Below are 53,736 nucleotides of genomic sequence, written 5' to 3' on the forward strand. Positions count from 1 at the left end.
AATCAAATTTCATCATGATTTCTAGATTTCTGAGTTAATGTCCAGATTTTCCTGGTCATGTTAGGGTTAGAATTTCACGTCTTGATGTATTTAAGTTGGTAGAGTGGAAATCAAAGTGATCGGTTGAAATTTTCATATTTTTTACAGAATACATTTGTTAATTCTGTACAGCATGCAATGACAGTTGTATTCACTGCAAACATTCATCAAAGCATCGTTGTGAAATCTTCTCATATTTGTTTCGATTTCAAGAAAGAAACTCATCAGATCTACCTGAACATGTACGTACCTTGTGCTATTAATCCTGGTCAGGATAAGTCCTTCCGATTTCTTGTAACATCATTAGATTTATAAAATTCCAGGAGTAAATCCACACATGACTTCAGCTGGCAACCTGTCAGCTGTTTTGAGTGTGAGCGAACGCTTTACTCATTACACTGCTTCCACCGTAGAAAGTAGTACTAGACAAAACCTCGCCGCTCAAATATGGATATGTAAAAACCCTTGATGTAATGATTCAGAAACTTATAATTGGTTTCATGACCTTTGTAATTATTTCCACATTCGAAAAGTGTCTGTTTTTTTATGAGATGTACAACCAGCCAGCTCACATTACTGTAAAACTGTTACGCTGATACATTGACCATAGATAGGTGGCGCTATTGCAATTTCTGCCGTCAGGCTGGTAAAGGTGGCTGTTGGCTTCAGCGCAGTATACGTAGTATATAAGCATTTGTAAGAGACTGTATCTCAGAGAGTTTGACATTTTTTATCGCGATTTAAAATGTACTGTGACAAGAGTATATTAAGACATTTTATTGGATTGAAGACTTTTTTCTGGTTTTATTTCAACTTACGGTAAGTTTTCCCTGTACGCTTGCCCATTATTGTGTAGCACAGCAAGCTATTTCGTTGTTTAGAACACAGTGTAATATGTGCATGCAAGATTATCACTTGCTGATTCATTTAAGAAGTAACATCTTTTTTATCACGTGTATACGCGATACAGCATAGCTGCACGTTTATACATTAACTTTGCTATAATGTTAAATCTAGAAATATTGAAGACTTTGATGGTTTTTGGTTTACTCTTTTTCTTTCTCACCAGTTAATCGTATACGTCATGCCATTTTCACACTCTTTATGGTCATTCTATTATAGATATAGATTTTTTTAGACCATTATGTTTTGTTGGATTAGTTTAATCACCTGTACAACGTATTCAGAATTATCCCAATGTAACGACTCTTTCGAAGAAATGTTTTATTTCCAAATGTTTGACTTATATATATATATATATATATATATATATATATATATATATATATATATATATATATATATATATATATATATATTAATTTCTAGGCTGTAAGCTTATATATTCCTAATCCAGCCTTCATCGCCGAAGTTACAATCGTAAATGATTTGATCAGGCGTTTCTGAATATTGTATTTTATTCTCTGTTGTACTGTATTTTAATCATGGTAATACGTATATGTTTTCACCGAAATATTTTTTGAGGTTTATATATCTCACAAGTCAAACGCAATTTTCTATTTCACATTATCACTCGAGGCTTCAGAATTCAGTTAGAATTTAAACACATCGAAAACTTAGCCAGCAGTCAGCTTTTTATGATCGTCAGATATTTCAGAGCTGTATCTTCTTGAAAACGATGTACTATTGTAACTTTCTGGTTTTAAACTTATTTTGGTGCTTCTTAAAGAAAACCAAGTCGTGTATCAGATTTTCAGATCGGCCATCAATACACACAGAAACATTTTACTTCGTGTCAGTTATGATAGTTATCCGATTTTTCTTTCCTGTTAGGAGATTGATGACGTGTTTTTTCACACCATTGTATACTTTAGCAAACATACCCGGTATTTTAATTTCTTGAGTGAACTTGCCCATTGTGTCTCGCATTTCTAACCCTTCCAGAAATCTTGTTCCTCGTGACATGTTTCACGTGACAGTAGAATGAATATTACTGCTCACCGTGCACAGACCTGACAAGTTTCTGTTTGATGTGTTTCATTATCAATGGAAGTACGGTTTGAAAAGGCTGTTTTCTACACATTTTTATACACATTTGTACTTTCAAGTCCCATAGTAGCTGATGAAGATTTGCTTGTCGAATTCAAAGTTGAAGTAATAAAAGATTGAAACAAAATCACTTTATTGGCAATGTGCTTGTTGCTTGGTGTTCGTCATGATACATATATATATCAATGTATCTTGTTCTTCTATAAATGTATATGTTGCCATGGTAACATATTCTTCAATCACCAAATAAAGGTATTCATCAGTCAGAAGGATTCATGATTTTATGACGAGGAGAGATATGTGAGAGTCGCATAAGTTGCTTCAATGACTCGTGTCAGGAAGAGAACTTATTAACCTTAAAAAACCGTGGTTGGAGATTAAAATCTACGTACTGATTTTGTTAGATTTGCATATCTAAGTCGTATGCAATGATAAGGCCCATCTCATAAGCAATACGTTTTCATGACAAAACTAACAATATTCGTCAATGGTCGACGAACAAAATTTTTAAATGATTATCAAGTAATTGAATTGTTCCCTAAGAAGGTTGCATGAACATATCCCTCTTTAATATAGTTTTTGAAAACGATGTGTCGCTGACTTGACAGATGGGTGTATTTCTTTCAGTCACGGTCCCCTCTCAAGTAGAGGGACTGCAATTCAGACAGTTTACTCTCTGCAGAAGATAAGATGTTCAGGGACCGCCGATGAATGGAAACCCACAAAAACTTTCCCAAGACACTTTTAAGCAAAATCGCGGCTAATCAAAATTCAACAGAATTTCCACAATCTTCATCATATAAGTATATGTAATTCCCTGCAGACGAGACGTGTGATCGTCGATGTGAAAAGCGGGTGTAACGGAGATCGAGTGCGCCCTCATCGGTGAATTCAAATTTATATAACGTATAGTCCGTGAACTCGATCGGTGCATGCGGATATATCGCATTATGTCATATCGGCTAAGACATAATCTTGAAATGTGCGTAAAGAAAGAAAGAATCGTTAATTACGGAGCAAACTTAGAAGTTCTATTCAAAATAAACATTCTTCCACGTTTTTATCGCATTGACAACCCATGGGGTCGTGAGATGATTGCTACTACAGAGAGTGTTGGGTTCTTCGGTCATCTGTTTCTGGAACCTTAGCATATCCTTCGAATTGGTGAAATATTGGCTTCCATTGACGAGGCATTTCATACCTCACCTCTTCTTTGTCCAGGCAGTACTTTTTCGGCCTTATAACTTCTCACTGTAATGAAAAGCACTGGACACAAAACAAATCTATGAAAATACATTCCAACTTTTGGCCATACAAATTTTGACGTGGGCGCTATCCGGTTTAGGGCCCGAGAACCGGATAGTGCCCACGTCTATGAATATTCAGCGTGAACGAGGGCGATAAAACTACAAAGAATGTTTCGGATAAGGCTTGCAGGAACGCAAACAAATTATATCCTCTAAGTCCCAAATTCTACACTTGGCTCTTCTAAGTATTTCTCTGCACTCCCACCTGGTCAGTCCACAAGGATTGGATTTTTCGATAGTTGAGAACGACGACACCAAACGATGAGTCCATTGTCCATTTAGTTGAAACGGATACTAGCAAAAAGTGCATGTTCTGTTGGAAAATACCAAAGTCACCATATTTGGTCGAAAATGAAAAGAAATGCGTTGCGACACACGATAATTTCACAGTCCCTCAAACCACGGCCATACATGAACGCGCTATGTCCGTACGCTCTAAGCTGACATTGAATGATATGCATTACACGTCAGCGACGAGTGCTGCGCTTGCGATCGTGTCGATCGGTACGACCAGGTATAAGCGGTCTGAAATCACCAAAGTGCGCCGGCAATCTGCGCCGGCGCATTTCAAACTGCGCCCCCATTTTGCGCCGGTATATTGCGCCGCCCAAACTGCGCCCTTACTCTGCGCCAAAACACTTCCGAGTGTCACAACATCGAGTAGTCGCACTTCACGGAGTCTCGGAGGTACGAGACCATGTTATGTTTGTATGGGACGGATTACACTCACTTGCGGTATCGTGGCTTGGCCTCAGCAGCAGTCAAAATTTGTGAATTTTGCATCTCCATAAAGGCCAGGGACTTGATACCCGGGATCAAGTTAATCCCGTTCACCTTTGACATCCACGGACGGGATCGAATGTTTATGTCTGTGTAAATGACGGTCACGATTAGTGTGCACAGGAGGTTGTACACAGGCCAATGTGTTGACATGCAAACAACAGATTATACGACACTGAATATAACGGCAAGACCAGTATACATGTACAGAGGAACAACGTTTCATGAAGCCCACAATGCTTGTAGCAATAATAGGTGTACTTCAACAGAAATGACAAAGGTACAGTCAATCCACGACGCCGCTGCAACTGGCGTTATTACGTTCCGAATTCGGCTTACCCGGGGCTCTGGCTGCAACTGTACAATTATTGAAGCTAAACGATAGCGTAGATGTCGCGCCATTGCCAAGATACTCTGCTGTTTCCGATTCGTTTTGTCTACAGAACTACTAAAACCTCTCTCAATTCGACAAGAAAAAATAATTACGGTTTGAAATCGGTGCATTAATTTATATTTATAAAAATAATAAAATGTGACATCACCGATCATAAGAAACGTGGTGTTGAAGAACATATATTTTTTGAACAGAAGACTACGGCGTCCATTTTCTGTAAGTATACATGTAATCTAACTTTAGCAAACTTGCGAGTCAAACATCCGAAGAGTAACGGTACGTCAATATTTTTGGTTTTGTTGTACTCATGTTATAAAATAAGTCAAATTTCGGGAAAGTATCTGTACATTATAGTATCTGTACATTTTCGATATCTGTGCAGCGCAAATGTGTAAACCGACCCTGCATTTATCCATCCTAAAGACCATGATCAGTTCGCGACTGCAGAAACCCCCCCTCTCTCTCTCTCTCTCTCTCTCTCTCTCTCTCCTCTCTCTCTCTCTCTCTCTCTCTCTCTCTCTCTCTCTCTCTCTCTCTCTCTCTCTCTCTCTCCCCCAAAAGTTTAGCCATTTGATGTTTTATTTTGCCGACATTTATTTAACGGTTCACGATCACCGCTCAATGTTGATGTCGATTTTGATTTACGAAGTTTCTTCGTAACTAGAGACATGTCACGGCCTGGAGCTAGTTATCACTATAAAAACATTCTGTGTAAACGTTTTTGCTTCCGAATGGAGGTGACAGGTGACTTCGTGTGTAAAATATTGAATGGCAATATGAATTTCACCTTATAGAAAGTCTATGACTTTCAAACTAGTCGCACAAACAACAATAAACATGGCGGAGCAACGATACCGACATGTTTTTTTCCTCGACCTCTGATGACTCAGATGAGAGCGACTCGCTGAAATTTTCCAACCTGGTATTGGCACGTCTCCACAAAAGTATTTGGCTTTGCCCCGTGTGCTGGGTTATGTACACGTAAACTAATTATACAAAAGTTGTATTCACTGTAAATCAATAAGCCTTTCGAACACGAAAGATATTCGGATATCTGAACCTCAACATCGGTTACGCAGCTCGAAAGTTATCCTCCGAAACAGGACAGGAACATTGGTCAAAGCCGGATTTTGTATGGTACCGGTATATAGATATGGAAACACGCAGCTCTTTGTTAGAAAGCATGTAATGCATGATGCTCCCTAGCTTGGTCCTTGGATTGTTGCTTTCCGTCTCGCCCCTACACACCATCAATTGTCTAACAATCACAGGATTCAGTCACATGTGTCTTCAAATTTTGATACATTAATCCTACCAATCATCAAGCACGGAACACATCAAAAAACAATGATCGCGGCTAAGGGTTCAAGGACGTTCACGGGGAGAAACACCACGGATTTGTCGCAGAATTGTTATGACTAGCTTTATCTGTTCATGGAGAATATGGGCGATCAGCGTATGGTCGCACATCGAACCGACGCCAAGATAAAAATATGTCCGAAAAGTTTATTAGTTTTGTTTTATTCAACTGAGTCATCGCCTTTGTTATCGCCTAAACATCCGGGTTTTGTTTTCGGGCAGACTGCAACACGAATATCTTCCCAATGCATAGAGTACGGCCGTTCACGCAATCATAGACCCGCATGGGCGAGTCCCAAAACCCGGACCGAGACGAGTCGAGACGAGACCAAAAGACCTATCTTACTCATAGAAAAGTTACGGTTTTTTGCACATAGGCAGCATCTGTATCAATGCCAGGGGAAAAAGGACGTTGTTCCACTTCTGTCTTAGTTAGTCAAAGAAGTGATATCCCACCCCTACCATCGACTTATGCTTGTTCATTTTCGTACATTCTAGTCAGTGGTTACTTAGCCCTCCGAATCTGAATCTTAATCTGAGGCTGCCTCAAATTCCACACACATAACATCCCGGCATAACATACATGAGTGTACTATCGTTAAGGTAGAAAAATGGTGCAGAGCCACTGTAATAAAATTAAACATATGAGCTCTCAGTTTACTTTCCTATAATGTGTTTATAAATGGTGAATCTAATTTCTAAAAAATGATTACTTAAATCTCCTGTATGTATGTTTCTAATACAAGGTTACCTATTTTGAATTCACAGTAGATATCATAGTAGAATCTGAATCTGGCGCTTATCGCTTAGGCCAAAATGCCGACGCAGTTCGCATGTTTCGAGCTCGCCTTGAACTCGAGTTGAAAAACCTAAACAAATCTTTTTTCAGTTGTTCCAATCGTTGATTGTGCTATATCTTGCTTTGTGCATCAATCTTTGACACTCTCAATAAACTGCAAGCTTTCTGTAGTGTTGTATATAGGCCTATAATGTATTTACAACGCCTGGCCTGAGGGGTCATTATGGTCTCGTCTCGACTCGTCTCGGTCCGGGTTTTGGGACTCGCTGACCCGCATGTGCTTGGCAAACGGGCCATTTTTTTGTACGTTGGTTAGAAACTAATGACAATATATAGGTGAAGATGTTACATCTGTCAAAGAGTATTGAAGATTAAATTACTTTCATCGATCGACAAAGAAGAGAAAGAATGAGTCATTGAATATCGAATCATAGACGGGAGAATCGAGGGTTTATGATCAATTGGGAACAAAAATATTTCGATTAACTGACTAACACAACCAAAAAGGAAATTTTATTCAACTTTGAAAAAAGTCACCACCTTTCGTTGGCATAGGATTCCATGGCAATGGACCAACACATGATGTCGTTTAGGTCCTCAAAAATCTTCTAAAACGGCACGATGATAGTAACTAAAATGAATGAACAATTTCATTCGACTAAAGTGATGAAATAAATGCTGACAAGCACTAACTATGTACAGTCCGAGTTCACTTCACATTCTCACTATCGCTCGCACTTTCAAAGTGAGCACGTACACTTCAAGCCCTCACATTCGCTCTCCTATTAAACTTTAGCCTCTCACTTGTCGATTTCCGGTACCCTTTATACCTTACGTCAGGAAGTCAGTCGTAAGGACGGTCGCATTTGCTGTTTGCACGTTAAATGAGAGTCTCAGACCCGGTCTCAAATTCACTCGCAAATGTACATCACAGAGCGAAATGGGAGTCTCAAGTTCAGTCGCAAACGTGATCGCACTTTGACTCTTCTATGAACTGAGAGTCTCAGAATCAGTCGCATTCCTTATCATTTGGGGTCGTCATGAATTGGAAGTAGCAATTATTGGACGATTCAAAGGTCGCAGAATTAGACACTGATTAGAGCAAGAATTACGGTCCACGAGGTTCCGATCAAACAAGGGAATGAGTATGGAGTGTCCGGTTTACGACTGCACCGCCTATTCAGACACTGAGACAGCTAGGACACTCTCGCCATATACTGAGTATAGAGTTACCCTACGAAACGTATAATGGCAGAGATATTTGGCATCGAAATAGTTTGAGAGTAAAATTTAGCGTCTTTTTTAACTTTGAAAGTATTTACCGACAAGGTTCGGGTAGAAACTACAAACAGATTCAAAGGTCGATTTACGATGCAAATGACACTCGACTGGCTCGGAGTTACCTTCCCTCTCGGGTGATGTTATTACATACTTCACATACGTGTCGGAAAAATTACTCCCATCCTCCGCATTTTAGTGACACATTTCACCATATTTCCCACGAAAAACATGAATATTTCTTTGAAATCGCCTGACTAAACCAAAATAGACTATTAATACCGTACTTGACATTGAAACTTCGCAATGGCGCAGAGTAAGGGCGCAGTTTGGGCGGCGCAATATACCGGCGCAAAATGGGGGCGCAGTTTGAAATGCGCCGGCGCAGTTTGCAGGCGCACTTCGGTGATTTCAGACCGCTTACATAGCTCGTACGACGGTATGACATGAATCAATGGTCCAGTTCAAGTGACTTGAATGACTATATACAAAACTGTTTTGATGTTTTCTGCTCTGTTATGGACAAGGGTCTGGCATTCACAGGTGCAGAACATTTCGGCCAAGGGGACATAACACTAAAACAAAACTGACCAACTTCGCCTTTTGTAAGCGCTAGCGTTCCCGGGACAATGATTCGTTCCGCCCGTACCGGGGCCCGTACCTCGATCCCAGCTTTGTACTTAGCCGGGAGTTAACTGTTTTTATCTTTTATCTAATGTAAGCCTAGTGTAGCCATGTGAGATATATATATATATGGTCCAATTTCGATATGTTGTAGTCTAATTTTGATATGCTGACTTATTTACTATATCAAATCACAGACAAACAGAAAACTCAACTCACTGCTAACATTGCCGGTCAACTTCAAGAATCATGTCTCAATTTTCTCAATTCTCTTCCAATAAACCCGAGACAATTTTACTGACAGTATTACACTGTCACAAACTAGTCTGTTATGATGGACTGTGTATACACTAAAGTTTTCGATTTCATAAACCAGAATTCAGATCTCTCCGTTCAAGAGACGAAGACGGTTTCTCTTACAACTCAACCAACAAGACTCAAATTATGATGATCGTTCTTTCTCTTATGTCGCTGAAGCAAGCAGCCATAGCTCTCGTACGTTGCGACGGAATAACTCTTTTTCCATTGCATGACTTGGGGTTTTCCCGTTGCAATCCATATTCGTCCGGGAAAACGAGAGCTACGACTGCACAGATGAATATACTTTCTAGTCATATTCGGTCAGCATCAAGTACTGAAGTTTTGAAATCTTGACTAATGACCTGCTTCTCTGAGAAAGCATAGTCATGCGACAAGCGCCAGTGAAAATTTTCTTTATGCTTTGTCTGGAAAACTTTGGTGATTTTGCTCAGCTCACTTCTGACGTTGCATTTAGTTGCGTTTAGGACCCAATAAACAAAATGTTACACTTGATGGGGGTGTCCGTGATAAGTGGAACGGCGTTTCTGTCCAATCACTGGCCATGCTTAGTTTAGGCGTCAAATTTAAAATTCGTTGTTATCAGTGCGTACATATTGACACACACACCCACCAACTCATTAAGCTGGCAAAAGCTCTCGCAGAAATTTGTATGGGAAAAAGTTGTCATGTAAAACAGCAGCCAAAGTAACATTTTACGCACTTTTACTCATTTGAACCGTACCTTTTTGTCCGGTATCACCCCAACGTATGATAGTTAAATAAATACGTCACGACAATTACTCACTATTCACTGTGTTCCAGGGAGCTGTTTTGTTGCATGTGTTAGTGTGTACTACAGTTTCTAGGTGTACTTCCCACGGCGTTCTAAAATACCCAGTACACAGCTTATTACATTGACTGAATATCTGTGTCCTGCATTAATTGTTAGAGTGTTTGGTCATCAAATTTACGCGGTCATAGTACTGCGTCGGCAGACTCTCTAAGCAGTAAATTTACTGTCCACTCAGCTCTGCACCAAGCCCAGTAACATTAGCTATCAAGCCATGTGACACAAAGTATTACAATTTAGTGAACTGAATTGTTAACTGTACCTGTTTGATCACCGACAACAATTTACGAGATTTCCCGACTCGGAAATACATGAAGTCGGTCATCACACCATTTTTCAGGCAGATGATAATACCAAAGCTCACACTGCGCTGTCTTCTAGCGTCGTAGATGGTATTTGAAAGAAGCTGTTTTCAGCAGCGACGTACGTAAGGCGAGTAAATGACGAATCATGGAATGTGATCCTCTTCTGATAAAATTCAGCTAATTTCTCTGTAACGCTGCTTATTGAGATTTGGTAGAAAATAATAAATATCAAGACAAGGTAACTCAAGAAAGAATGCAAACATATGTTTTACTTATTTGTCGAATGTGCAGCATGCATAGCGGTGAAAGTGGGATTAATTTAAATAGCAATAGAAAATATACACGGCGTATACATCACCGTACGCAATAGTACATGTCGAGGGGATTCAAAAAGGCTACTACACAAAGTACATTTATTTTTATCGGGTAAGCGAGTTTTATAAGATACTCGCCTTACTGACATAAGGAATACGTTGTAAGAAAGAGAGATTCTTGAAACAACGAACGTTGCGGAAAACCAACATCACTGGGCGAACGAATGAGTTTACGCGCCGATCTGTAACACTGAGCCGCGATCCCAGATCATCGTAATTCATACATAACGATCAAAGTTCAAAATCTTCAACACAGCTTTACCCTTAAGCGACCGTGTACGTAGTTTTCAAAAGAGAAGATTACTTGGAAGAAAACACCGTCACTAAGTTGCCTTCAAGTTTGAAAAAATCGTTCAGCCTAAAGGCGAATTCATTCCTCGTGCGGTATTTGGCAAAATCATGATGAAGGTAAATGTACATTTCACATCAACATTAGAATAATAATATTTTTTTGTTGTGGGGCGTACAGTCGCAATTGTGAAATTTGTTTTAAACTAAACATTCTTTTGACCTCCTTTAAGAAATAAGGTGCAACTTGGAGTAAGCGAATACTTTGGACTTACACCGTATATCCGACATTATCAGAGTGACTGTAGATCAAAATATCGGTAATTATCGTCTTTGATATGACAAGACGGCAATTATGACGATGAAATGGCCTGTACATAGTTCTATATTTCAGAAGTAAAGGACAAGTGAACTGGCTCTTACCAATGACAAATCTGTGGAATTCCGAAATTAATCAGTTTCCAAAGTACGAAGACATTCGACAAATTCCTCTAAAGCGACCTTGATGTGTAATGGTGTCATGATAAACTTTATTTCCGCCTGTTTGCCTTGTCGCCATTTCACTCTCCAGAATATAATAATGTAATTTAATATTTCGCCTCTCCGGGACCAAGAATCATCATTCTGCAAGAATTCGTACTAGCCCGTTGCTCTTCCTCCCGAGACCTGATTTTTTAATTTGTTAGGGAATTACGAACATGGTTAGTACCACCCTGGAGGCCATCTAATCTTATGAAAATATTTTCCTCGGTCTAGAAGGCTGTAAATGAGATGACCTAAATTTACTGTGACATGAGAGTTGACTTTCGCGCAGAAAATACTTATTCGAGGAAACTTTCTTTCATTTATATCACAAATTCACAAATATTCAGATTTCGCATTTCAACTCCCGCCACGCATGCAGAAGCTATCCTGGAGTGTACTCTGACACATCCACTAATTCTACTATTCTCGATGTTTTCCAACAAATGTTAGGTCACTTGATATCTTTCACACCTCTCCCGAAACGTATGCCTTATTGATCAGAGTGGCTTTTCTGACCATTTGTATGACACCTGCCAACAATTTAGTTCTAAACTACACAAATGCGGTTAATCTTCTTTCGTTTGGGACGCCCTTGCAAGCTAACTGCTTCAACACATATGAGCTGAGCAAAATGAACACATCAACGTACAAACTCTCTGACGTCTGCTCCGTTTGCTGTGCAGTAGAGCCATCACAATGCGGACTCAGTCGCCTACATGAGTGTCTTTGAAATCCCCATGAAGCAAATGTATTTCAAGCGGCAGCCGAAACACAATTCCTGACACTTATTCACCATCAGTTCACAAGCCTGACAAATGCAAGACATGCACATGAAAATGGGCTAAGTTCGGATTTCTCACTGCACCATTGCTCTCAGTTTAAGAAGCGCCAAACCTGATCGTCATAACTTTGCTAACACTGTGTACCGTGCGGCTTGTAATTGTATTTGCCAGGTAAAGGAAAGTTTGTTTTTAATAGTTACAATGATTTCAAATTTATCAAGAAAATGTTAACACCTTGAAGATATGGGAATTACCAATATAACATAAGAGCCAACCTTTGGCTTTTCTGGTGTCATTAGTGTGTGATAGCAGAGAGGTAAAGAAAACTTATGAATATTAAAGCGCAGTGGTCGTCGCGCTGCGCGTGCGTGATTTTTTTGTTGATAAACATAAATTTTTGTAAACATAAGTCTTCTCAACTTCAATAGGAGTGAGATGGGAGCAGTCCCCCACTTTGTTAAGGCCTTTGTAAGACTCAACATCATGCAATAGTAAAATATTAAGATCGGAAACGAACTTCAGTGGTGTATTTCTATCTATAAACTCGTGTAGAGCTACGAACATTGGGACACTACACTCAGCACATTATGTCGCTGAGTTTACTGCACGCAGACACAGTGAACAAAAAGGTTTGATCGCGCGCGATCACGCTGGTTGTACACAATGCTATGTACAGTACAGTGAAAATACATAACTAAAATGATGAACATTGCCTATATATGTAGACCAGCAACAAGCACAATGCCTAACACAAAAATTACACTCAAGACCATGATCGGCAAGCCAGAGCAGGACACGGGAGATGTTGTTGGGAGACGGTCACCGCGTTGACGTACACGGGTATAGAGAATCCGGTCCCACAACGTACCGGCCTGCGACGACTTAGCCCACAACCAACAGTTGATCACCATGTCTTACTTCTCCTAGTATTACGTGGTAAGAAATAGTAAAATGACAGGAAACAATAAACAAAACGAGCGGGTTTTCGCGGCATTTGGCAGGGAAATTGCACGGCTACACCGTGCATAGACTATCGAGAGATCCTGTGCCCCGGTCCTGTGCACGGTCATGACAGTGATCCAACCGTTAGCTGGTGTAGGCCTATCGGTGCTGGGCAAACTTCGTTGTTGTACCTCCTGATTGCCGGGTAGGTCTGAATCCTCTTTCAAGTGAGATAACCCCCACATAACAAGAAGACCTATGAAAGGTCCTTCGCTTGACTTGATACCTGTACTCAGAATTCTCGTTTGCACCCCAAAACGGGGTAAACTTTGTAGTTGAGTTGGATTCTCCACAGCCGAGTGTAGCGCGCCATATACCCGGTTTGTTGACACGGACGTTCATACAGACCACGGAACGGAACAGATGCAGATATGCTTCTTGCTGCAGCGGGCATTGCTCTGCGAGCTGTAGATTTCTGTAGTTTGGGTTGTTGTCTTTGTACTCCTGTCGGGCCTCTTGAAATGAAAGCTCTCGTTCTTGCTAGCGATGTCGAAAACTAGAGCCCGGTCGTTGATAGTCTGTTGGCGCATGATGGTTGGCGTATACATGCGTACGTCTAGCTCTATGGCTCGAGCGATAACAGCATAGCCGAGCCCCATTCAACTGATTCAAGAAAATCATGAGCAAATGTGATCTCAATCCAGCGTGCAATTATTGTTCAATATTCAGCAGACATTTAACTTAGATTAATTGACCTTTTATTGCGTGTTACATTTGGTTAGTTGTATGCTTGTGACAGATCAGCCGCCATTTTAACAAGCGGCAATATCGTAAACACTACAATCAACCCGTAACATGTGCGGCGTTCTTGGATTTGTTTACAACAGAGGGGGACCCCCTCAGGAGGATGCGCAGCGCGACGACTACTGCGCTTTAATAGAGGTGGCCAGTTCTGAGTCTTGGTTCTGATAGTCACATGCAGCAATGTCTAGATCTGTCAATGGGGAAAAGCCGTTATAGGAAATTTGCAAGTTCATGAGAAACACATCACCCAATATTTACCGATATTTGAAATTCGTTGTGTGATAGTTGTGTGATCTTTGTGAAGAAAATCGAGATTTTCAAAAATCTATATAAGTAAGAGCAAACTTTATTCACTCTATGAGCTTAAGAATGGGCCCCGCAAGAGGTAGGCGCAAAGTAGGTGGTACAAGTCTGAGAGTGCGAATATCTCTCCAAGGGCGTACTCTACCTTACATTTGCAGTCAATTTTTGAACCAGCTTGTGAATACAAACGCGCCGATAGACCCGGAAAACAAGGGAACCACCTGGGCGATACCAATTTGAAAAAAAGGCGTCTGGGTAGCGGAGTCGCAGTTTTCTGCGTCTTCCTAGTTGTCAGCGACGAGTTTGATGACTATGGAAGACCGGTCACGACATGCGACATGCGACCTGCGACTTCAAAACTGCGACCTGCGTCCCGCGAGTTTGAAACATGCGACCTGCGACTTCGGCATTTAGACCTTGGTGTATAACCTGCGACTTCACAACAGCGACCTGCGTGTTTGTCAAACTGCGACCTGCGACTTCACAACTGCGACATGCGACAACAACACGTAACGTTTCATGGTGTTTTCCTCAGTATTAGATTGGAGGCGTCTTGCGTGAACTTTAATCCTTTGAGCGCCAAAGTCTATTTTTGTCCCCTTTATATAATAAACCCCTGTCAATTTTTCTCCAATTTTTGCAAAAAAAAATGGGAAAAACCTGTAGCCAATGAAATGTGATGTCGATTTGGTCCAAATTATCAAAAAATTACAGAAAATTCATACAATTGGTAAAATTTTGCACTAAAAGTTTGGTGGGAGAAAATTACAGCGCTCAAAGGGTAAAACGTGGAAAGGAGATTTAACGTTCAACATCGATCAATTAATAAGCCATTGCTTTCGCTTTGGTAAATCGTTCACAAAGTCTGGCAAAACTCAATTCATGTACACACCAGTTCACTCATTTTCATCTGGAGAGATAATTTTATGACGGAAATGTTGACAGTACGTGTTAATGCATGGAAAATAATATGCTACGTGATCTAGGCATTTATATGTTTATATTATAATTTCAAATTATTTTAGATATTCTTCGTCTGCCTTACCTCGCTTCTTTCCTTATGTTATCAACAAACTTTTTGATTTTTAGAAATCTCTGGTATTTTTTTATCCTCATTTCACTGTGGTATAACCATCTAGCTGTCTGTTTAATTCATCAGTTGTCCCCCCCCCCTGTATCATAACTGCGTCAGTGTCATTGCAAACATTCGAATTTTCAGTTATTGTCGTTCATTTTCTAACATTTCCAGTTTTGTTCCAATTGCCCAGTGATTGATCATCGGATGTTGCCATCTTTTCGTCTAATTTCATTTTACTTTTCGTCAAAAAATCGAATTGATCCAACTTTTGTTCAGTTGGAAAAATAAAAATTTTCTTACTGGTTAACTTCGGACTACATTTGTCTACACAAATAACATATGCAAAGTAAAGCAGTTAAAATAATACTGATATTGACAGAAGTGCAAACATATTTGCTAACCATGAATAGCCAGAGACCGACTCAAGTTCTTTATAGATAACGCGAGTTAAAACTGTAAAACAGGACATAATTAATCCCTCCTACAATCCTATTTTCAGTCTTTAAGCCTAATATGTACATACTATAATATGTACATATATTTTTTGTGTGTATATAATATTTTAGATCATGTAGGCAGAAAAGTTCCAGAAACTATTAAACACTGATGTAGACGTTTAAAACCCTATTGCTATTGCATTATTTCAGATCGGTTTGCCTTTCGTAAGAAGGAAAATAAATTTGTGCTCTTCGTTTGTGGAATTCTCTACCGTCACAGCTTCATGCACTTCTATCGCTGGTTGAATTCTTTCGCTGGCCGATTTTTGCGTAGGCCAGCGGTGCGAAAATAATGCTCTGGTCGCGAGAATGCGGTAAACCGGCTGTTTTAATATAGTGCAATGGTGTCCCTCGTGTTTTTCAGGCTCGTGTTCAGAGCAATGGTGCGAACAAATCAAGACTGATATCGCAGTTTGACAAACACGCAGGACGCAGGTCGCTGTTGTGAAGTCGCAGGTTAGGCCTACACCTTGGTCTAAATGCCGAAGTCGCAGGTCGCATGTTTCAAACTCGCAGGACGCAGGTCGCAGTTTTGAAGTCGCAGGTCGCATGTCGCATGTCGTGACCGGTCTTCCATAGATGACATCAAAAGCAACTTTGTCTGTCCTCATACTTGTCACGGATATCGGATAGGCGTTTCCGTAAACACTTCCTTCTGTTGATACATTTGAATTGTTCACTGCAGCATAAAACCGTAAGAAAATAAACGTACGGATCCTTACCCGGCATAGACTGAAAGATTCAGTCGTGTGCGGGCGCTTCGGCGCACTGCGACCTGCGACCTGTGGGTGCGTTTCATCGTACGCCAGCACGGCTCGTTAGCCAGACAGGAGTCTTCCAGTTTCGGAAGGCATCAGGCTGCCCGAACAGCAGGTCTTGGCAAGCGAAGATGGGTGCGTTTGGGCATACAGCAATCTCCACCGCAGAGTTCTTATCGGCGCGCCTTTCCCACAACTCCTTGCGCTGTCGCCGATACGCGGGATAAGAACTCTGGTTCCGAGAGTGCGCGTACCGTTTTCGTCAGGAGAACATCCGATGAGGGCAAGCTGCCGATGGCTGTTCTTGCTCTCGAAGACCAAACGACACAGCCTCGCTTTGGCTGAACTTGGTTATGTTGAAGACGTTCGTTGTACATTTGTACAACAGTTTACTCGAAAACATTTTACGACAACACTCCAAAAACGTCAAAAATCTCATGTGGAAAGATCAAATTGTAATAATAATTCACCTATGTCGACTTGTATCCTGAGACGTTTTTCATACGATAGCAACATAGCACTAATATTTTCATTTTCACGCGGCTAGTTTCCGCCATCTTGTTCTCGTCTGTCCCGGATCAGACCAGGGTTGTGTTCTTCGTTCCCGGAACAAATATCGGCTATTTCCGGAAATGAAGCGAAGGAAATCGAGCTTGCTCGGCATATCCGAGCACCGTTCTTTTGTTGAAAACAGTGCGCCGAAACGCACCCATTAGTAGGTTGCAGTGCGTCGGAGCACCCGCACACGACTGAATCTTTTAGTCTATACCCGGCCGTGGTATCACGTTTGTTAATACGCGCCGTCTCGTTTATACTTTAACGCCATAATCCTAGTTAAAAATCATAAGCCATACCTGGAATTTTGTTCATTCGTCTGTTTTTTTGACTGTTTATTTCTGGTTTCTGGTTTTCCATTTATTTCCTTGTTGCTAGCGCGGTGGCACAGTTTTAGGTTATCTAAATTCTACACACATGTGGAGGATAAGTTTCAAGAAATATTGTTGTCGATTCCGATACTTCTTCCAATTATGACGAAGAAACCCTAAGTCTTCTACCCGAAAGCTATAGCTTGAGTCATTAAGAGGTACTGGACAAGTTAATCAGGGAACGGGGGAGGAGGGGGTCAAAACAAAAACTTGCAATATTCATTATTTGTTACTATTTAATTAATACCTACTAAAAATATGTTCTATAACTTGAATTATTTATTTATTAATTAATTAATTAATTGAGTAAGTAATTTATTTATTTATTTATTTATTTATTTATTTATTTATTTATTTATCTATCTATCTATCTACCTATCTATCTATTTATTTATTTATTTTTCTATCTATCTATCTATCTATCTATCTACCTATCTATCTATCTATCCATCTATTTATCTATCTATTTATTTATTTATTTATTTATTTATTTATTTATTTATTTATTTATTTATTTATTTATTTATTTGTTTATTTATTTATTTATTTATTTATTATGAAATCAAGGGATCAAGTCCCATTAACAGGTTCTTCCAAAGCTCAAAAGAAAACGGTTAAAAAACACTTAACATGCCAGCACCAAACAAAAGTATATACAAAACTAAAATCAAGTGCAGGACATACACAGACAATACAGACAAAGCAAACAAATCAACAAGAACAGCCATTAAAATAAAACATGTCTAATTTCAGAATTAAATGAACCATTAAAAATATCAATATTATGATTATAACGAACAAGTTCATTACAATTGCTCATACATCTGTTGAGTGGAGCAAATTTAAAAATATTGATACAGTTATACGAGGTGGTCTGAATGCAGGACAGGTGCACAAAAGTTTGCTAGGTGCATTTAAGCATATAGCTTTGATAAAACATCCGGTATATTATATAACCATATCTGAGAGCTTGATACTGGTCAGCATGATATGAAATATGAGTGTTGAAACACAAATATTTTATGAATTTACGTTCAACATTTTCAAGTAATTCCATATCTGATTTTTTTCAAGGGTTCCAGACAACTATACCAAAATTTCATAAAAGCTCAAAATCTGAAAGTTTTGACATCAGGGCTGTTTTTGCGATAAGCGACCCAAATTGTAATTTTCTGAAGCCTCCTTTTTTAGCATGTCGTGAAATTTTCCATTATCAATGAAAGCTAGCTTGCATTCATCGCTTGCATTTGCCTTCATTACAAATACATCTACACGTTGTCCGTACCTTCTTTGCCTTTTGTTCATTTCGACACAATCTTCTTGAAACTCTTGCAAACGGGTTCGATACTCACTCACATCCTTATAGAAATCTGCCCCGTAACTATGAACTTTCTTCCAAAAGGTTTGATTGAAATGCTCGTACAACTTGACGTCAGCTTTGTTCCACTTCAAAATCTTTTTAGCGACCGATTCCGATATCGGATACCGTTTGCTGTTAGTTCTTATGAACTTGCTGATGTACAATAGATCATCTAGTTTCCAGCATAAAGCGTGTTTTAACAACACAAGCGATTCATCGAAGTAGTCAGAGATTAAAACTAAATCAAGTTCTCTGTCCAATTTGTCAATCATTTCATTAATTGCAGAATCATTGTCATGATAGCGTGATCAAATCCCAAAACATTGGACATGCCATTCCTTAGAAGAATTCCTTTTCGTGCTCCGATTTTCGTGACGTATTTGTCAGGTTTCTTCATGAATTCTTCGAGAGCGTTTTCACGTTCATTTAGTCCAACTTCACTTGCACATTCAAAGAAGCCAAACGCTGATTCAAACCTCTGTACAGGACTTCGTATAATGGTGATATACGTGGCATTAGGAACAACTTTATCAAGTTCAGGTCTGTTGTATGTCATATGGCTTGCTATGATGTTAAAATGAGCGCTCTGGTTACCTGGTGGTCTTTGGTATTGTAGCTTTGTATGGGAGAAAGGTTGACGCTCATTAAAATGATGTCCTATCTTCGGCAAGGCAAACGACAAACTACGATTGTATCCGAAACGCTGAATGACAGAATTGGCTGTAGTACTAGCTGTCTTATGAGTCTTGATAAATACTATTTGAGTGATTTCTGTGCACGAAATACTCCTCTGTCCATGGTTTCTGGGGGCTATTCTTAAAGCATCCGAGGCAAACCTGGAAGCAATCATACATATGCGAGTGATGGAACACTCTTCCCTTTCTTCTTAACTTTTGTTGATTTATGAACGTCAAAAGTATTGATTGTAGCAATTTTACAATGGAAAAATACCTTCTCGACAATCATAGTAATGAATTTAATTTGCCTGATATGAGTTGTCTGATTTGTCCTTAGTTGCACACAAGATGGCATGAGTACATGTAAGAAATGAAGACTGGATTACTGTGGAGTAGCGCTAGGAATGGCACCAACGACTATGAATCTGATTTGCGGATAATTTATTGCAAGTGTTAGGAATAATACTACTGTCGCCACTGGGACAGCTAAATGCTAGTTCTATGGATACTGATAGGCATGTATTCGACCATAACACACAGTCGTCCGTTGAACAGCCAATTTGTGCTGTTCGTAAGACAATTAGCGGTAGCAGTAATGAAGTGTTAACTGAAAGGTGTAACTGTACAGTTCTTCATCACCAGCTGTTGTTGATGGTAATCAAATCAATTTACAACAACTTTTCAACAGTTTTCTTTTTCCGGTGCAATTCCTTACTTTAAGTTGTAGTTGTGTATACTTATAGTAAATGCATGGTGTATGATGTTTCCCTTTAGTTTAATTAATATTCATTTCTTAAAAATTCTTTTGCTGTAAGTTTCAGACTTTAGTAAATAAATGGAACACAATGTGTCTAGACAAAGCAAATAACGAAGTACATTATATTGTATGACTATTATTATCTCAAAAAAAGCATGTCGTAAGTTTAACTACGTATTAAGCTTAGTAAAATGAGTCTGCGCTTTCGTACAAGTATGAGTGGACAAAACAGTGTAAAATGGTGAATATGGCATATAAAATCCTGAAAGAGACAACGTGTTACAATCCTCCGAGTCCCGTACCACTCAATCTCTTAACATTGATTTTACACTCTCTGGTTTAATTTCGACAAATGGCGGGAAATTTCAAAGAGTTAAAACCGATACATACTGTTGCCAATTGTCTTACAAACCAATGTTTTTGGTTCACTCCTCACTATAGTAATTACCTTGGTTCTTTACATAGGAAGTAAGTAGAAAACAGTTTCGGTACAATCTCCACCCCAGGTTCGTGAACGGTGACACTACCTGACAACCTACAAAATTACGTTCTTCGTTGATCGGCTTTTATCCTGGTAGGTTACCTTACTTTAAATGATGTCTTTACCCGTTTTAGGTTGATGTCAATTCTATGAAAAGAGTCATCAAGACTAGAAACGTTATTCTTTAAAAAACATTACTTACTGACGGAAAGATGTGCTCAACTTGGTAGCTGAAGTGAGGAAGTGATCGTTCAACGCAGCAATGTAGAAAGCCATCACGAAAATGTTATTACTATGATGCAGAGGAATGCCGCCTTTCTTGTAACACCCATGCTGATTAATGTAGGTTTATCAGGGAGGACTGAAAGGAAATGAAGAACAATTAGTTAGGCAAGCAAGAAAGAAGAGTTTTGATAATAGATTTTATATTTTATTCAATTTCTCACCCGCAGCAAGACAGCACAAGGTGCGTAAAAGGATTAAGTGAAACCAATACTGATCGTTATTCTTGAAATATTAATAATTAATAAACTAATATCAATAGTGATCGGTAATCTTGAACTACCAATAATTATAAACCGAGGGATTACGTCTTGTATGTTTCTGAACAGCTCAAGTTTAGAACTCAATGTGTTTCGAGTTTGCGTGGCAAATCTATTTTTTGTACATGCATCACTCAATGCAATGATATTTCCCGGCTGATCTGATGATTTGTCCCAGGTTTTTTTTATCCTTGCAACAATTGTTTTAATCAATGCGATTACTGCAGCTCAAAACAAATTGAAGGGCACATTTATACCATAGCACAACGTTTCGATAGAATCGGTTCAGGCATGTCTGAGTAATGACTGAGGACATAAAACATCATCGAAATGGTCACCGGGCACCATGTTGGATCGTATCATGGCACAAATTGACCTTCATGTGTTTATCATTGTCATCATATCATCTTTAAATTATATACGTAAATACGCTCTTGGCATAATTGTTGTGAACGTATGAAAACTGTGCTGGTTGCCATAGCGATACAAATTGACATACTTGGGTATGCCATCTATATTCTCCTTATTAAGTTTGAATGACATTGGTGTAGACATGTCTGCATGATAGATCTTAATGTGACAATATGTAACCAATGGCTACCCGTCCATATTTGATCATATTTTGACATATGGTAGTCTTTACAAACATTTCTGGAGGGGCGGGAGAATTCGGGGGGGGGAGGGTGTTGAAAACTTTCACAACTTGCCAATAGGAGATCTGAAAAAAAAATTGACATTGCACAGGCGGAGACTTGAAAATTTATTGAATATGAAATTCCTTCTCAAATACTTTCTGGCACTTTCATCTACTGCCATTTCCATTTTCGGCGCGCTCTTCGAGCGCAAGTTTAGGGTACATTGAACTATTTATTCATGATCTGAGAGCCACATTGAGGCGAAACATTTAGGTCGTCAAGGTTTCTATTTTACCCAACTCCTACGTTGTGCAAAACTGCCCATCATAGTGCTTTAAGTTTCAATTTAACGTTCCAATAACAATTTGGGAGATAATTATTTGATGACATTCTCCTATTTACACTACATTGCAATTGGGTCTAGGTCAATGTCAAACGTTCGTGTCTTCGTATGTACATTTTTTGAGTCATCAATAATAACTAGAAGCTTCAGGTCAAACAACCTTTGAATAACAATTTGAGAGATGAAAACCTGTGTGTTTTTCATAGTTTCTGGTGAAATTCCAAAATAAATTTCCATGCACACACATTCACTTGTAACCACCTTAGTCTAATCCAGTATGTTAATATCAATAATCCAATGTCTATAAATACACATATTTAGCTAGTTATGTATTGTAAAAACATATTCATAGTTTTCTCATCGACTACAATGTATAGAGGATTCAAAATCAAATTTCTTGTACATGCACATGTACACTTGTTATGCACATGCATCCACCCTCTTCTAATCAAGTACAATCATGCCAATTATTCAGGGTCCATATATGCACAAATATTGCAAGTTTAATATTTAGAAATATAAATTTTACTATAACCCAAACGGGATTCGAACCCCCCCCCCCCACACACACACAAACACACACTCACGGCAACATCGCCTAGGCCTCACGCAAAACCAGTCGGCCACTGCTTCCAACCCAAAAAAGTTGGTCACAGTAACCGACTTAGATGTTTCAATTCTGTGCGCGACCGAGCAAGACGGTATGCGTGGAGCAGACGACACACAGACACAGTACACACACAAAGTACACACATATATATAGTAATCGGAAAAGCACGAAGCTTTTTTACTGAGCTATCAGACAGACTCGGGGACAAGTAAATATCCACCAGCAGAACTGTCCACTCAGGTTAAAGAAATATAAATTTTACTATAACTATACTATTTTATTATATACTAGATAATATTGATCTGAGTTCTATCGCAGACTCCCATGTATATTGGATCAACATTTTAGGCAACATTCGAAAATTAAATTTCTTGTACACATGTGCAACTGCAAACACCCAATGCTAATCAAGTACATTTATATTAGTTATCAAATGATCTTTACGGCCCTGATACGGCTTTTGCGGCCTGAGGTCGTACGGAGGAAGGGCCCGAGCGTGCGAGGGCCCATACTCGTACGACCAAGGGCCGCAAAAGCCATATCAAGGCCGTAAAGGTTTTATCACTTACCTTACGGAATGATAAATATGTAGTTTACATAATATTTAACATTGTTTAGGCGATAAAAATACGTCGATATCAAAAATTCTTCGCCTTTTGTGTCAATTTTTCTGTATCTGAATTAGCTTAACCAAAGTTGACGAATCTTGCTACGCATATTGAAGATACTATGATACAACATTAATTATGGCTATTTATCTTAATTGACTAGACCAAATTTGACGAAACTACCTATGTACATTAAAGATGCTATGATACAACATTATTGAAAGTCATTAAACATTCTTACTTCAATGAATTCGTTATTTGCATATATACTGAGATCATTTCAGTCAATTACTAATTTGCATATTTAATTAAGTTTTATTTTGCTAATTAGAGATGCGTACCGGGATTTACTTGATCAAAGTTGTATGCTATATACATTGATGATTACACTAGGTCACACAACAGTGAAATTCATTTCGCATTTTCATGTCAGCTTATTTGTAATTTGCATATCTTATGAGCTTTCACAGTTTGGCATGTGTTGCTTGAAGGACGTGACCAAAAGCAGTACACTTGCGATATAAAGTTGTAATACAATGACAACAGTTCTAGAAATTTAGTATTTTTATTTCAGCTAATTATATATTCGTATACTAAATGAGCTTTAGCACTAATCTGTGGTGAATATTTATATACGCTCGGAGGGATACGGCCGCTACACGGGGAATCACTCGTCCGCGACGCAGCCACACTCGTTCGGAATACGGGGGGATTCCGTGAATAAACCTTCCAGGAATGATAATTATGGGAAAAAACGACAGGGAGTATTTTTTCAAGAATTCATACGCTTGTGTTATGCGGTCGTGGCTGGGTCACAGCTGACTTGATTGCGCTCAGCTCAACATGTTGCTCAGGCTGCTCCTATGGATAATTAGCTTCTTTCGTAGTGCTTTTTCTGTGCGAATCAAGCGGAAATAGGAATGACTATGGATTTTTAATGCAAGGTATTTATTTGGTACATATTATAACATCAATTTTAGTGAAAATTCATTCATAAAATTATTGGACATACAAGCGGGACGTCGCGACACTCAGCCGCGGCTGGCGAGGAACGGGTTATTTTTGTCAATATTCGAACATCATTCAAAGAATTCTGCTTTTCAAAGTTTGTATGAAATTTTCAAAATTAACAATTATTATGTTTTACGAAATTGTCAATTGTATGTTTAATATTTTACGAATAAAATGAGCTTGTTTAGAACCCTCTGAACCCCGTTCGGTACCAAAGTGCCGCAAGATGACCTTTTGACACCTGATTTTGCAAACGTTGACGTCAGCTCCTTTCCCGGCCTGAATTGCAATCTAAGCAGCGATCGTTAGCGAAATTTGACAGGAATTTAAACATGGCGGCCGACTACAGCTACGCTTTGATCCGTTATAAGACGGGGGTGTTTTGGGGGATTGTTTTGACCGAAGCCAAGTAGAAAACGGCTCAGAAAGTGCAGATCGCACATAAGACCAACGGGACATCGCAGTAGATCAAAATGGCGGCCTACGACCACACCAATGGTGAAGAAATTCAGCAACCAGTTGAGCCACTGGAAGTCCGACCCGTGCCTTCAAAGTAATCTAGCCCCACGGCAGCGCAGAGTAAGAAAAGGTAGGCTAGTTCCTCTTTATAATTGACAACTTGCAATGTACAGTTAGATGTATGTATCGATGACGACACTTTGCATAGCTCGATGTTTATTAGTAAACATGACAAACCTCAAAACAACCAGGAAATGACAGAGCAACAACAGAGATGATAAGACAGACGTTGACAGATGAGAATTAGGACATTTAGGGCATTTTTAGGTTTACTGTAGGTGTCCTACTGACTGTAGATGTGTAGGCCTATTGCAGGCGAAACTGACCGTCTGTCTTTTGTATTATTATAGTTTTATATAAATATCCCTCATAATCTAATTTAATTTGAATGTTTTTTATTCATAGATACTAATGCCAAAGGTGAATTATTTAGCTACTTGTTCAAATGTAAGGAGGATACAGATAGTGTGTGTAAGCATTGTACAAAGTTATTCTTTGTGGTATAAATTTTATTGAAACAAACTGGTGCTAATACCTTGCAGATTTCCATAAAGAGTGTATTACATACTGTTATATTTTAGTATTTAAAATATGTAACTGCAACTTGTTTGCACTACCCTGAGAGAGAGAGAGAGAGAGAGAGAGAGAGAGAGAGAGAGAGAGAGAGAGAGAGAGAGAGAGAGAGAGAGAGAGAGAGAGAGAGAGAGAGAGAGAGAGAGAGAGATGTAATAGCAATTCCTTAGTCCATATCAAGTTTTGTTCCTATTCATAGAATATGCCACCACGAAAAAGGCATCGCTTTGTACTTGGATTATCGTACTGAAACTTATTCACACAAAGTACATAACATTTTAAAACATCTAAAAATTTTGTATTTGTTTGTTTCAGGCAAAGAGAACCTAAAACCAGAAGGAGAGGAGTGCGAAGCAAGCTAGGCAAGGAGTGTTTGATCTTATGCAGGGTTTACTAAATTTAGACCACCATCTGTAGACTGACAATGTTTATACAAGTGTTAGGATAGCAAGACATTTATCAACAGGACACATGTATGTGTGGAACAGTCACATTTAGTTCTGCTCTGCCAGACATGCTTACCTACGTTCAGAGGGAAATGAAGTGATTGACGATGGCTGGCCCTGCCTTGGATGGATAGTAAGCCAGTCTGTTTTCTGTCAACTATTCATTCACCAGAGGACAATGGTCCACTGTGACTGTGTGTCAGCATCAGATAACATATTGGGACCGTGTTGATACTGGATTTATTTTTGTCTCCAATTATAACGCTTGGGGTCTGTAGTATTTTATTTTGTACAGAGTAATTTGTTTGATAGTAAAAATAGTATCATATAACATTTTGTACTGTATAGATACTCCATTTGTTTTTGTCTTCAAGTATAATGCTTGGGGTTTATAGTCTTTTGTTCTCTTCAGAGTATTTTGTTTGATAGTAAAATGCAATTGAAGGCAGAATGAGATTTATTTTATGTGATTTATAATTGAAAAACAAAATGCGAAAGTCTAGTAGGTTTTACATACAGTACTGTACTTTGAAAAGACAATGTACTGAAAACCTTTCTGCATTTTTTCCCTTCAATGTTGATGTTCGTGGATGGAAAGAGGAAGGCTTAGAGATGTCATGCACAGCTAAAAAAATATGATAAAAGACAGCTATATAATCAATATTGACAGTGTTGTGTTCTAAGACCCAATTTCATTATACTAATGATGTACCTGCCACAAAACCCACCTTATCCGGAAATGATTACTTGTGACATTTTGAGGGTTTTGGTCTGGTTTACAGTGTGTTGCTACATTATTTTTACTTTTTTTACTAAAGAAAAAAATAAATGTTGTTTTGGTTGCAATTAAATTGTGTGTTCTTATGTTTTTGCATGCATATTGGATGAAATTTGCAAACTCAAATGATCAAAGTCTGTGTTTTGCAAAATAATTGTAACGTTAGTGTTCACTGTGATTTGAAAGAAGCTTGTATTTGATTTATAAATGTGATGTTAAAAACATTTTCTTTGAATCATCAGTTGTAGACAACAGAATCTAATATACATTTAGACATAATTGAGTGATGGGAAGTGATAAATTCTTTAGAATGTCGTCAGAAAGAGAAGCAAATATTTGAAAATCATTGTAAATTTAGAATACTGGTGGCCATTTTGAATATTTAATGAGGTCATGTGACCAAAATTGTTATTCTACAATTCCAACAAATATCTTGTTATTGTGGACAAAGTTTGATAAATTCAATAGTCAGATGTTATAAAATAGGATACTTGACCTGTCTGACCCCAATTCAGGGGTGCTGTGTATAATTCTTCACTTTCGAGGGAGGACAAGAAAATCTGTGTAAGGTTTATCAAATCTGTGTAAAGTTTATCATAATATATAAAGTTTACATCAACGTTCATGGTCATGGGACTATAAAATGTGATTCAGCACTGGGATATGATACAATATTGATTTTCTTTTACTGAAAATTGGAAAACATGTAAAAAATGATAATTTATATTGTTGGCGGCCATTTTGCATATTTAATTAGGTCACATGACTAGTATTTGCATATTTTTGGGACAAGTGTTTCATTGGCATTCAAAATATACATACTTAACATTTGAAATATTTCATAACATGAGATGCTGGATGTTATGTTACATTATGCTTTGACTGACCTAACCCTTATACAGGGCCTTTATAACATTACACTTAGTAGGCCAAAACCATACAAAATATCAGTGTTTTTTCATAATTTTGGTCACAATATTGTATCAGTTCATGCCGGTGTGATAGAAAGCAATGATTTGGTGATGAAAAATGATAATTTATTGAGAAATTTCTTATGGAAATAAAGAAATATGTTGAAAAAATACAAAATTTTATATATTGGCGGCCATTTTGAATATTTAATGAGATCACATGATCATAATTTGCATATTTTTGGGACGAGTATTTTATGGTGATTCCAAACATATATTGGTATGGGGGACACTCTTTGCTAATTTAAGAAGTCAGACATACTAGATAGTACTTCCAAATGTCAACTCAACCCCAGGGCCTTGGGGTGCAAAGGGTTAAATATAATGAAGAACAGTGTTTGGCTCTGACTCAATCGGTCTCTACTACCTCCATGCTACAAGCAACAAGTCTTTCTTAGCTCAGACGCGAGACGACGGAAGCGGGGACGGAAGTTCAACAACATGGTACAGTACAGGAAACGTACGTGATGCACACTATGCACGGACAAAACAATAGCTTGCACCTTTAAGTTTAAATGTACTGATAACATTGTGAACTCGTCGCTCTTGAAAAATAAAATAGCGTTTCTTCTGATGAGTCTCAAGTCCGGAGTATCGTCATTGCTGTCAGAAATGATGTACGCTCTTCGCTTCATCGGCTCGACCCGGGACTCGACTGGTTGACTGCCGCGCCAGCATTGATCGTGATGTTGAACTTGAGACCCGTCAATGTTGCTTCAGAAAACATTCTTACTGCTGCAGGGATGATTGGTACGTGTCTTGGGTTATCGGTTATGCTTATGTTGTTTGATGGACATCGAGAAGGGCAATTTTGACGAGGTAGACAACACAAAATGCCGGTAAACATACCGTACTAAAATGTCACGGTGTACAAATCAAACGTTTCAATCGAAATCAACGACGAAGAAACACAAATTCATAAAAATTCTAGTATCGACGGTATTTTGTATTCTACACAATTTTAATACTCCATATTTCCTTATGTTTCATTACCCTCCCACTTTTGCATTTCAGGGATTTGAAAATAAGTTCTGAACAGCTGATTTTTGTTTACGTTTTAAAAGTAGTCCGGGTCCCATATCCACCACATGTGGAATATGGATTCATCGTAGTCAGATACCTATAGTGTGACGTCATACTATAGGGATAACTGGGTGTATGTATGTGATAATGTTCATTATGTTAATGAACACTTTCAATGAAGTTGCAAACATGTCGCTAAGGTACACATTAACATATATCTGCAATATATAATGATACACGTGAGCATTTTCGGTTCATGTCTGGTTTTCGACGACGATGTGTTCTCCGGTTCTCGGCAGACGTGCCTTGACGAGAACCATGATAGAGACCCAGGCGAATGACTGGCAACCGGCCAGGATCAGCTGTTGCCCGAAAGGCAATTCATGGAGCTGCGTGAATCTTTGCGGACAGATTTGTGTGCCGAGCAGACGAGACAGTTGGACGAGCTGTTTATGTAATACGACTTTCTTACGGACATCGACGAGGATAAAAGAAAATGGACAAAGGATCCGCAGACTGAACAACGCAACACCAGTGTTATGTAAGTACCTGCTTACCAGTGAACTGTAGAAGCGAATCCACGTAGTTACTGTACGTATGACAGATAATGACACTGAAACTATCAACACTGAAGTACGTCTGTGATTGATCTTATCGAATTGACTCAGTGAAATTGGATTTGAATCGTCTTTCGAGATTGATAAAAGCATTGAATTTGTAAACGAATGAACATCGCAGTCTTACGAACTTAACGAAATAATTGCCACTGTAGTGAATTGTGGTCCCCGTAACACCTCTATTCATTAATTATCCCCTCTCGTGTTATGATTTTTGACTTTGTTTGTGTTTGATATTGTTTTATTTTTTTGTTGTTGTTGTTTCTTATTTGGAATAGAGCGACACCGCCTAATGGCATAGTTCTGGGGCGAAAACGAAAACATTGCCTGCAGTGCTTCGTCTGATGAATACTCTTTGTAAGGTCACCTTGAAAACCATGTTACTCCTGCCATTCGTATCAGTTTAATTTTTCCAGCTCTCTAAAATGACTTAATATTTTTTTAGTGATGCTGTACAAATTTCAAGGTTTGTAAAACAAAAATTATATTATATCATGCAACCATGCATGTGCCATATTCTGATAGGACGAGAGCTCATTCCACCGATGCTAAAATACTGTTTTAGCACTGATAGCGGTGGTAAAACTGACCCCTGACCCGCATTTTCGAAAATTGCCCGGTCGGTGCATTTGAACGTACCTATCTAAACCATAGACCGAGAAAGACCGAAGTCTTTGTAGACCGAAGACCGATTTGATACACAGATAAAGTGTGGGTCTGTAACTCACCTCTTGGTGAAAATAAGTTGGGATCCATGATGAAAGACATCTTTGAAGCAGCACATCTGGGGTGTGATGCACACAAATATTAGGGCGACAGCGCACCGTGCACATTACTTGATATTGCGGGAGTCGAGACGCGATGTATAGGCCCACTACCGCTCTTTAAAATGAAGATATTATTCGTTCATACACAAATACGTTGACGCTTCCTCACAGTAACGGTATGTCAGATATTCTTTACAAAAGTTTTGGTTGTAACAGACCAGGGTGTCATAACGATGTAGACCACGAAGTTCAAAATAACAATAGGGTGACTCCTAGCGACTGCGACGAAATTTGACATGAAATGCAACGAGTAGTGTCAGCGGCCAGCTCTCGATGCATCGGGCAACACACTCTGCACAACTGTTAATCAAAGTTGAAGTCATCGCAAGTTTGGATTATTTCAAAACTGCTTGTTTTCTGGTACAATTAACGTCCAAATTATACATCAAATAGATCCTGTAACTTCACTGTGCCACCTGAATGTTGCGACGGTCATCGTATACCGCGTATGCAGAACAGAATGAGAAAATCTATTTTTAGTATGCCAAAAAAAGCCAGGACTATTGTTCTTATGTAAATTTACGAAAACGAATGTTACTTTTTTCTTTCGATTTGAACTCTTGACCCATTTTCTGTGACATGCAGCAGGTATTTTTGACAAGTGTAATGTACGTGTCGCATGTGAATAAAATGCAATGTCGATATGAACGTAAGGGAGCGTTCAGTTTTTACGGCGGGGGGGGGGGGGGGCACGGCAAAATCTTGTCGCCGGTGTTCAAAAAAATATAGACCCCCCCTGCATTTTTCGTGAAATAAGATGACCCCCCCCTTTGTCAGACAAAATAAAATGATGACCCCCCCCCCCCGCTTAAAAATAACTAAAACCCATACGTCAAATTTACCCGCATGGTTTGGATTTGAACTCCGGTACGCGCGCACTTTTCTTCGTGTAGCAGAGATGCCAGTGCACAAACTTCTCAGCCACATCCATGCAAACGTCTGTTAATTAGGACGACTGTAAGGCAATTTTTAACTTCATTTCAATAGACAACTCATGTCCATGGACATTGTATAAAGTGAACTTTATTGGAGTGGTTCGCCAAAGGCAGCCCTCCGGTTAAGAGGGTCATGGGCCATTACGTAAAGTCAACTTTATTCTAGTGGGCCACCGGTACCACCGGTAAAGAGGGTCGATCATGGCTATTGCATAAAGTAGACTTTACTGGACAGGGCTGCTGAAGGCGCACGGCCATTAAGATTGCCGTGGGGTATTACATAAAGTCAATTTATTGGAGTGGGCCGCTGCAGGCGGCCCGCCGGTAAAGAGGGTCGATCATGGCCATTGCATGAAGTAAACCTAATTGGAGTGGGCCGCCAAAGGCGTCTGCCCGTTAAGAGGGTCATGGGTAATACATAATGTATATTTATTGTAGTGGGCCGCCGGTAAAGAGGGTCGATCATGGCAATGGCATAAAGTGAACTTTATTGTTGGTATTATGTTTTTGAAAATGTGGTGACCCCCCCTTTCTTATCAGTGAAAAAGCGATGACCCCCCTTTGCGGATTCCAAAATTTTGATGACCCCCCCCCCCTGGATTTTGCCGCCCCCCCCCCCCCCCGGCCGTAAAAACTGACGGTACCTAATGCGTATTTATCGTAGGATACTAAGTGCCTGTTCCGTATCCAAACTTATAAAAATTCTCGGTCTCGGGGCAGAATTTCCGACTTTCGGTCTCTCAACGCCCGTTTTCTGTATTTGGGGCCTAGAGTGATGAAAATACCCAAGTGAGACAACTAAGATAAGCAAATAATCCTCTTCGCAGTCGGGTACGGTATACACTCGATTTTGGTACAATTCGCTCCATAGCACTCGCCTATTGGCTCGTGCTATATGTCGCGCATTGTACCAAAATCTCGTGTATACCCTCCTGCGGCGGGGGTTATTGCTTAAATACGATTACCTTGTAAAGTGTCTGTCGCCTTTTACAAATACGTAACATTGATGTTGGTAGTCTTAGACAAGCCTTTCCCCGGACTTCTCAATGGATGAACTTGCACACTGTGTGAAGACTTTCACGAGCGAGCCCCTCTTGTGATACCCGATTCGCTGTCTTTCAATAAAGTGTAAAGCTGCTATCTCTGGTTTTATGTTGATTACGTGGCATCATTTGCCTATAAATGATCGAGGCCTATTTGGGTAATCATATTACCACAACAATAGTGTTTGCATACCGAGTTCATTATCGGCCACTGAATGGTCTACAATTGCTGTTTAGCCGTCATCACCGTCCCTCCGTCAATTGATGGTACTCCGATGGTACTCCGTTCTCAAGGCAGTGTCTCAATGTACATACCTGATGATATCAGGTTCTGTTCGCGAATACAAATCTGCCGACATCGGACATCCCTGCAAGAGCTTGAGATACATTCACTCCTAAAGATTCAATTTGTATCTCCAAAGGTGTGACCCTTTTATATTTTGTTTCTCATCTCCAGAGGAATACTCGGGCAGGGCGGGCGGTAGCAATAAAAATCACAAGTACCAAAAAAACCATGTATTTGTTTCAGTTCAATGTTCTGTCCATTCAGTCTCTACAATTTTTAAGTACCTTTAAGTACCTAATTTTTAAGTATTTTTAAAAACCTCTGGTTTTCCTTGAAACAACTCTCTCAAAATCATGGTATAATTTCTGGGTATGTTGATTACGTACCATTCGTTTGCCTATAAATGATCGAGGCTATATGGGTGATCATTACCACAACAATAGTGTTTGCATACCGAGTTCATTATTGGCAAGTTGTCGGGGCCACTGTATGGTCTACAATCGCTGTTTAGCCGTCAATTGATGGTACTCCGTTCTCAAGGACAGTGTCTCAATGTACATACCTGATGATTTCAGGTTCTGTTTGTGAGCATTCAAATCTGCCGATATCGTACATCCCTGCAAGAGCTTAATTATACATTAACTCCTCGGTTGTATTTGTCAAAATCAAACCCTGAAGAAATTGTTTGTATCATTAAGAGATTTATTTTATCATAGCTAAAATGCAAAACAACAATAACAATGTAAACAGTGTAAAGTATTAAATACAAACTTTGTATATTTCATAAAATGCAAATAAATTCTGAATCAATTTTTCTTGGCAAGCTGTTCTAACATCTGCATTTACATTTCCAGTTGCTTTCCTGTTATGCCAGCCGCCTCTTCTCCGCCTCCAATGCAACCTGCTTATATCTCATTTCTGTCTCAAGTACTTCATCCTACAAGTTCCCCAAGTAGACGATACGTCAGCATCAAGGGAAAAGAGCATTGCTTTTAAGGGGAAAGATATTCAGACTCTCAAAATTTTACAATTCTTTTCTGATCTACCGTTTGTGCGGGGAACTCATTTTAAAGCCCTTGGTGTAAAAAAATCTCACCTTCTTAGTTTTTTGAAAATCCAAAATTGTATTTTACTTCTTAGACAGCGCAGGGATAGCGGCCATTTTGAATTTCAAATATCGGTAAATCTTAGGTTGTTTCTCCAATACAAAATTTTGCACGGTGACCTCTGAATTTTATTCTTGATTTTGAAAGAGAATGGTTGGAAGAGTCCTTGAGGAAAGAGTGAGCAAAAGCTTAAATCTTTTACTTTCGCGGCACATACTTATTTAAAATGTTATTATTCAATTCAGTGCAAATTGTATAACAACTGGTAAAGAAAAAATTATAACGCTAATCCAGTCGCTGACATACAGAAGTATGTTTTTTAAAAAGCGAGGTTTATTAAGAGCTACGTACTGAATTTACACTTAGATGAGATATTTGTTGTTCTCTGAGATTAAACAATTTCCCGCGTTTAATTTATCGTCGATGGAATTTCTTTATATCTTGTTCCGCTCTGGTTACACCTAACAGCCAGCCTATTGAATGGTATAAGGGGAACACACTGAAGTCTCACAGTCAACTGAATCATTTAAATGGGGAAAAAGAGAACTGAGGACCGAAACAAGGACACGTGCCATTTCACGCCAAGTGCAAGAGTATGCCTACTTTAGAAAAAAAGCTGTTATTTTAGCGCAAACGCTGATAAAAGCGGTATGATCGGGGAAGACAGCAAAGACTAACACTCAAAGAGCCTGACGTCCGCAGCGGCTCTCAATGTCCTCCTTTCAGATGTGTATTTTGCATGGAGATCGTCACAATGACATGGCTTCAATTTAATTTTTACGAAAAATCTTCAACGACACTTTTCATTGATTTCTGTTCAGGGAAGATATTCCGTCTTCCCCGTAATGATGTTCTCATAGATAACTCAAGTCTTTCAATCGCGACACACCGTGTACAATTTGGAATTTCACCACGTACGACTAAATTCAACATCGGACTAATTATCAGCCATAAGATCGGACTTTAAACGCACGTAGGTAGTGCTGAGGATTCTCATCAAGAACGATTGTATTTAGATATCTATCTTGAGTTAATTTATTAATAGAACTATGAAATTACTGTGTATGAATCAGTCGCATTATTTGATATTCATATGAATGTGCCGTTATAGTCGTGCAAGTGGCTAAGTGAGAACACGGCGCAGGTTCAATATACTACGCGAGTTACTAGAAGTATATCTAACTATATTTATGTGCTCCGCCGTGTTTGTTTGTTTTTGGCTTATAAAAAACTACGGAAATCCGGTCACGACATGCGACATGCGACCTGCGACTTTAAAACTGCGATCTGCGTCCTGCGAGTTCGAAACATGTGTCCTGCGACTTTGGCATTTAGACCTAGGTGTAACCTGCAGCTGCGACTTAACAACAGCGACCTGCGTCCTGCGTGTTTGTCAAACTACGACCTGCGACTTCACAACTGCGATGTAAAATAGTAATAAAGGGAAAGTGACTCCACACATCAGCCATCTCGTCTTGTGTGTGCTTTGGTGTGTTTAGTGTCTGATTTGTGTTTTGGCTGTTAGTGTGTTGATCTCTTGTTTTTCTAGCAGGGAAACTAGAATATTATGTTTAGATCGTTTTGAGTATATTTGTTTCTTGCCTCGTTCCAAATGCCGTGGACTTTGGCCAGTATCAGTATATCGCTAATGTTTGGATTTCTTTTGTATGCGATGATCGGTTGTTGTGGAAATATTTCATTCAGACTATGGTATTCGTCCTTGTCTATGTGTTCCAGTTTTCGCACATTGCTGCTTTTTATAGCTTGTGTTTTTATATATACTGTTGCTATGGTTTCGTTGTGAAGACTAGTGTTTTCTTTGTTTCTTTGTTTGTTCGCTTGTGTTCTAGTTGCGTAATTCGTGCGGCGAATTGTGCTTGCGATGTGACTGGACATTTCTGTTGTTTTAGCCACGTTCGATTAATCTTGCATTAAGACTGGGTGGGGTGCATGGTCACCGAATCGAAGTACAACAACCACAGAATACGTCTTTAGGCCTAAACTAGGTCATTTCGATCTGTGAAATAGCCATCACTTTAGGATACAACATATAAACAACATGCTTGTTGAAGTAGGCCTATTAGGCTTATCAAAACAAATTTTACTCATGAAAATCGGTGATCAGTTGAGCATTGTCCCTTTGAAACCGGACTTTGAAAGCAACCGAACAACACGTAGGCCAACACAGCTGTATCATCGAAGCTCATCTCTTTCCTAAATGACACCACCTATCACTGATATTACTAGTGACTGCTTTTCATACTCTCAATAAACACCAAATACCTAAAATCATGGATCAGGTCGTCATCTTGCAGGTTGCAGTTTCAAACTCGCAGGTAGCAGCTAGGCCAGAGCACCCGAAAGTCGCAGGTTGCAGTTTTAAAGTCGCATGTCGCATGTCGCATGTCGTGACCGGATTTCCACAAGAAACAAATACGAAATCTGCAAAGCATTATTCTTAACACGCCATTAATAACACATATCCATAAGTATTATTTTCCACTTCTTCATTGACGCAAAATATCGTTATCATCACGCCTATAAATAGAAAAAGAGAGAAAACTGTGCTGCAGCATATGAACGAGGACAAGCGAAGAATGCTCGGATTGAATTTGAAGACGACCGGCGCGGCGTACGGTCAGTCTGGTATCCTGACCCATTTCTACAGCTGGCTACGCTGCCTTGAAAATAGGGTCAGGTATATTGACTAATGTAAGCATTGCTGTCGTTGGTCCATAGTTCGAGCGCAGTGATTTACTGAATTTATTTTCAACTCTGAGTTACCTTCAACTTAATATTTCGTTTGCCCATGGAGTAATTTTACTTCATGTTTTCCACAACCAAGCATCCTATGTCGACATTTTATGAAAAACGAAAAATTACGTATTTATTAGTCACTACATGCGAAAGGAGGGATAGTCTATCACGTCTGACAAAACAAAAACATGGACAATAATCGTCAGTTTACCATTAAATGCCATCATAGAAGTACAAAGTCGAAGATTTACAAGTGAAGCTGTGCAAATAACTTGTACATTCGATGTTTTGTCGTCTTGTTTCAAAACTAGTGCCACTACAGATGTGCTATTTATATGATCTTGTCAGGTGACTGTGCTCATGCAGTCAAAATTTTGAATAAAATGGCGGCCAAAGCGTAACCCATACCTGACCCTATTTTCGTGAGCAGCGCTGCAAGCAGGAGAAATTGGACAGGGGGACCAGACGAGATCGACGTTCACATTTAGAAGAGCGCCCTCTGTGTCCATGGAGCGCTGTTTTGCAGCTTTGGCAGTACAGTTGCTGTTGCAATAACAATGATGGCACAATACGTCCCTTATTAAACACAATGGATTTTTATCATGGTTAAAACTACCAATTTACGTCTAACTTTCTGACAGATTAAACAAAAAACTATTCCTGCCCGGATCTGACACAACCTGTGTGAACTGTTTTCATCAGAAGGCACTTGAAACTAGGTGTTTAATAATGTATATTGCAAGTAACAATTAGTACCATTTTATTCGTGCTGACTATTGATCATTACTATGATTAACAGTGTAAGCGTAGCCTGTGTATCGGACATAACATTTCTAACTTTAACCTCTCGCGCGACAGCAAAGGCTAAGCCCTATATATGAGCAATGACTTTGTTAATCATAAACCAACGCGGACAAAAAAGTCACCTCAGTTCAAACGCTTAGGCCATAAAAGACTTTGGCAATTATAACATTATAATACAACAACATTAACTAGATATGTTAGATGTTGAGTGAAGAAAATACCATTCTTAATTTAGCTTTTGTTTTCTAATACATATTAGGTCTCAAAGGCACTTCTCATCAACAGAGATAACAATACAAATTCAGTCTTGGTTCTAGGTTTGTAATATACCGTGATGTTTTGGTCTACGTCACTGCCGCCACATCCGCCCAGAAGCGCAACTTCGTTTTGCTTCTCTTAACACTTGAGTCGCGGTTTTCAACTTTGTGTAAACAAAATGTTTGCACCCGTTCGTGATAAAATCGGTTTTTCCCTTTGCGTTCCAAAGATTGTCAGTAAGAAAAAAAAAGGATAGAAAGCTAACCTGGAGGCGTGTACGTGATCTTTGAACTTTAAAGTATGATTTACATCGCAAAACTTCACAGTAGTGTTTAATTTATTTTTCAGTCGTAAAGCAAACCAATAAAGAAGACTACCTTTATTAGTTGTCACTGTGTGTACATTAGTCTTGGGTGCTTGTTGTACTGGTCCAGTTCTCTTTAAACATTAGCGTCAGGGCTACATCCGCCAGGCTGCATGTCGGTACAATGGCGACACGTGCTAACCCTTACTAACTAGCATTCATGTCAGATAGGGCACTGCAACGGTCACTTCGTGTCAGATATGGCTAAAATTTGAATGTAGTTTTACTGATGACCATTTATATATCGCATTAGTAGCTGATAAACACGAAACTCTTTTCACGTAGACATGGCATACATAAACGCATGCGCATTAAGATTAATTTAAATTACACCCTTATGACCATTTATATATGATCCATAACACTTGAAGACAGTATGAGTTGACGATAAACACGAAACTGTTATCAGATACACATGGCATACATAAATGCATTTACACACAAAAATTGACACTATGTAAACGACACCCTAGTGGGGATTCCCCGAATCGACATCACAGACTGTAAATAGAAAGATGTATTCCCTCCCTTTTCATGAACTATAACATCGTATTACACGATGGAGAGACAGATATTCTATATACGTTATATTATTATACAAACCCATGATCTCATTGTGTGACCATGAGGCGTTCAAATTTATTGTACCCTGGATCATTTATAGAACCGATTTGTCATACGCAAAAATCCATAAACTACAGTCACCCTTTGTGCTACCACACTGCTTCAATTGATAAGCTGTGTTTGAAAGAATAAGCGACGTATTACAACGCACGTTTGTCAACCTTCTGACGGAAAACCCGGCCTAAGCACACAGTCCATGTAGCCGACAATGAGATGCAAATGATATGCGGTCAAGGTCTCCTCAACTAACTTTCAGCTGGTTCTTCACTTTCTACTATTTTTATAGTATTTTTTACAAAGGCACAGACTTATTCTACCTGCAACTTAAAACTGATAGTGATTTTGTAGCTCATTCTTTACTATTTTTCATAGTTTTTGGTAGCCGGTAACAGACACTTCGTGTTCGTGTCGGCTACATGGCCATGTAGCCGACACGAACACGAAGTGTCTGTTACCGGCTACCAAAAACTATGAAAAATAGTAAAGAATGAGCTACAAAATCACTATCAGTTTTAAGTTGCAGGTAGAATAAGTCTGTGCCTTTTGTAAAAAATACTATAAAAATAGTAGAAAGTGAAGAACCAGCTGAAAGTTAGTTGAGGAGACCTTGACCGCATATCATTTGCATCTCATTGTCGGCTACATGGACTGTGTGCTTAGGCCGGCTAGTAGTTTATACGACTGATTACCATAGGCAGCGACAGACCTCCGGAAATATGGCGTCAAGCCCACAGTGAGCATTAGTTATGGTACAAAGCCGCTTACCTACACATCTGTTATTAACATTGGCTAATACAACAATATTATAGACATCCAACCGCTTTTTCCTCACCGGCTGAAGTTTCAAGACAAACTCAAAAACCATCATCAAGCGCACTTGTAAGGCGTGATTATATTAAAAACCAAACAATTATTTGATATTACAGTCCTTTCTGAAATAGATTATTCAACCAAATTTGATTTTTTTAAAGTAGACTGCCAGGGCCCCTTCGATATAAAGTGTTGATGTAGGTTAGTTTGTAAGTTCTAGTTATGTCATTTTTTTCGTTGTGTATAATGTAAGTGCAAGGCGTTTTAACAACACGCTCAGATATATCGATGATCTGATCAGTCTAGACAATCCAGACATATCAAATTACTTACATCATATTTACCCTGATGAGTTGGATATCAAAGAAACAACAGAGGGTAGGAACTCTGCTTCATATCTTGATCTGTTCCTACAAGTGGGTACTAATGGGCTACACACTAAGCTGTATGACAAAAGGGATGATTTCGATTTTGAAATCATAAATTATCCCCACTTGTCAAGTAATATTCCATCTGCACCTGCTTATGGTGTGTACGTGTCTCAACTTCTCAGGTATTGTAGGCTTGTGATTCCTACACTGATTTTCAACTGAGACACAGCTCATTGGCATCAAAATTACTGAGACAAGGATACACAACAAAAAGACTCGTTAGGACTTTCAAAAAGTTCTACGGTCGATATGACGACATTGTGGCCAAATATGACACCTCGGTCACACAAATGATTAACGACAGCATTCCCGGCTTTGACTTATTACAGTGATTCATATCCTGTATCTTTCATACAATATTTAGACAATTTTGGGACCAATCCTGACGGGTGTAGCATGCTAGCAGGGTACGCTTACCCATTCCGGACACCTGGTACCACCACTAATTATCAGTGGTTCAGGATGGTCCTACTTAAATTTGTAAATCACAATTGTCCCATGGACCTGGTAATATATTACCTTGAATGGAAATGATTATTGGACCAGTTTAATGTCATATTTAAAAGATTAGGCCACATAATGATGCGACGTCGACGGTGACCAGAGATATAAGAGTGAGCAATGACTTCAACAATAATTCCTTGTAACTACTGAATAATTAATGTATAATATTCATAATCGAATAACTGATAATGTGCAATAAAATCTACATCGATTTAACTATAACCAGAGCGAACACAGCAGAATAATAGGACGTGCAGTACCTATCGTCATGATTTAATATTGTTGTCACCTCAGTGTTATATTTTATTTTTATTACAGCCAAATGTTCCGCCATAAGAATTTATCGGGGGCATCATGATACGACAACACACCCCCTTGCTCGACTGATATAAGTCAAAAAACAAACTATCCTGCATCAACACTTCATATCGAATGAGACACTCAGAATACAACTAGCATTGTGTCAGCACGTTGTTTATTAGCTTAACCCGGTAATAAACAACGTGCTGACATAATGCTGTACAACTACGTCACGATCAAAAATTGTCACGTGACCATAAACTGTATTGATGTTGATGTTCGTCTTGCTTTGACAATTTTAAGTGGTCTTTAGTTTCTAAACTTATTTGTGACACAAAGTCAAATAAAACCCCTCCTGTATGTATAAACATAATCGCAGAGTTGGTAAACTAGGCAGAATACATGTGGATCGATGTATTCTGAATGTCAATGTTACAAATTTGACTACAACGCGCTCTAGTGTTACTGGAAGCTATTCTTTGTCAATAAAACTACAAACTGTGATTATCAGTGGTGTACAAAAGAAACTGATTTTCTCAATGCTTCATAACTTAGTTGTTGAGCATTGAGACAGCAAAGCGTGCATGCATAATAGAATGAGTGTGACAAGCAATCTCTAATCAACCTACCGTTTTAGAATTTTCGTCAACGTCTGCTTACTCGTCAGTTTGTCACCGAAATTTGTATGAAAAGTCAATATGCTCAAGTACAGAGTGGTTTGTTTGGTACTGGCATCATGGGAGTATAAAATGTCTTTTGTATAAAAAGTCAAGGACAGCCAAGTTTTAAGGAAAGTGATTTCAAATTTGCAGGATAGCCTATGTAACGAAAATAGAGAGCCACGAAAAGAACGGGTAATATGCATCAGATTATGTTCCTTGCTCTGAATGACCTAATGCACAAGGGGGGAGGGGGCTCCGAGTTGTTCCCTAGCCAAGTCTGATACAAGATGTATAGTGCTTCTTGATTACGTTATACGCGCTTGGATGCTGCATTAAAACAACATCAACTACGTGCAATTTGATAGGGGACTTTGGGGCTGCGTGAACGATATTTGTAGAGTAGTCATCTATTGATGGCACTGTGTCAGAGCTAGCATGATTATGGTGGCAGAGTATTTGATCCGATTGACCTTTTGAGGTCAGCTCACACTTTATCTGTACGGATACTGAGATACAGAGGAATTTGAACACCTGCATTTAGTTGGTAGTGTGCGAGTAGATACGTACCGCCAGACTGGCGCCGTCTAACATCGTAAAGAGATAAATTTAGGAGTTAAGGCCGCATACAGACCGTTTTCTAGCCAGACTGATTATAATTTCAAGGGGGTTTATACAAGTTATAAATATCTTGCTGTATTATAATAATAAGGGAAGGCTTGACTCTAGTACCTCGGAGGGAATTCACGAAAAACAGGTCATTTTGATCATAATCGCATAGTACTGTTAATGAACTGGGCAGAACTCATGCGAATCAACGTATACTGAGGAGTCTTTTCATAGCAATAACTTTACTATAAATCAATGACAGTTTGACACAACTTTGTATCCCACATTGCTAATGTACGTCTGTCAATAGATCTACAAATCATGATTATCGATTGGTTTACTACAGCATCATGATTATCAAGGACGCATAACTTGGTTGTGAAGAGTAAATGCCTGTTAAAAAATCTCCCGGGCGTTTCACACCTGGCGCTGCCGTTATGAGTGTGACAAGCACAACCATGTTAACGATCTCTAATCAAACTTTTGTTTTAAAATTGTTTCATGTCTACTTCTCTGTCGCAAGAAAAATATAGGTGTATATGGAAAATCGTTGTGCTGAATTACAAACTACTTTTGTCGGTACATGCATCATTGAAGCACAACACTTTTATTATTGTGTAAAAAAGTCAAAGACAACACATTTCAAAGCAACTTATTTCAATAAGAACAGCACAAGCAACGAAACTACAGAGCAGTGAAAACCACTGACTAAATAATCGGCAAACACTTCTTGTCCTCAATAACGTAATTCACACACAGGGATAGTGGTTTTCCCCTAATTCAGTCTGTAGCTACCAGTCTAATCTTTCATGAATTCAACCTCCATTATCGTCTCTTCACAACCCATCTATTGGCATTAAAATCCGCATAGCGACATTGCACTAAGGGGATATTAAAATGACGATTTACAAATTTAGTTGGAGAAACATTCTGGAGAAATGCTAACGTTATCTGTTGTATTTTAATCTGTTGATAACTGCTGTGGCGACGATAAGAATGGCGGTGTTGTGTTTAGCCCGATTGACCTCGTTCAGGTCACCGGTCTGTTCACCCTTATGAGTACGGATACTAAGATACAGAGGGATTTGAACGCCTGAATAGAGTTAGTAGTATTCACGTAAATAAGTATCATCAGATTGGAGCCATCAGCATCGTAAAGTGATATATGTGGAGCTATTATGTCGTTATACAGGCCTGATAAGGGTCACGGTTTAACTTGAAGTTTAGAAATAATATGTCACATACGAGTGATATATCAAAGGACACTGTGGAAAGGAAGAAAAAGTAATTCAGGTTATTGTTAGCTTGCATATAAAGTGTTCAGTTCGTTATTTAAGTCATTTCTCGTGTATTTTGTTCGTGTAAACATTTAGGAGGGGCAAATGCAATATTTAAACCTGGGGCTTACCATTTGCTTCCCTTTCAGCTTTCCGCGCAAAATCATAAGTTTGCTAATGATAATAATTGTGCTAACGAAACAAATACTCCTCTGTGGTGTGTGTGTGTGTGTGTGTGTGTGTGTGTGTGTGTGTGTGTCTGTGCCTGCGTGATTGCTTTCTCGTGCCCTCTTTGGTGTTGTTTCGACATTGGCTATATACAAATAAAAATATCAGAAACGTAATGCTCATTAACATGATTAAATTAACCGACTGGATACAATTACTCTTATTTTGCGATGATATTTGGGGTGTTGGCATTTCAGGTATTTCATGATGCTCATTTGCTTTGAGATTTAAGGTGGTACGCATCTCAAGAGCGTAAGACAAACTTAAGCTCAAACTTTCCTTGAACCATTACCCATTGCCTTTCAAAATCAGGAAACAATTCGGGGGTCCTCATGCAAATATTGATTCTAGATACGAAATGTTACGTTCAAAATGGTCGCCATTCCTGTAAAACCCCACAAGAGATAGATCAGAAAAGAATTGTAAAAAAGAAGAGTCACAATGCCTGTCTTTGAGGCTCACTCTACAATTAAAAACTTTGGATTAAAGACGAGTACATTTAATATATATACCCTGAAGAACAAACTCTGCATTATCTGCGTTTCACAGTAAGACTGTACATACAGCAAAGTAAAAAACAGACATGAGCGGAGCGACCATATAAATTTGTGTTAGACAATTTGATGTTTTGGAATGAAAAAAAAACAAGGAGAATATTAGGTGTAGACCATATACGGAGACTCCCAAGAACTTTGTAACAATATCATCTGGAAGTGAGAGTAACCTTATGTTAGACAATATTCACATCCACTTTTACTATAGTTACTACATGCTTCGATGTGAGTGCAATCAGTGCATCGATTTGAATAGGAACATCCGGGATGTTAGCGGGCCGATGAACGATGTACTGATCCGTTTCCATGGTTACCCGGTCCAGTGAAGCCGTTCGACGTTTTCGACGTCATAGTAGACGCTTAAAACTAGATGTAAAGTATCCATCTGGCGCACTGCTATTTTGACTTTCGTTTGATGCTGGTCCATAATGGTAAAATTGTTTGAAAATGCCCTGCATGTAACTAATATTATATAGCATTAACTGTGAAGAGGCATGTAATAAAAATATTATTGCCTGAATACATGGGTTATGTGCTCCTCGCCAGCAGGAGACAATTCGCCCTCCTGGCGACGGGCAAATTGCCATCTACTCTCGGGCACATAAACCCATGTATTCGAATATGTATATGCCAGCCTGAATTTTACGATAGCCGATTTTAATTGGCGGATATACGCAATCAACGTCACACAGTGCCTGTGTTACAGTCTGGGAGTCTGTGTGTTTTATGCTGGTCATCACATATAATCTAATTTTCACTAACATGAACCTTATCGCATCCAAACCTCTGATGAACAATGACGCGCTTCATCAGCAAAAGATTGATTAATAAAAATTAAAATATATTGTACAGGTACTTAAATATCAATGCCCTGCGTCAAGATGAAGCCATTTCCCAAAATTTAAAAATGACCCAATGACACATTTCGTACGATTTGCCCTGCAGCCAAGATTATCAAAAAACAAACGTCACAAATCAATAACGTAGCTGCTTTTCATACCAGCTGCACGAAGTTAATAATTTACTAAGGCCTCTGTCACGAGTTCTACAGCTTGAGACAGTTCAGTTTTGTTCGTGTCTTTCACTCCGACCTTCCTAGGTTATCCCTAATCAGCGTTACGTCATCCTCTGAGGCTCAGGCATCGTTGACTTTGATTTTCACAGATCCGGAGTCGACATGGCAAGCTCTAACATAAAGCCGAGTACATCTGACGGGAGCGGGAGCGTACGTGTGTGAAACGGACGAAGAGGTAATGGCGGTCGACTGGGCTGTTCAAAGGCAATGAAGACCAAACAGTAAGCGCTATATATTCCCATTAGTAAGCTAGAAGGGCAATGCATCGCTATAGCGTTACAAATAGCCTCAATTTATAATTGCTGGAGAAAATTATCACAACAACTGTACAGCTGTGAAAAAATAGCTGCGTTCACACACTAAGCTTATAGAGCTGTAGTACTTTACAAACCAACCAACACTAACAACAAGTTTGCTCAGCACTGTTAAGGCTACTTATTATGCGGCACGCGCGCCCTCTATCGTACGATGTGAAGAGAACGGAGGTGTCCGATGTGATCCTCCTTTTCAAATGAGCATGACCTAGCGAATCAAGGCGATGAAGCAATTTGCAGATGGTGTGCAATTGGCAAGTTAAATCCAAATATTAATGAGAGGGTAGTAAATTATAGAATCTGTTCTCATCTTTGAACTGTGTAGGTTCAGTGCATCATCAACTCGCCACAATTCAAGGCTTCTAATCAACTCATGTAAAAAGCCTAAGACGATTTCAGACTTACAAGTTCGGGAATTTTTATGACATTGTTTAGGCGCAACGTTCATATGTTGTATATTATATAATATATATATATATATATAATATATAATAATATATAATATATATATATGTGTGTGTGTGTGTGTGTGTGTGTTGTGTGTGTGTGTGTGGGTTGTGTGTGTGGGTTGTGTGTGTGTGGGGTGTGTGTAGTGGGTGTGTGTGTGTAATTTAATGAAAAGTGGTTAAAATCATCTTCCTGGTAAAATTAGCGCATTGAAGGAATGGAGTGACACATTTCACTTCTGTCATATCGGACGAATGAGGACGCTCATGTTCCTATCGTATAATTTTATTCACGAGAACCGCAAGACGTGGAGGGGCAATGACACTTTTGATCTGACCGCTTTTGACTTATCACAGCGCCATATGAATGCACGCAAGGTGTCACCAATCCTTCTAGCCAAATAGGTGTTCTTGCAGTTTTGTAAAAATTAGAAAAGGACGACATTTCAGTTTGACATTGATGATCATATAGATATGTCAGTTCGTGTAACATGTTATCTATGACTAACTTATTAAGTTGGATTTTGAGCTCTTTCAATATCACCATTGTTCAACCGACAGAAAAATAATCGCACATCATACCAATCCATATTCCAATAACACTAGGTCAAAAGTTGTAAAGACAATAGTTGTAAACATAGACACAAAACAGCACAGAACAGACAGTAAATAGACGACAAACAAAGTCAAATTCATGAAAGAAAGATATAGGGCCCTCGGCCAAAAAGACCAAGAAGTGATGTCGGGTGTTTCAAAAATAGAAGGCGCATCCCCCCCCACATGTGGCCCCCCGCCATATATCAATCTGTAAGTCAGATAGGTAGTGGTCACTAACTAAGGCCCAATGTCACCGATGCCATCAGTGATCATTTGTTCGAAGAGAGATATTGTATTTATCTACCAGCTTGCGATACCTGCAAAAAAGCGTTTGAATGTAGAGACAAGTATTGTCTCTGGTGTAACCTTGATTTAAACAGTTGAAAGAGAGATGGCATGTCCTCTACAAAATCACCATATGAACTGCATGCTCTTGCATATCGTATAAGCTGGGAATGTATACCCCATAAGCAGGTGAGAGTGAATAGTTACTGATGAGGTGGGAAAATTAATTATACTAAAGTTGAAAACGTTGCTAGATGCATTGAACATGGCCGAAAATGAAACAACCTTAAAACCTGAACCTCTAAAATACGTATAACCGTATTTGCCTGATGTGATAATACATATGCTACCGACCTAAAACATTTCGACCTTCGAGTGTAATGTTTTACAATCACATTATGTGATAACGTATGCCTGCAGAGAGCGAGATATACTAGAGTGGACGACGTAATTTGACCCATTTTAATTATCTTGCTGTAAAGTATCCGAGTTCAAGGCTGGTAAAATAAGACTGTATGACAAATTTCATTCAAAAAATCGCTTTCACGTGAACTTTTGATATACACAATAGACAATATTAATGTCATAATAGTTCTATGATAAATTTTGTACCACTCGTTAGCACCTGTGATATATTTGAGCCGTTTGGCAAAAGATATGTTGGTCAAGAAACACGCAAAGATGAGTAAAATACATTTTAAGTTTGCATACAAAACGGCTTAAACTGTTAATGAATGTAAAACAATTGTCATGTAAAAGAGACACTTTCTGTTTAAAGGAGTATGGTGACCAAGGCTCTAATCGTGTCTGACCGATGGGGACCATCAATTCGTGGAGGAGTTACCGATGCTGTTCACCTGGTGATTAAACTACTGCAGAACATGAGAATATCTGTCCACTGCACTGCTTTGAAAGCAACAGAAGAAGAGGAACGTGAAGCCGAAGATCTTGGTGTCACCCTTGAACTTCCGACGAAGACCGGCACTCTGCAATTCAGAGAGCCAACTCGTGACTGGTTGCTGTACCATAACGAACACTATCCAGATTTAGAAGAATTAGCAAATGTCAAATTCGTGTTTGGCTTTAGTGCGTTCACATCGGAAGCTACCTTTAAAATCCTGAATAAGGTGTTTCCGAAGGCGTCTTGTTATCTGATCAATCTCTTTGATAGAGATGACATAACGCCTTTGATTGTCGGCTGTAGTAAAGTGGAACTGGAATTTCGAAAGCGAATCCTCTCAGATGAATTCAAGAAGGCCAAGTGTTCATTTTCCATCGGAGAACATGTATTCACGGGGTACAGAAGGTTTTATCGTGAAACCAATCAACAGCTTCTTTCTCCGATGATAAATGAAGATTACTTAGCGACCCCAGGACCAGAAAATCTACCGTTACTAGAACGCGAACCATTTAAAATTATATCCGTTGTCCAGGAATATGAGTTGGAAGATCTAGAAAAACTTGATGTTGTCATTCGTGCCGTAAACAAAGCTGCTGACTATACTGATGATTTGCAAAAACCTCCTCTAGTGTGGAAAATCATAGGAATACCACCAAGTAGAGAGGAAGAGATAGTGGAGAAGCTGACACGCAGCTCATGGTTGAAGATCACCCCTAAATTCGTGACAAATACTGATGAACTTAATCGCCAACTGCTGTCTTCCAATCTTGTACTAATACCACCATCTGCCACGAACTACGGGAACCTCACTCTGGCAGCTATGTGCGCCGCAATACCTGTACTCTACCCCCGAGGTTCTCACATCCATGATATTTTCTCTAATCACATTAATATACTTGAGGCGGGAGATTGTGTAATACATATGGATCGTGATCCGGAGGATTTGACGAAACGAATCATGTCAGTCGTACAGAAAAACCCGACAGCACTGCACAGAGCATCGGTAATAAGAGAGCATATAAAGGAAAAGGTGGCAGGAGATCTCAAGGACAGTAACGGAAGTTTTATTGCCGCTATAACTGCTGATATGGATGGTACTTTTAATGATAAGAGTGACCCCAACAAAGAAACCGAATCAGGCATTCTATACAAAGGTACGGATAAACTCATGCAGTACATGGCAGTGTTCGTGCATTGGGAAGAGTGTATGCATGTGTCTATGTCTGCGTGGTTGCCTTCACGTGCATATTCATGTTGCGATGGTGTGAGAAGACTTGTAAGAAGTGTGTGCTGGATAGACACTGCTAAGGGTGTTAGCTTTCAGAGAGAGAGAGAGAGAGAGAGAGAGAGAGAGAGAGAGAGAGAGAGAGAGAGAGAGAGAGAGAGAGAGAGAGAGAGAGAGAGAGAGAGAGAGAGAGAGAAGAGAGAGAGAGAGAGAGAGAGAGAGAAATTATCACCATGTTGATTTTGAGATATTATTTCCCTTATAGCTTCATCTGACCGACCAGCAGAAGATCAAGGAGCAGGGGGAGCACACAGTGAAGAAAATGTACTCAGCGTACCCGCTGATCAAGAAAGTACAGGTAAGATATCGACAGCTGGCAGTAGCGACCAAGACAGCGGCTTTGATTACTGTGCTATCTATGCACTTTCGTACAAAAGGCATAAGGAATATTTACCATTTTAAGTATCGTAGGCATGATGTGCAATTCCTTGGATTTCCACACGGTATGTATGTATGTATGGTATGTATGTATGTATGTATGTATGTATGTATGTATGTATGTAGTATGTATGTATGTATGTATGTATGTATGTATGTATGTATGTATGTATGTATGTATGTATGTATGTATGTTGTATGTATGTATGTATGCATGCAGAGATGAGAGAGAGAGAGAGAGAGAGAAGATGAGAGAGAGAGAGAGAGAGAAGGAGAGAGAGAGAGAAGAGAGAGAGAGAGAGAGAGAGAGAGAGAGAGAGAGAGAGAGAGATTTAAACGATTTAGCCGACTGGTTCTGTCTCTGGCCTCTCAGCTAGGCGACTGATGCCGTATGTTGTGGGTTTCGAATCCGATTGAACACTATCCGTATTTTCTATCCTGGGTCGGTAACACTGCTGGTGGACAGAATTGTCCCCGAGGTTATCGTTCGCCCCAGTTAAAGCTATGAAATTCGTTTCTTCTTCGTTCGATAAAGTGTGTATGTGCGATGTATGATAGTGAGCTGCGTGCGTGAGTGCTTCACGAACTCTACAACGTGTTGAAAGGTCTCAGTCAGAAAAATGTAACAACTTAGCCGGCTATTGAACCACTCTTTTTTGGGAGTGGAGATTTAGCCGACTGGTTCTGTCTCAGGCCTCTTAGCTAGGCGACTGATGCCGTATGTTGTGGGTTCGAATCCGATTGAAACTATCCGTATTTTAACTTCGAAAACGTATTTTCCGCGAGCGCAGTTTGTGTAGTCATTACTTCTCAAGTTTTGGGGAATAAACGGAACAAGTCTGACAATGGCAATAGGCCAACCCGGAATTCAAATCGACCACGGTACAAACAAAGCCATGTAGACGTACGTTATTTCCATACGCGTTAGTAACATGTGGGTTTTTTTGTACCGGCATCACGTGATTATTTGGGCTGTACTGAGTCTGTAGAACGCATCACGTCCTTTTTATTCCGAAGTAGAACCATTGAAAATATATGATCGTAACGGAAAGGAGGCTAGGCGAGATAATGAACATAATAACGTATTGTACTGCATTGATTATGATGAATTGTGATAAATGCACTTGTGTATATACGCATGGAAAGCAGATAATTGATGGGTGACTGGTGAATTGATTGATTGATGATTGATTGATGTTGGGATGTCATCCTTCTGATTTACTAGTGGCGCGGCGTAGGCCAGTGTTCTTAAAAACTGATGTACCAATGTGTTGTGTGTTTTGGTGAACTTGACACAGCTTTCAGAGGCCATTGGTACCCTCGCTGGAGGATCTGCTTTTCTTGCAAATTGTGATAAGACATGAACGCACACACTGATCTGTTGTGGTAACATGTACCGATTTGGTAATCACAGCCTACAAGTCCTTGTTATATTTATCTAGTGTTTTTTTCTGAAATCTGCTTTCAATAATATGAATTAGTATAATGTCAGAAACAATTGATTCTGTGCCCATCTGTTGCAGACAAATCGGATGACCATGAAATCGAGGGCAGATCAAGTTTTTGGCTTTTTTCGGTGGTTACAACAATGTTGGAGGAAAGTGAAGCCAAAGCGTCATCCACGTAAGAGCATTTTGGATTTACTCTTTTTTAAAACATGCATTGTTCATACGTCTGTGAATGAAAACTTAAACTTGTGGACTTTGTTCAATAAGGACATTGCGTTTGGGGTTTTCATGCAATTTTGAAATTTGAAATGTTTGCTGTAACTCGAAATGGTAGTTACTCTCGTAGTAGGGTTATATACTACTAGTTCTACAGTTGCAAATTGAGACTTTTAATTGCACGATAATCTGCATTCAATACACAGCAACGTGAGTGAAACTGGTTGCATTTCTCCTATTGATACTGCAAATTGTGTGTATCGTACTAAATCCATGACACTTTGCGGCCAGTCCATTTTCTAATTTAGGTATTCGATTAAAAAAAAGAATAAAGGGTAATTATCAAATCTCAAATATTTTAAGCATTTTAGCCCTTTTCTAAATATATATTAGATTTTGCCTTAAGTTAAGGTGTGAGAAATAGGTTAAAAACCTTGTGACGATGGTACTTTGCGGCATAAAATCAGACTTTTCATTGGAATGTTTAATTGAATATGGGTATATCCTTTCAATCTACTTTGTGAATAAAATCTCATTTCGATCTACCGATCGCGATATCCGCATGGAGGAAACTGCAAATTTGATCCGAAATCCTAATTTTCATTTGATTTTAGGCGTTGTCTATTGGGGTTTTCCCTTTGACGTAAATGATTGACACCTTTAAACAGCCAATCAAATCGAAAAAAAAGTGACGAGGAGGCGATTGACATGTCACTGGATTGAACAAAATTACTCTTTCTAACTTTATCATGGTTTTCCAACGAGGTCCACCATTGCATTGAATTTAAGGGAGCTGTCAAATATGTTTTCTCCCCTAAACCAAATGGCAGGTAGCCACATGATAAATGGTCATCAGTAGTGCGTCTCATTTCACAGCGTTCGTACAGAGGGATACCGGACCAATCAATAAGGTTGTGACGCACTTGTGTGTTAAAACGCTTTCGTTAAACGCTTTGCTACTTTCCTTTCCGTGGCCAGACCTCTCCCAAACCTAGTCACATACGGTCAGGTAGTGACAGTTATAAACTGAATCTACCGCTCAAAGGTAATACACGTATATTACTTGTAAATAAAATTGGTAATGAGAGAAATCTTCATTGAAGAAGTATGTTTTAATTATTTTGCGTGCATATCAGCAAGCGTATAGTGTGTACATCGTGTGTTGTTGTTTAGACTACAAAAGTCTGACATTCTGCCAGGAAATGTTGGAACTGTAAGAATTGATCTCTCTGATATTACCGTTTAGCTGATAATTACAACTGATAGTTTGCAACCGCAGGCGCTTCTTCTATCGTCGTTTTGAGAAGCTTACTTGTATCACAAGGGCTTCGCGAAGCAACAATCTAAACGCCCTTCTTTTCAACTCGATATAGACTGCAAGCGCTTCAAAACAGGTGTAGAATTTTAATGGCAGTCCCGATGTTAATTATATTGATTGGCATGACATTTCAATACAGGATAAATTTATGTTGCCAAATAATCTTGTGAAATATGTAGCATTTATTTGCTCACTCGTCACGGTAGCTAGGTACACAAGGATCGCCTTTGGATCGATAGACCTTAGCGCCTTGATCAACTTCATATTTTAATTTTGTCACCGCAAAAGTTGTACGCGGCGGATATGCTGTAACGGTGACCTTACACTTGTATTAGAAATGCCTTCAGAAAAAGTACAGGGATACGCTGATTCATATTCATGATTCGGCCGCGAAATGCCAGGAATATAACATCAAACATCGTGATATTATAAATATCCTAATCATAACATTCTGGGATAATGGTTACATATATTTCTATATATCATGATAATTTATCCAAACCTCCGCCTCTCAATAGAATAGACCTCGCAAACAGTCAAATACAAAATCGGAAAATGGCACATTTGAAATTAGGTTGCAGTCGCCAAATATTCCCTCTTGCAGTTTTGAAAGGTGAATTATAAACTGCACAGCATAGTTACCTGACAAAAAATGAAAATGGACACGTGTCAAAGAAAACTAGCATTTCCTGGCGTTTGTAGATGAAATACTGGCCACAAAGTACCATTCTCAAAAGGAATTTTTACCAATTTTTACTCATAATTTCACCAAAGTTGAAATCTTGCTCATTTCGAAAAGGACCAAAAAACGCTTGTCAACGTGAAGAAATGTTTCGACATTGTTCGTTGGCCACAGTGTACCACGGACTGTACTTCAATACGAATCGCCCTCAGTGTTGATAAATGACTCAATCGGTTAACGATTACTTACTGTGCGATATAAAACGAAGGCTAATATCTTATTTAAAATTGTGGAAATAATATCTAAGATAGCTTTGTTGGTCACTTCAGGTCAAATTGAAGTAAAAGTGAGACCAGACGGTGTTATTCCGGAGAAAGGCAGAAAAGTGAGAGATGTATGTGCTGCATTAGACTCCAGCCATCGAACAAAAGAGAATGCAGTACTGGTAGGGAAACAACTAGATCAACGCCATGATGGTATGAGTTTAAATAATATAGGTGAAGGATGCATTTCCTATATCATGGATTGCCAGTCATCGGAAGCTCTGAGTCTTTGATGGGTGACTATTCAAGTGGAAGTCTTCACAGGATGGTGAAGAGTACATTCCTGTCTGAGAGTCTGCTGGATGAGATTGGAGCTCTATACCTGTCATTAGGAACATCGATAGACTATGAAGAGTATCTGCTATGTAAGGAGGAATTGGCAAATAGCGAGGTATGTTCATGTGATGAATATGCATCATACTATGGCTGGTTAGAAAGTCGAGTAAGACGTTTATAATGTAGAAGAACGTTCTGATCTAAAGACACGCCATTGCTTTTCGCCACCTTCGTGCATGGGGGATTTTTAAAACGTTGTCTAAGCTGATATAAATGGCATGTATAATGAGCGTTGATATTAAAATATTCTAGTTCGTATTTTATAGCCTGTTGTGTTGTGGACTGATATATCGATAGAAATATCATGAACTAAAGTCTCATTATATAAAATTCCGATCAATTATGGCCAAATAAGTAATGTACCTCTTTATATAAGCCATCAGATGCTATGCCTAAACTTTTTGGTTTACGATATATGTTACCGATTTGTCATTCTACTAATGATGATCATACAATCAATGTATGACAATTTCGGCGTCTACT

The 53,736-nt window shown here is 39.1% G+C and overlaps 1 long non-coding RNA gene across 1 annotated transcript; it reads right to left on the bottom strand.

Moving 5' to 3' along the window:
• Window positions 1-17,876: 17,876 nt before the first annotated feature.
• LOC139129823 (uncharacterized) lies at window positions 17,877-32,192 on the bottom strand. The gene is made up of 3 exons (XR_011551690.1): window positions 32,001-32,192; window positions 20,800-20,958; window positions 17,877-19,518 (listed from the first exon to the last, which is right to left on the bottom strand). It is a non-coding gene; the product is annotated as an uncharacterized lncRNA (long non-coding RNA).
• Window positions 32,193-53,736: the final 21,544 nt, after the last annotated feature.

The sequence above is a fragment of the Ptychodera flava genome, chromosome 3, assembly GCF_041260155.1.
Source record: "Ptychodera flava strain L36383 chromosome 3, AS_Pfla_20210202, whole genome shotgun sequence".
NCBI classification, from domain to species: Eukaryota; Metazoa; Hemichordata; class Enteropneusta; family Ptychoderidae; genus Ptychodera; species Ptychodera flava.